At 41.2% G+C, this 72,089-nt stretch overlaps 1 pseudogene; it reads left to right on the top strand.

The window, feature by feature from the left end:
- Positions 1 to 24,436: 24,436 nt before the first annotated feature.
- LOC136313982 (ATP synthase subunit gamma, mitochondrial-like) lies at positions 24,437 to 70,384 on the top strand (annotated as a pseudogene).
- Positions 70,385 to 72,089: the final 1,705 nt, after the last annotated feature.

Below are 72,089 nucleotides of genomic sequence, written 5' to 3'. Positions count from 1 at the left end.
AATACTCAGCTCAGTTCCAGGTGTCTCTCATCCTCCAGCACATGTAGACCAGGCATGTTCTCATGGTGAGGGCAGAGGAGCAAAGGACTGGCACAGGCACAGAGGCCTCTTGAGGTCTAGGCTTAGAACTGGCAACACCATCACCTTATTGGCCAAAGCCAGTCACAAGAGCAGCCTTGGTTAAAGGAGAGAAGAAATAGACTCTGCTTCATTAGCAAGGGAACTGCAAAACCACATTGGGACCACTGAGGCAATCACTCTACGAGTCACAGGAAACCACCACTAACGCCTCTACCACTTCTGCCCTGAAGCCAGGCATGGCTTCTATTGCTGCCGCCACCACCTGCGTGGCTTCTGCATGCTTCTTCACACCCCAGCTCTGCTTCCAGGGAAGTTCATCAGGATAGTGAGGACTAGGTGATGGAGCTGTACACAAAAGGCACAGAAAATAAGCTTCTGAGATTTTTGTTCCCTTCATTAGAAGATGGTTTCTGCCTAAGACCTAGAAGGTTGGGAATACCCCAAACAGAAGCATTTAGACGCTGGATAACTAAAAATCTGACAGTTGTTTTTTAAACCACCCTATGCCTGTCGGGGTATATTACAGACCCTCTGCAATTCTTCACCCCTTTTGGATCTATGAAATTTGCCATATAGCTTGCTATGACCTCCCTCCATGGGCAGGGTGACCTGCTTCACTTTTTGACACTAAACGCAGTCATTCATGTGATTCACGTGCTCACATTGATTGACCTATGGGATGTTAGCAGACGTACCCCAAGCAGAGGCTTGCAATGGGCTCGCACACTGGAGCCTGCTCTCCTGTACCTCTGCCACCACCAGGGGAACACGCCCAGGTTAGCCTGACAGAGGGTGAGAGACGTGTGGACCGAAGCAGAAGTTCCCCAGTGGTTTCAGCCTAGATTGGCCAGCTGACAGCTAGACAAGCCACAGACATACGAGCAAGCCTGGATCAGCAAAACCATCTAGTCCATCCCCAGCAGACCCAAACACATGACTGAGAAACGCTTCTTATTATACGCCCCTGAGGTCTTGTGGTCATTTGCTACAAAGCAGTACTGTGACAATGGATAACTGATACACTCTGCCAGCTGTTTACATTAAATAAGATCATTTCATTTTCAAGCTGCAAGTTAGAGATCAGAATTTTCATTTGCATGGAGAGATTAGGTAAACTCTTTAAGGTTATCCAGGCTGGATTTGATAGCAGTTTTCCTACAACAGAAGCTACTCTCTGAATAACTTTCCTTACATAGTTAGAAAGAAGTAAGGTCATGACCCCTGCCTGAACTTGCGGGACAGAGCTTTTCCTCACCTTTGCCTGGGCCAGAAGTGACTCTAAAATGAGCCAGGAAACTTGGACAATAACCAAGAAACTATTCCAAAGTTAATCTCACTAGAGAGAACCCTGGGAACAATGCAAGGTCATAACCTGTCCTGGAAAGTTCTTGAAATAAAGAAACCACCAAGGACCTAGAAATACTCAAATTATTTGTAGTTTCTCCTTGTAATTGACTTAGCTCTGATAAGATTTGGTCTGTCTCCCATTCTTAAAGGGCTAGGAGTGTTAGATTGATACAAATGACCCCACAGAACCTAAGCTAGTACCATAGACAACAGCTGTCAGAATGCCCAGCACACATTAGGTATTTGTTGGAGACTGCCAGCTGACGGGGTCCTTGCGGTTTAGATTTTTGGGGGACAGGTGTGGGGGACTGGCAGTGAGCTGACAGTCTGCCCAACCCCCCACCTCACTTGCTTGGATAAGTTGCTAAAGGCCAAGTTCTTCCCCACAACCTCCACGTCAGCTGTGATGCTGGAGTGTATCTACTCATCCTATCCCCCATGTCCCTCAGAGAGACTGGAGGCAGTTTTCTTTTCGTCCTTTGTTTCCCTTTGTTTTGTGAAGTTAAGATGTTATGTATGGTGGGGGTTTTCTGCACTTGGGAGAATTCTTGGGTGGCCTTGGAAATGTGACTTTGTGTCAGAGATCTCTTCGATTTGCTAATGACTTTGCTCTGCCCTATAAGTAAAGCGGTTTGGGGTGAAGACTCGCTCTTGTAAGCTATGGGCTGTGCAGAAACCTCCCGATCCCATTCTTTTTTCCTCTGAGTTTATTTCTTCATTCCGCACCATTCTCATTCAGGACCTGGACAATTACTAGCCACGCTAATCCGTGGTAGGTATTCATATACATTGGACCCCTCCTACGCCCTCTCATATCCCATATTTAGGGACTCATAGAGCCAAGCTTTTCATTTTTTCAAATCACAGTTCTTGGGCCCTGACAGACTCAAAGTTATATGTACTTCAACATATATACTATAGACCAAGGGCCCCCAAACTATGGCCCCCTGAGGCCATTTATCCGGCCCCCATCGCACTTCCCAAAGGGGCACCTCTTTCATTGGTGGTCAGTGAGAGGAGCACAGGATGCGCATTCTGTGCTCCTGGAGTACTGTATGTGGCGACACCGCAAAACGCAGCATCACTCACGTACAGTACTACTTCCGGTGACGCGGGACGCATGCATCATGGCTCCAGAAGCACATCATATCACTTATTACGGCTAGCAGTGACAAATATGGAACCAGACATTGACCATCTCATTAGCCAAAAGCAGGCCCATAGTTCCCATTGAAATACTGGTCAGTTTGTTGATTTAAATTTACTTGTTCTTTATTTTAAATATTGTATTTGTTCCCGTTTTGTTTTTTTTTACTTTAAAATAAGATATGTGCAGTGTGCATAGGGATTTGTTCATAGTTTTTTTATAGTCCGGCCCTCCAACAATCTGAAGGACAGTGAACTGGCCCCTGTGTAAAAAGTTTGGGGACCCCTACTATAGACCTACTATGTACTAAATGCCAAGAATACAGAGACCTGGAGCTGACCTTGAGAAATCCACTGGGAAACAAAATTCTCAGAAGCAGATTTTTTTAATTGTAACATTACCTTCCTTCATTTATTAGAACCAGATTTAATTAGTAACCAAAGGTGGCATCACTGTAGTACCAAGTGAGCTATTACAAGCAACACATTCGGAGAAAAATAAAATGTTAAATTTATGCAATGTTAAAAGGTGATTTAATTTGTGTAACCTCTGTTAAATGATGTAATGACTGATTTTCAATTGTTTTTTCATTTTCTGCATGATGAATATATCATAAATTTTCCATTTTAATACATCAAAGCCAAAATCTATATTAGCTTTGATACACATCTACTTTTGCCCAAGTCCACAGAACTATACAAATCTCACTTTATAGCTGGAAACATAAACTTTACAATAACATGAAAAGTAAATTTATTCACTCATTTTAATTCTATTAAAGACATCACAAATTAATATTTTAGTGCTTGGGAGATAAAAGGGCTTAAAAGGTAAAGGATCTTCTTCCAAGCGACTCCTGTCTGCAATGCCACATCTTGAGGAAGAATGGGCAGAAGGTCCAAGAAAAACATCTAAAGGCTAAATCTAGAGAAAGAGTTCTTACAATAACAGAGCTTAATTGCCAAAACTTTTACATTACTGAATACACTCACCAACCAGCACTTAACAGTGAGACCCAGATGCAGGATCCTTATGGTCTTGTGCCAGGGGTAATGCTGTAACCACTTGAAGAGCTCTCTAATGTCATTCTCGCTTTCAAAGTCTTTTCTTTAAAGATGGCGTTCTGTCCATCCCACCATGGGCTCCCCATACAAACCCTATCTTAAGAGTTCCATGGATTAGCAGCCACCAGACCGATCCTTCATCAAAATGGCCAACTGCCGTGCAGCGAAAAGGAAAACGATTTTGAGAGTGGGCAGAATAAGCTAAATTTGAGTTAAAGAGGAGTTCAGAGGCGGAAGGACAGTGAGCATGGAGACAACTGAGCAGCCTGAGTGTGAGTCCATCCATTGGCTGGTGATGTGATGTGTCCTCAGGTGATGAGACAGTCCTGATTATCTATGAAGTGGGAGCTGGGGGAAGAAAGAGACCATGTCTAGCACATCACAGGTGCTCAGTAAATGGCTGTGTCATGAATGGCTCATTTTACTACATTAGACTAACTGCTTTTGCTATAGTTATTCTTTCCATAAGGTGAAAAATCATGAAGTCAAAATTATACTTGGAAATATATCAAATTGCCCTTAGTTATAGACAATTTTTTCCTCTTGCATCTTAATAGTGAGATTTGTAGCAGTAAACCGGTCCCCCTCACCAAGCCCATCAGAGGCAGATGTTCCTCCAGCAACGGAACCCATGACTAGTATTTCCTTGAATTAAGTGCCAGACAAAGCAGCTGGCCGGTGTTAGAAGTCATGTTGTAAGAAACCATACATTTCTTCAAACACCAAAAGCACACTCGGTGTAGTATGAGGTATATGTTATAAGAGGCACATGGGAACACAGGCCAGTAGGAGAAAGCAGATTTATCTCCCACAGTACACCCAGTCCAGAATAGAAACTCTGCTACTTCCAACTGGGTGACCTGAGACTAGTTCCTTCATCCCTCTTTTACTCCCTCTCTACATCCGTAAAATGAATATAAAACTCAAACCTACTTTTGAGCACTCCTGTGAAAATGAGTATGACAATTTACTTGCAAAGCACTTATAGATGACTAGTCCACAGTAAATATTAGCTGGCTTTTTTTGCATTGTGATTCTTTGATTATGGGTCTATTTTCCTTGTTAGCTCCTCAAGGGCAAACATCATATCATATTCATCTCAATACACGTATGTTAAATAGATAAACACACCTCATCAAAGAGCAGTTCTCTTGAGAAGGATAGATTTTAACACTTTAAATTATGGTGTTGAATTCTTTAGGAGCCCATTATTTGCATATCATTTTTATGATTATTATCACAACCTGTACTATTATTTACTTATTACATTTCTTTAAATAATTTTATATCAAAACAATATAAACAAACAAAACAGAAACAAACTCACAGATACAGAGAATAGACTGATGATTGCCAAAAATGGAAGGGGGTTAGGGAAGGTGAAAAATGGTGAAGGGATTAAGAAGTACAAATTGCCAGTTACAAAGATAGTCTTGAGGATGTAAAGTACAATGTAGGAAATATAGTCAATAATATAATAACTATATACGGTGTCAGAAGAGTACTAGACTTATTGGCGTGATCACTTCATAAGTTATATAAATGTCTAATCACAATGTTGTACTCCTAAAACAAATATATATATAATATTGATGTTAACTGCAATTAAAAACTAAAATTACAAAACAGTAATCAGGTTTACAAGTCTCCTGCTCAGTGTTGGTTAGTTAGCAACAAGGATTTGAACCCTGGTCTCACTCTGTGGCCTTACTTTAAACAACTTTTCATTATTATTATTGTTGTTGTTGTTATTATTTTGAGTGAAAAAGTAAGATGTCAGGTTGGGGTGTAAAAGAAAAGTTGACTTTATGTCAGTCTTTTTTTTTTTCACTTGGCCTTATGCTAAGACAGAAAATATATTAAGTCACAGGTTTAGTAAGTGAGTGGTTTCTTCTAATAGTCATTAAAATAAATATGTAACCCCTAAAATAAAATCTTTTCATCTGTACACCTTCCCAAATAATCTCATATGCCCCTTCTGGTATCCCCAGAAAACTGCCTCAGGAAATTGGCAACCAGTAATAGATGTCTTCAAATGCACATGGAGTTTGGATAAATAGAAGACTAGCAATAAGGCAATTAACGAGACCTTGGCATAGGTAGTTCTCTGTGCGAGTTTATATTAACTCGCTCTGTGATCTTTGACACTCAGCTTCTTTTAGCTCAGTTCTCAGGCATGGAAGAGATGGTAGACATTCTGCCCCATCTAGCAGAGGAGGGCCTCTGCACTCCAAAAAACTAGGAACCCAACTAATTAAAAAAATAGAGTCAAAGCTCGGTAGAACATGAGCCCTCACCTCCTTTTACCTTGTCTGAACATGTTTGCTGGAGGAGGTTTGCTTAAATACTGAAGAAAGAAAGAATTTAAGACAGGGAAAGACATTTGTTTCAGTAGCGCAGGGACTAGGCCTGGTAAAGACCAAATGCAGAAGGACATAGGCCCCCACTCCACCCTATATTGTAGAACAGGGGTCCCCAAACTACGGCCCGTGGGCCGCATGCGGCCCCCTGAGGCCATTTACCCGGCCCCCGCTGCACTTCCGGAAGGGGCACCTCTTTCATTGATGGTCAGTGAGAGGAGCATAGTTCCCATTGAAATACTGGTCAGTTTGTTGATTTAAATTTACTTGTTCTTTATTTTAAATATTGGATTTGTTCCCGTTTTGTTTTTTTACTTTAAAATAAGATATGTGCAGTGTGCATAGGAATTTGTTCATAGTTTTTTTTATAGTACGGCCTCCAGCGGTCTGAGGGACAGTGAACTGGCCCCTGTGTAAAAAGTTTGGGGACCCCTATTGTAGAATGTTCATCGAGGTGCACTATGAGCTAGTCTTTTCACTGCTCTAAAGCAGGGGTGGTAGTCAACCTTTTTATACCTACCGCCCACTTTTGTATCTCTGTTAGTAGTAAAATTTTCTAACCGTCCACCGGTTCCACAGTAATGATGATTTATAAAGTAGGGAAGTAACTTTACTTTATAAAATTTATAAAGCAGAGTTACAGCAAGTTAAAGCATATAATAATAATAATTACTTACCAAGTAATTTCTGTCGAATTTTCACTAAGTTTGGCAGAATAAATTTTTATAAAACAACTTACTATAGTTAAATCTATCTTTTTATTTATACTTTAGTTGCTCCTCTACCGCCCACCATGAAACATGAAAGCTGGAATGCCCACTAGTGGGCGGTAGGGACCAGGTTGACTACCACTACTCTAAGGTGACCACACATCCTAGTATTTGCCCCAGGAAAAGTCCCAGGAAAGTTTCCCTGGGGTTTTCTTAGAGTCAGCACCCTGCAATGCCCATTATCTGAGCTATAAAGTGTGGAGTTTAGAATCTCCACCAGGTTCCCAGGACTTCAGAGAGATGAGAGAATTGAAGAATTTGGCCTGAAGGAGGTAACTTATACCTATACTTCTCACACTGTAGTCCTGGGCCCAGCAGCACTGGCAGCACCTGAGAGTTTGGTAGAATTTCAGAGTGCCAGGCCTCAGCCCAGGCCTACTGAATCAGAATCTCATGAGCATACACATTAAAAGTCGATGCGGTCTTACCAGCCTCTCTGCCATTTTGTTCAATTGCAAACACATGATCACCAAGTTCTTGGCTTCTTCCCTTTCAGACAGGTCTCCCTAGCACCTATAACAACCACTTGCAGAAAATTGATCAAACTCACCCTGTTCTCTCCTCCACTTCTGTTGGCCTTTTCTCATTGCCTCCATTGTCAATATTGTTCTCATTACCAACTTTTTTGCCTCATGACCCTTGCATGTCCTTCTTTTTCTGCCAAAAAACTCTTCAATGGGCCAACACCAACTCTTCCATCAATTATCAGCTAAAATATCACTTCCTCGGAGATGATTTTCCTGTCAGTCACTCTAGTGTAGAGAATCTAATGTAGATCCCCTACCCTTCTCTCTGGTGGCTGGTAGTTCTTTTCCTTCATAATAGTCATCACAATTAGTAATGATAAATTAGTTGTCTTCCCTACCAGATTGTTTATGGGAAGACTATTATGTTTGCTCACAGCTCTCTACCCAGAACTTACACAAAGGCTCAATCAGGTAGGTGCTCAATAAATAGTGTTCAATAAAGAAATCAGATCATTAAAACCAGTTTCTTTACTGCATGGCTCTTAGATGCTAATAATCATCATCAATCTCTAAAAGGATACTGAAATAGACAGTGTTTCCCAAACTAATTTGCCTCTCTGCAGAAAACCTATTAATGTTCAAGGGAATAGGGTCCCAAAGAACATAGTTTAGAAAATCCTGGGTAAGTAAAGTAAGAGAAGAGAGTATTTCTAGAAGTCAGAGCTTTACAGAAGTTTAGGAAAGATTTTTTTAAAAGCCTGGCTGGGTAGCTCAGTTGGTTAGAACATTGTCTTGATACGCTAAGTTTGCAGGATCAGACCCTGGTCATGACACATACAAGAATCAACCAATGATTGCATAAATAAGTAGAACAACAAATCAACATTTCTCTCTCTCTCCCTTCCTCCCTCTCTAAAACCAATCAATCAATTAAAATATAAATACTCATTTTTAGAGGGTCTTAGAAAAGGAGCACCATAAAAGATTATACTGGTTCTTGTCATAATTATGTAAATCTCCAAAAACTTGTTGTGAAGAGTCATCCATCACTGAAAATGACCAGAGGAACATTACAAACTCCTGACTCATCAACAGAAGAAGAGAATATAAATCCTCAGCTACCACCACTATGAAAAAGCAGCATATCTGGAAAGTCTACATTGCGATCATTTAAAAATTAATTTGCTGAGTCATTTTCCCTGCAATCACTGCACAGTGCACTATGATAGAATTAGCCATCACAGCAGTCGCTAAAAGAGCAGAAATATATTACCTTTGAGGTCAAAAAGTGAAGGTATTTTGACTACTATTGCTGGTAGCCAATCATCCTTAAATGTAGTGACTTAAAATAGCAACTATCATTCCTTTTGCCTACACATCTATAATTTGTGTAGGATTCAATGAGAAAGACCCATCTTTGTTTTGTGTGGCTTCGGCCTAAGCAGTGTCACTATGGCCTGAAGGATTTCTTTTAAGGCAGCTCACTATGATTAGCAATTTGGAACGGTGCTGAGAGCTCAACCAGGGCTGTGAGTCAGGGTCTCAGTTCCTCTTCACATAAGCTTCTCCGTGGGATGCTTGGCCTTCCTCACAGCATGGAGGCTGCATTCCAAATGTGAGTGTCTCAAAAGAACCATGAAGCAGCATGGCCATATCTAATCTAGCCTCAGAAGTCACAAAGCATCACTTCTCCTGCCTTCCATTGATAGAAGCAAGAATAAGCCCATTCAGATTTAAAGGGAAGGGAATTAGACCCCAGTTCTCAACAAGGGAGTGGCAAGATTCTTAGAGAGCATGTAGGAAAAGAAAGATTGTTCTGCCACTTTTCAGGAAAAAAAAAAGCCACAGGAGAAAAGATGTAGAGAAGGAATTTTTTTTTTTTTTTAAGATAAAACTTGTTAAAACATAAAACTCCTCTCTGAATCTTTCAATATGGGCCAAGATAGAGTAGGGAATTTGTTCCTAAAAATGTAAAGACTTGACCCAGGTAAATCCACAGAGGTGTGATTTGAGCATTGAGACCACACTTTCCTCACTGAGCCATGGGCTTGATGAAGGTTAAACAGTCATTGTGTCAGGAAACATAAAATAGGTTAAGGGGCTCATAAGACCAAACAAAAAAACAACAACAACAACAAAAATGAGTTCTACCTACAAAAAATCCACAAGGCTGACCAGCACTGGTGATTCGAAGGCATGGGCTTTCACAAAAGTCTCTGAATTTCTGTGAGAGTCCCAATTTAAAACACTTTGTCACCATGACAATCCTGATCTGAGCTCTGAAAGGTAAGTAGGATTTAAATAGTCTGCCAAGTAAGACAACCAAACAATAGACAACAAGGAGTGGGGGAGGGAACAACAAAAAGGGGATCTTTTTTTTTCTTCTTTCCCTTTCTTTGCTCAAAATGTCAGAAAACACGTGCTGGGTAAAATCAACCCACACAAAGTAGGCCCTAAATGAACATTTCTAGACGCTAAAGATTTCTCCCTCCTCAGCCCCCCACAGGCTTTAATATTTCTCCGTTATACAGACTTCTCTTTAGTTGAATCAATGTGCCAGGCCTACTGTTTCTCTACTTGCGTCATTGCAGATGCTGTCGAGCCCCCTTTGCCCACCTCTAAGTCCACCACAGCTGTGGTAGAGAGTTTCTAGCAGGCTGAGAGTTTCAAGCACCTGTTGACTTCTCCACCTGAGGTTCCACGGAAATTTGCTCAGCTGTGGCAGGTGCAACCCAGAAGAGTGAAGGAATTAACGTCCTAGGAGAAATAACCCTTCACTGATGTGGTTATTACTCATTGTGATAGCGGTTGTTAATTCCTGTGATGGGCACTCAGCGACTAAGTGTCCATCTTCCATGTCCCCCCAGGGGCACAATTTCTAAATGAGTCCCACATGGTTTCTCAAAAGGTCCCCAATAGGGTTGAGTCTCATTTAGCTACAGTGGTAACCACTCAATTCACTCTTTATTAGTTTTACTTTTCTGCATGTCCCACTTTCCCAAGTCTCTGCTTATGATGCCTGGAATCCCCTTCTGTATTAGTCAGGGTTCTTCAGAAAAACAGAACCAATAGGATAGATGATCGATGGATGGGTAAATGGGTATAATTCAGTCAGATTCCAGAGGCTTGAGAACCAGGAGCTCTGATGTCAATGGGAAGAAGATGGGCATCCCAACTCAGAAAGAATTTGCCCCTGTCTCACTTTTATGTCCCACTTGTGCCCCCAGTGGACTGGATGATGCCAGTTCACATTGGTGAGGATGGGTCTCTTTATCAGTCTACTGAAATCAACTTTTAATATAATCCAGAAACACCTTCACGGACACACCCAGAAACAATGTTTTACCAGCTTTTGGGGCATCCCTTAGGCCAGTAGTCCCCAACCTTTTTTGGGCCACAGAACGGTTTAATGTCAGAAAATATTTTCACGGACCGGCTTTTAGGATGGGATGGATAAATGTATCACGTGACCAAGACAAACATCAAGAGTGAGTCTTAGACGGATGTAACAGGAAATTTGGTCATTTTTTAAAAATAAAACATCGTTCAGACTTAAATATAAATAAAACGAAAATAATGTAAGTTATTTTTTCTTTCTCTGTGAACCAGTACCAAATGGCCCACGGACTGGTACCGGTCCACGGCCCGGGGATTGGGGACCACTGCCTTAGGCCACTTAAGTTGACACATAAAATTATTACACCTCCCAAATAAACTTTCTACACTCAAGTTACTGTCTCAGAGTCTGCTCCTGGGAAATGTAAAATAAAAGAAGTCCCAGTTCAAATTCTCAGAGATGAATTACCCCTTAATCACCATTGCCTGTGTTTGGACAGCGCTTTTCTCACACCACCACCGCACAGATGACTGGCGGTCTATTATTGACTGCTCTTGGGTCTAGACGTCTGGTCTAAACACTTCTAGGCAGAGGTAGAGTTACTTGGTATAAAACATGGCTGCTAAGAGCTGCTTCCCTAGCAGGAGGGCATGAGTAGCATCATCTTTAGAAGGGCTATGAGCAAGACATGCACTCTGACCAACTGATTCAGTGCAGAATCTGAATAGCTGAGTCTATATCTAGACATATCCTGATAGCACATATGCCCACTTATAACGTATTATGATATTTCAGATACCCACATTTATGTATAAGTACACATGATTCAAACCACTCCAGAGACTCATGAGCCACTCAGCTTTGTTTCTTCTTCCTCCTAAATTTCTTTTGTCAGTAGCATTCTATGATGGACTCTGCTAAGAAGAGGTTAAATGTACAAGGACCTGATTAAGCCAACTGTTTATGTGAAAGGGACTAGGGAGTGAGAGAATGCTTGGAGTGGCAGATCATGAGGCAAGTGTAACCTCGGGTAAGGGAAAAAGGGAGAGAAGGTTGGGCAGACATAGCCTAGATCACTGTGCCATCAAAGAAAGGTTTGGCAAAGCTGTTCAGGAGTCCTTGAGCAAAGCAGCCTAGCAAAGATCACTCTGCTTCCCAGGAGTGAGTCTACCTTAGTATCCTCACCCATACAGTCATTGGTGGAGAGTCGCCTATGAGAAGTGTGGCCTTGGCACAAACATAGGCAAGAATCAAAGTGCAGCAGCTGGAACCTATTCTGAGTTCTGGGAAGCCATTCTTATGGTTGCTTATTAAGTATATATATAATTATCACCCTTATTTGGGATGCTCTGTGCTAGAGGACCATACATCTCATTATTTCTGGAATAGATAACTGATTTGCTTTGGCCAATGAAATGTGACCAGAAGTGTAAGGTTCTGCTTCCAGCCAAGACCTTTAAGAAACGGTATGGGGTTCCACCATACTCTCTTCTTCCTCTTCCTCAACAACTAGCAATGTCTCAGAGAGAAGCTCCTTCATGAACCTGAGTCCTGAGACAAGGATGACATGGCACAAAGCTACAGCCAACCCATGGTCATGTAGAACAAACAAGAAAGACATTTTAGTTCTTATAAGCTACTGAGATGTTGGGTTCTTTGTTATCACAGCATACCTTAGCCTATACTGACCAATGTACAAATTCTGCCATCTTTCCTACCTCTCTTCTCTACCCCTTTATAAAATTTAAATTATCCTGGCATAGGAAATAATTGTTTTTTCCATCTGCCTTTCTCTATACTCCTACTGCCACAGGCAATCAGTTGGGTGAGTTTTTATTTTTTATTATGTGTTAGTTTTCTCATCAGCTAGCACTATTAAGAAAAATGCTTGTGGTTTTATATCCTGAATGGAATATTTTAAAGGAGAAGAAAATAGGTGTCTTGATTTTACAGTCTAGAATGTCTATGATAGAGTGTACACTTCACAGCGCTGCCATGATGAATTCCTCTTTGAAAATTGTTTCTTAAAATATATATCCTGCATGGCTCTATATGTTCATTAATCGTTTCCCGTTCTGTACCATAATTCTTTTTATCCTTCTTTTGGAAGTCCTTTACAGTGGATTCAAGGGAACAAAACTCCATTTAAGAACTTAAGGTTCTGGATGAATTTATACAACTTCAGATGAACAGAAAAATAATCCTGACAAGTGACGAAAGATTCATGAATACAAATCCATTTTGGTATCTGTTTTCTCTATTATAAAATGAAAAGGGGGGAAAAAGGAAGCATCCAGCAGCTCCTGGTTTAGAGCAGCTCAATTGGTCACCCACTTTCCCGCTGAACGGTGCCAGCAGCCTGGTGCTAAGGGACTGTCTGGATTTGATGTATGACCTGTGCTCACCCGAGATGCAAGGAGCTCGGGAACAGTGCTGGGGACTCCATCTGATTTAATCATGGATTCACATGGACTTTGCGAACCTTTGGCAAAAGAAGAGCACACAGAAATTTGTGGAAAAGATATTTGTGAGGATGCTGGCTAAGAATAGAAAGAAAGCAGAATGTTGACTGATTAACATACTAATTATAGCAATTGCTTACAGACAAATGCTCATGTCCGGTTTTGTTTTTTGTTTTTTTTTCTCGTTGTAATGGTCATTGCTGGTTTCCAGTCAGAAGAAATAAGAAAATGACACAGGGGAAGCCTGCAAATTCCTCTCAGAAGGGAAAAGCTGTGATTCTACCTGGAGGTTTCTTGTGCCAGAGTAATGCCGTACAATTCCAGGTTGATGTCCACCCACCCTGTCCTGCCATTCTTCCCAAAGCTGCAGACAGACTCCTTGGTCACTCTGTTTACTAAATACATTGTATGCTAGATACATTGGTTTCTAATAAAAATCAGCGGAGTGAGTTCCATTTCAGGCTTCCCGCTGTAGTAAGATATTCCAACTGGTGGAAATCAATCCAATTGAAGTACCCTTGGGCACAAATCAAATGAGACTAGACTGCAATTGAGGAAAATTATAGTCATAACTTTGCTGTAGAAGCTAAGTTGGCCTTCTCTCGGCATGATCTCTGAAAATGGTAAGGATGCTCTTGGCTATCAGCAATGACGCAGGTGCCAGAACACAGTTTTGCTAAAGAGAGTCATTAAAATGTCTTTATCTATCTGGGGTGTGTCGTCATTATTAAAAACAAAAGCAGACAGGAAAATAACAAAGTCAGATTGTATTCAAGGGGTTCCAGGCCTGACATGTGCTAGCGATACTATTAATGTCTGCATTTAGTGGGTTCCTGAAGCATTCCGTCAATCAATACAAACATGCCACAATGCAGAATAGATAAAAAAAAAAAAAGGTTACTTTCCATAAGTGAGCTCTCCTACTGGGTTTCCATAGTTCATTTCTGTAGTTTCTGTCTTGTAATTGTGCATATCGAACACAGCCGTACTCACAGCATCACAGGGTGCTGTGCGAGAGGAAACTGTGGACATCGCCTCATAAATATACATATACCCACTCACCCACCTCTCACGTGGATTTACTCAGTCTGCCATTTCATAGATGAAGAAAACGAAGGCCCAAGAAGGTCAGATGAGTACCCCAAGGTCACACAGCGAGTTAAAGACCACCAGAATTAGATTTCAGTTTCTTCTCTGGAATATATTCTTCATTCATCATCAGCTGCAAGGTATTTTTTTTTTCCAGAAGTGAGTAGACTATGAATTATAAATAAATCGATAGAACTCCACACCAAATCCCCCAAAGGTAACTCAGTCCAGGACGCCTCTGCTTTTAAGATACAATTAAAATGCAGTCCATTCCTGGAAACAGATGTACGGAGCGGACCCTCCTTCAGCAGACCAGGGAAGGCTCTGCCCAACGTGGGAAGCACGGGCAGCGACTGTCGCACAAACCAGACTGTAAATGAAAGGACCGAGAAGGCAAGAAGGAAGGCCTAGGGGTTCATTAAGATACATAAAATAAAGAAAGAATAAAAATGCAGCAGGCGGAGGTACAGGCACTGCCTCTGCATATAAATGGAGGCCATTAATCTTTGAGATAGGCAGATCAGAAATCCTTAGTCCTTCAAGTTCAATTTCATTTTTATTCGAATTCAGCTTAACAAACACTTACTGAAATATCTGCTACATGCCAGACATGAGGTTAGACATGGAAACACTTACAGTGGTGGACCAAACAGCCATGGCCCCTTCCGTTCAGGAAGTTACAGTCTTGTGGGAAAGACAGAGCAGAAAGAGGATATTTCAGGCAATGTCTAAGTGCTGTGCTCTGGATGCTCAGCATCAAAGAGAACCTCTTCCACATTCATTTGACACTGCCTGACCCCAGTCTCAGCTACTAGGGTGAGCCACCTAAGCCTGAGCCAATCAGTGTCTGAGATTTCTGGAGCCGCAATGATTGGTGGGCACATGACCTAAGTTTGTCCTATTAGAGTGAGGCCCACATGTTTTCAACGATTGGGCAAGAGAGGCTCCTTACTCTGTATAATGTAGAATGTGGGTGTGAAGCCACCACAGATATTACATGACTGTAACCACGGGCTGAGTGGGAAGCTTCCCATTGCACCATAATTGAGGTCCAAGATTAAAGCCAGGGAGAAAGAGAATGAGGACTCCATCCTCTGGAAAAAATTATAAAGAGAAGAGGAAACTCCTAGGGGTTCATTAAAAGGTCACTAAACTAGTTGTCCTTGCACCTTACGTCATGTGAGGAGGACTCCTGGAAACCCCCTCACGAAGATTGAGAGTGGCCTCAACTGGGGCAACAGGTCCATACCCTACTCCATGGCTGGATGCCCACTGTGTGACAGAAATCCACATACCCAGCCTAGGATCTCTGCTAGCCAGGGTATGGGGAGGGAGGGAGTTCCCAGGTGACATCAGCAGTCTCCCCAGGAAATGAACATAGTGACACAGCCTTCTTGCCTGGAAAGTTCCCAGCTTGGGTGGCCAATCTGGAAAGTATGGAATTTGTGTGGTGTGCCTAGAAACAAGATGGTAGCACGCTCATCCCATCCCAGTCCCTCAAGGCTACTGATGTCATGAAAGAAGCCACTCATGTTTCCATGACTCCAGACAAATGTCACAAAGGTTAGAAAAGGAGATGAAAGCCATGAGGTTTCACAGGCAGCCATCAGCAGCCAAGGCCGCAACCCTCTGGAGAAGACTGGAGCATAGACTACTGAATGAAAAGAAGACACACTGCCCTCTCTGAGGGTTCCACATCACTGCCGGGGCGGGATACAGGTGAACAGATGCCAGGAGAATTTCCTCCCCATCAACCCAGATGAAGACTGGAAACAACTCTGACCAATGGCAGCCAACTCATAAAGACCACCGTGCTACTTTTCCCAGCCCCTCCTCCCAGTGATAAACACAGAAGCATCCTAGATCCTGGAGAGGGAGGAAAAGAGAGGTGGACGAGCAGCCTGTGACCTCATTCTGTCACTAACTAGTGACAGAAAACAGGATAATGATATTTAACTTGCAGGATTGTTAGAATGGCTATGCATGCTTTCTTCATCTGTTCGGGTGGTTATAACAAAACATCACAGGCTGGGTAGCTTATAAACAACAGAAAAGTGTTTCTCACAGTTCTGCAGCTCAACGTCTAAGATTGCAGTGCCAGCACGGTTGGGTGAGGGCCCTTTTCAGGAATGAAGGCTTCTCCTTAAACCCACACATTATAGAAGAGGCAAGACCTCTCTGAAGTCTCTTTATAAGGTCACTGATCCCACCCATGAGGACTCCACCCTCATGACCTAATCACCTCCCAAAGGCCCCACTTCCTAAAAGGCCCCATCACATTGGGCATCAGGTTTGCAACATATGGATTTGCAAAGACATGGATGGATCTTGAAGGCATTATGCTAAATGAAATAAGTCAGGCAGAATAAAACAAATATTGCATGATCTCTCTTATATGTGTAATCTAAAAATAAAAATAAAAATTAACATACACAAAAGCTCAAAGAAACAGAGAACAGATTGTTGGTTGCCAGAGGCTGAGAGTGGGGGCTGGGAGAAGTGGGTGAAGGGGGTCAAAAGTTACACATTTCTAGTTATAAAACAAATAAGCCTGACCTGTGGTGGTGCAGTGGATAAAGCATCGACCTGGAAATGCTGAGGTCGCCGGTTCGAAACCCTGGGCTTGCCTGGTCAAGGCACATATGGGAGTTGATGCTTCCAGCTCCTCCCCCTCTTCTCTCTCTCTGTCTCTCCCTCTCCTCTCTAAAAATAAAAATAAAATAAACAAATAAGTCAGGGCTGGAATGTACAGCATGATGACTATAGTTAATAACACAGCATAGCATATTTGAAAGTTACTAGAGTAAATCTTAAAAGCTTTCACCACAGGAAAAACAATTCTGTAACTATATGGTGACCAAGGTTAACTAGACTTATTGTGGTGATCATTTCATAATGTATACAAATAGCAAATCATTATGTTGTATGCCTTAAACTAATACAATGTTGTATGTCAATTATACCTCAGTAAAATTTCCTTTCCCCAAATGTTAGTGGCTGTAGGTGCTTGGCACAAAGAAGATAAATAAATGCAAGTCCTAAAAAGAACGGGGTGGAGGAAAAAGTTTCTGGGAAAATCGATGGAAACCCAAAGAGAGAAAGACAGGGGTGCTTTGTAAGGCTTTTATTTGGCAAAAACAGAAACAAGACTGGGAGTCTGGGACCCTTTCAGAAAATATTTAATTAGATTTTAGAAAGAGATGTGAAGGGTCAAAACAGGTTCCACATGGAGACTGAGCCCCAAAATGAGTCTTTCTTCCCATTTTCTGAACTTTGTCCATCTACATCTCTGGTCTGAATCTTCCAGGGACAGTGTTTCAGTGAAACCAGATCTGTCTCAAAAATCCTCTCAAATTCTGATTAGAATATAATTGGCTCATGTCCACAACACGGGACAGCATATTGCCTAAAGGCATGGTGAAAAACTAGGCTTTCTTAGTTCAAATCCCAGATCTGACACCAGTTGATGCAGTCATGGCCTCTCCGTGCCTTAGTTTCTTCATCAGGACGCATAAAGATGAAGCAGTTTCAGGTTTCTGCTGCCTCTGGGCGTTATGAGTATTGAATGAGGTATGTGTAGCAGCCCTGGAGGTAGTAATGGACACATAGTAAACGCTCCATAAATATTAGCTGCCCATCACTTTTGTGTGACTGCTGCTAAGTGAGCATAGCGCTCCGGGTTTTACATCGTTTGGTTATTTTAATGCGCCTGTGGAGAGAGGGAAAAGTCATCCCGGAAGGCAGAGCTACTCGTAGTGACGAGCTGAAGTGGTAGTCATTTGCCAAAGGTGGCCCTACGTGTCACAACCCAAAGGAGAGAGAGGGCGCAGCGACTGCAGGCACAGAGGAAAGTGGTGTCTGCTCAGGCTGAGGGTATCAGGAGGGCTTGAGATGAGTATAAAAGACAATTAGTGTGGTTGCCAGCCTCCGAAATGGCCCAAATTATGTTACCAGCCCAGAACTGCTATCTGACCTGCAAACCTGTCTGTGCAACTGATTAGCAGAAACTGCCCCTTTAATGTTTAGAGAGCATCTCGGAATTACTTATAACAGACACCTGAACACTTTCCCCAAAACCGGACATACTCTGATCACCTTTAATCAGGCGTCCCCAAACTACGGCCCCTGAGCCGCATGCGGCCCCCGCCGCACTTCACACTTCCGGAAGGGGCACCTCTTTCATTGGTGGTCAGTGAGAGGAGCACTGTATGTGGGCGGCCCTCCAACGGTCTGAGGGACAGTGAACTGGCCCCCTGTGTAAAAAGTTTGGGGACCCCTGAAAGGGGACCAACTGCCAAACATCTATAAGATAGCCTCAGTATTAGTCCTTGCCGGTCCCCTCAACTCCAATCCAATAGTAAGTCTCGTTAGTGTTACTCTGAATTATGTATCAAGTCTGTCCAGGTTTATCCTCCCCCTGTGCAGCCCCCTGCCCCCCAGCCCTCCACCCCTGTCCTCCAAGCCACCATCCCCTTGCCTAGACCTCAGCAATAGCCTCCTAACCAATCTCACTAATTCCACTTCTGTTCCCTTCCAGGCCATTATCCATGTCATAATTAGAATGATCATTTAGAAATACAGGATCATTTGTTCTTAAGCTAAAACTCAGAATGCCTGCCATGGTCCACAAAGGCCCTCCACAGTGTGATCCATGTCCAGCTCTTCAACTTCCCCTTAAACTGTCTTTCAGCTTGCCTTCTCCTCCAAGCTCTTTCGGAATTCACATCCCTCCCAGCCCTAGAATGCTCGTCCACCTATATTAATCCCAGTAGCAAGTGTAGGTCTTTACCTAATTGACATTCTAAATCAGAAGGTCTATTTTTGACCATCCTATCTGTTCTTGTTATCTATTGCTGTGAAACAAAGAACCCCAAAATTTAAAGGCTTAAAAAGGCAACCATGTATTATATCATGCAATTTAGTGAGTCAGGGATCGGGCAGGGCTCACCCGAGTGATTTTTCAGCTCCTTGTAGCATGAACTATGGTTCCTCAGTGCCATTCAGTTAGAGAACAGGCTCGTCTGGAGGGCCTGAGGCAGCTTCACTTACATATTTGGTGCTTTGGTGCGCATGACAGGAAGTCTGGGATTAATGGGACCTGAGTGGCTATATACAGTAAGGACAGAGCTGTCAGCCATTTTCCTGATAGCTTAGAGCCCCAAAGGAGAGAGTTGTAAGCGGCCTGGTTGGAATCTGTAATGCCTCTTAGGAACCAGCTTCCTAAGTCCCAGAGCCATCACTTCTATGCATTCTGTTAGTCAAGCTGGTAATGAAGGCTAGTCAAGCTTAATGGGAGGGGATTAGATTCCACTCTCAATGGGAGGAGTAGAAAAGAATTTTCAATCATCTTTAATCTCTTTGACTCTCTACAGCAGGTAGGTCTTCTGTCATAAGCTATTACAATACCATGTATTTCATATTGTGATTTGTCATTATACATTCACCTGTGTCCTTATTTATTCAATGAATTTTTCTCCCATTGGATCTACACTGGCCTGACCAGGCGGTGAAGCAGTGAATAGAGCATTGGACTGAGATGCGGAGGCTCCAGGTTCAAGACCCCGAGGTCATAAGCTTGAGTGTGGGCTCATCTGGTTTGAGCAAAGCTCACCAGCTTGGACCCAAGGTCACTGGCTCGAACAAGGGGTTACTCGGTCTGCTGAAGGCCTACGGTCAAGGCATATATAAGAAAGCAATCAATGAACAACTAAGGTGTCGCAACAAAAAACTGATGATTGATGCTTCTCATCTCTCTCCGTTGCTGTCTGTCTGACCCTATCTATTCTTCTCTCTGACTCTCTCTCTGTCTCTGTAAAAAAAAAAAAAAAAAAAAAAAAGAATCTACCTTGCATGAAGGCAGGGCCATATCTGTTTGTTCACTACTATGTATACAGCTTCTAGCCCAGAGTTTTGTACCTAGAAAGTGCTCATAAACTATTAGTTTAATAAATGAGTGAATATCATCCCTTCTTGAAAGTAAATTCCATAACAATAGGAACAAGTCCATTTTGTTTACCATCGTATTGTAAGACCTAACTCAGGGGTTGGGAACCTTTTTGGCTGAAAAAGCCATGAATGCCACATATTTTAAAATGTAATTCCATGAGAGCCATACAACAACCCGTCTACGTCACACATTATCCAATAAAAATTTGGTGTTGCCAGCTTGGACCCAAGGTCACTGGCTCGAGCGGGGGTTACTCAGTCTGCTGAAGGCCCGTGGTCATGGCACATATGAGAAAGCAATCAATGAACAACTATGGTGTCGCAACGAAAAACTGATGATTGATGCTTCTTATCTCTCTCCATTCCTGTCTGTCTGTCCCTGTCTATCCCTCTATCTGACTCTCTCTCTGTCCCTATAAAAAAATTAAAAAACAAAAACAAAAACAAACAAAAAAAAAAACAAACAAAAATTTGGTGTTGTCCTGGAGGACAGCTGTGATTGGCTCCAGCCACCCGCAACCATGAACATGGGCAGTAGGAAATGAATGGATTGTAATACATGAGAATGTTTTATATTTTTAACGTTATTATTTTTATTAAAGATTTGTCTGCGAGCCAGATGCAGCCATCAAAAGAGCCACATCTGGCTCGTGAGCCATAGGTCCCGACCCCTGACCTAACTCATAAACAGGCACTCAATAACTTGTTCCTCCTTAAGTAAACAAGGGCCAAATTGGATGCAGAAAGAACAGTTTAGGAGGCTCTTGGAGTGATCCAGGCTGTGATTGAAAGTGGAAAGAGTGAAACTACAGAGACAAGGATGGACTGAAAAGACATGAGAAAGAGTTATCAATTGGGTTTGTAGGGCATGGAGGTAAGTAAGCAAGTAGGAGGAATCCAGGATTAAAGAGGCTGACCCTCATTGAGTATTTATAAGGACCCAGGAGAAGTGATGGGTTTGAAGAGAGGTCTTTGGAAGTGTGCATGGGACAGTTAAACAACGATAAAGAGAGAGGTCTGGGTAAAGTGTAAAGGGCACATATTGCCCTAGTTTGAAGTACAAACGTGTCAAGATCCCCCTTCGGCAGCTCTAACAGGGTGAGGGTTACTGTGGGACCTCCTGCAGAGAGGCAGAACCAGAGGGAGATCGCTGGGTCCCAGGCGTGTGTCAGCCAAGTTGTGCCTCTGTAAACGAGAGGACATGAGACTCCCTCAGGACAGCTCGTGTTGGTGGAATCAAAAGCCTGAAATCCATGTGCTGGATTGCTTTACATTCCATATGTTCTCAGTATTTTTTCCTTCACCCAAAGTTTTTAGTAAACATTGTTTCAAAGTCAGGGCCATCTCTAGGAATATATAGAAATGGGTTTACTGTGTACTTGGGTCGGAGTTGGGAGGGAGAACAGCTCCTTCTCCAAATCTTCATGGAGGTGTGATTGGTACCCAGCAGAAGAGATCCTCAAAGACAACGTCAAAATTCAGGGACACTGATCTGCACAGAGCCTCTCTTTCCCTTGTTAAACCTTGTTGAGCCTGAAGTATAGGATGTTAAGGGAAACTGCTTTGCTCCCTAACATGACACGTTATGCAAGCATATGAGTAAATCTTTGTAAGTTGGCTCAATATAATGTGACTTCTAAAAAAGATGTGGGACCACCTGTTCAGGCAAAACCTGTACAATGCTCAAAATGAAACCTGTAGAAATATTGAGCAATGTTATACTGACTTTAAAATACCACGTTGGATATTTTTAGCTGAAACAGCTTCTACTTTGGGTTAGCAAGTCAAAGAATAGACTTGTCAGCTTAAAAAATCATCACTTTCTAAACATAAAATCAAAAACAAAAATGGTTTTTTAAAAAACACAAAGAAAGAAATGAATTGCTTAATTTGATGGCATAAACATTTAAATCTTCTTTATACCAGAAATTAAGCTAAAATATCTCCATTTAATGGTTGAAAAGGAGCTAAATTTCTACACAGCAGCTCTTGTCAAACACTGTTTAGAAAGAACCCTTCTCTTGTGAGGCCAAGGTGAAACAAGAAGTGTCCCTTAACTTTTAAGAAGGCAGAAAATATGTATATAAAATCAACAATCACAGCCTCAGAATAAACAGCAAGTCATGCAGAGCAACGGTCAAGAGACTGACTTCATTTCTTGTATGTACTTTGACCTTCTGGACAGAAGACAAGCTCATAAAACATAAACAGGTCATTGGCTATGACTCTCTTATGTTACAGACTTTATGTATAAATGTTTGCTTGTATTATTTTAGCAAGTCTGGAAAAAATAAGCTAAAAGATACAATAATTAAAAAATATTTCTGCCCCTAGGTTAAGGCGTATACTATATAAAGGCAGCAAAGCATCAGGACTAGGTATCACCCAGGCTTGTATTCAGATCTCATCTTACTCTACAGGTGTATGACCTTGGACAAGCCAGTTTAAGAACTACCTGAACCTCAATTCCCTTATCTACAAAATAACCAAAATAATTCCCACCACAAAGAGTTGTTGTGAGACTCAGGAATAACACGTACAGTTGTGCAGGCTGCTCACTGTACAAGGGAACAGAGTTGAGGGAACAATTAAAAACTAAAATCCAGGCCCTGGCCGGTTGGCTCAGCGGTAGAGCGTCGGCCTGGCGTGCGGGGGACCCGGGTTCGATTCCCAGCCAGGGCACATAGGAGAAGCGCCCATTTGCTTCTCCACCCCCCACCCCCTCCTCCTTCCTCTCTGTCTCTTTCTTCCCCTCCCGCAGCCAAGGCTCCATTGGAGCAAAGATGGCCTGGGCGCTGGGGATGGCTCCTTGGCCTCTGCCCCAGGCGCTAGAGTGGCTCTGGTCGCGGCAGAGTGACGCCCCGGAGGGCAGAGCATCGCCCCCTGGGGGGCAGAGCGTCCGCCTCTGGTGGGCATGCCAGGTGGATCCCAGTGGGGCGCATGCGGGAGTCTGTCTGACTGTCTCTCCCCGTTTCCAGCTTCAGAAAAATACAAAAAAAAACAAACAAAAAAAAAACTAAAATCCAGCTCACTTTCCACTCACCAAGTCATGTACCCTGAGCATGACTGTAGTTCCCTGTTCAAGATAGTGGGCACATTTTCTCATTTGTCTTAAGAAACCATAAGAACCAGCAGTGACAGGACCATAATTGCATAAAATACATGAACTTTACATAAACAATGATTACATTAAAATTATTCAAAATAATACATGCAAATCACTTGGCTCCATGACCTGTACATTGCAGGAGTTTGTTAAGTGGAGTTATTGCCAATAAGGACAAATAGGAGAAAAAAAATGCTTCGGAATAATAAGCAGTAACATATACAAACAATTGACAAGAAAAGTAATTAAAATTTTTAATAACTGTAAAAAAATCCAACCACATTAGTAATCAAGGAAAATGAAATTAAAACTGGAAACTATCTTGCTTTACAAGTGTCAAACCTCTCTAAAAACTAATAATCATAGCAGAATTATGCAATGGGCTATCTTCTTATCATATGGATGACAGAGTGAGTTGTTTCGTTTCTGGAGAAATCTGACAATATATACCAGGAATTTGAAAATTACCTATATCTCTCAGGCCTTGGTAATTTCTCTTGTAAAAAAATTAGTCAAAAAGTAAAAATAAGAGTAAAGACGCATTCAAGGATTTATGTTTGAGAGTATCTATTGCAGCATTATTTGTATTGGCTAAGGATTGAAAACAACCAAAATGTCTAACGGAGGGATTGGTTGTTCACACGATGAACTGAGTTGAAATAAGAGGGGGAGATGAGGAAGTGTTGCCCCGGTCCTTCATTGTTTCTTTTGTCCTCTTTTGATTAGTTTGCAGCATCATCACTTTAACCTTCAGGTTACATTTTTCCTTCCTCCTATAGAAAATACATGAGTGGTGTGTTGGGTCAAATTTCCTAAAGGCAGAGCCCGAGCCAGTGTCCTGGCTTCACGTGGTTTATAGAGACAGTGGTCCTGGGAGAAAAGGAATCAAGGAAGCAGGGTAGAACCGGGGAAGAAGCTGAGCAGGAAGGTGATCTCCGCTGGAGCTCTGGGCTATGGGGTGCACCCCAGAGTTGGCCCCTGCTTACAGTGAGGACCCACTCCTCTGTACCTCCGCATCAGTCAGTCATGGGCTGCTGGGTGGGTGGATGGAGGTATTAAGTCCCAGTGCGCGTCGCTCCTGCTCCACCTGGGACAATGCTCTGGGGCAGGAGGAGCTGTGAGCCAGCCGCAGCCAACCCTGACAACTAGCCTGGAAAGGGGGGTCTGGCCAAGGCGGCTGCAGCGTCCACCATGTGTGGGTCGGCTTTGATGTCCAGCCACAGAACTCTGCCTAGGAGAGCTGGTGAGAACTCATGCAACATGGCGATGACCAAAGTACCTCAGTTACTGTGGAATCCTGCCTGTCTCGTGCCTGTGTTATCATTGAGTCATTGGATATCTTGCTCATTAAGCTATATCTCATAGAAAAAGAGTTCTGGCAATTCGCTTTGGTGAGATGAGAGTTTATGAACATTGTCCATAGCATGGAACCTGATAACTTAAACATATGTTCTGTAAATGTTGCAAAATTTCTGTTAATAAAAAAGCCCATTGAGGAGCGAGCAACTGAAAATACAAGTGATGCCACTTTTAAAAGGTGACAACTTTTAGACAGATTGGCCAGCTTACAAAGACCAAAAACAACAGGATGTAGGGCAAGACTGCGCATTCTGCATCCATCTGTGGGACAGTGTGCGGAAAGATCCGTCTCCCTAGGAAGCCCCGAAGCCGAAGCTGCCCAGAATGACTCGCTGAGAATGAAGACAAGTCGCAGTAATGCTCCCGCCCCCTACCACTACCTAGAGGAGAGCGGTGTGGGTGGTCCCCAGGAAGGCCCAGGCTGTCCTCAGTTTGATGATGCAGGGGAGGGGCTGCCAGAGCCAAGGGGCAGCTCATGGGCAGCTGGCAAGGCCACCTAGGGCAGACCCACTTCCTCGCGTTAGTTTTAGCCAGGACTGCACGCTCGCTCCAGTTCACAGTTACATGCATGGCCGAGGATCCTTTCCTTCCCACGCGATGAGAAGGAGTAAACAATTAGAGGGATCCCTCTCCAAGTTCAGCCTTCTCCAGGTTCTTTCTTGCCAGCCCCGGAGCCAGTGCACGAAGAAGCACCCAGTTTCTGCTCTCGTTGGAGATGCTTGAATAATAACCCGCGATTCTCACACTCAGAGAAGGCTAACTCACGTGCATTTTCTGTCTCTTTCTCTGCTCCTCCTCCAGTTCCTTTCCTCTCCAGCCCCTTTTCCTACCTGCCTGTCGAGGTACAAGCCCAACCTTCTCTAAAAGAGAACAAATTTGTCAAGAATTCTCTCACTGACCCAAGTCAGGAGCCCTTGAGCAGGAAAGAGAAAATATATGTAACAATTCTACACAGGTGTATTGAACACCTACTATGTTCCAGGTCCTGAGTCAGGCCCAGTGACCACATAGATAAGTTAGACATGAACACTCAGGGCCTTCCCGTTAGTGAATATCAAGATATTAAAAGAACAAACAAGTGCAGCCTTCTGAAGCTCAGGTATGTTAGATTGATAGATTTTTCTTCCAGAATTCAAGGTTATTCTATTTCTAGCCCTCACTCTGCCCCAGTGACAGAAAGATAATTAACCTGGGTTTTGTTCCCTGCTGTTTTCCCTGGAGTGGTGTCGTATTTCCAGGAGGTGAACACACAGTCAAGGAAAGGAAACAAGGAACCTTTGGTGACCATCTAATCATAGCGGCTAGTACAACATGTGTCGGCCTGTCTGGCCCGTGGTCCTTGGGGGAGGCGTGGCAGTGGGGGCCTTAGGCCATTTTTAAAAGATAACTGTGACACAGGGTGAAAAGTGAGGGTGGGGAGGGGCACAGACAAAGACTACAAGCAAGAAGATGAATTCAAGGGTTGTTTTAAGGGTCCAGGGTAGCAGTGGTGAATTTGATCTGGATTGGGTGGTGATGGCGGAAGCAGAGAAGGAGGAAGAGAGTAGAAAGGAGTTTCTAGGCAGAGTCTGTAGGATTGGTGATTGATGAGATGTGGGGTAAGGGAGAGGGTGGCACGGAGAACAACTCTTAGGCTTTGGCCTGGAGTGACTCTGTGGCGGGTGCTGCCACTCTCATCAGCAGGCTGCCAATGGAGCAGGCTCTGGCCTGGCCAAGTGCAGGGAGATGCACTGATAGGCTGGGAGATGACTTGGTGCAGGTGCCCAACAGAGCTCCAAGCAGGAGATCACAGACATGGGTGTCCCTCAGAACCCGGGTGAGAGTTCTTCTCATGTACATGGATGTGGCCACCCGGCCGAACTCAGAGCCCAAGGAGAAAGAAAGCAGAAGTCAGAGGCCTGTAGAGCATCAGCATGCAAGGGGTGGATGGCGGAAGGGAAGGCGATGAGGAACTAGGAACAGAGTGAGCACAGAGGTTAGATGATGTGTCACAGGGACAGAGCTTCCACCAGGATGGTTCCCAACAGGATCAGCTGCTGCAGTGCCGCTGAAGGAGTGGTAACAGGAGAGATGCCTTTGGATCAGACACTAACCGCCTGCCGTGTCATCGCCTACCACCATCATCACACACTGTTAGAGAATGAGTGACAAGTAGCTAATACATAGTTTTATTTTCATTGCATTTATCATTTGAAAGGTGCTATGAAGCCGAAGGGAAAAGGAGAACCAAGTGGCCTTGTTAGGTCAAAACGGATTCCGCATCTGAAATTGTAGTTGCCTCCTACACAGGATGAATAGCATCTACACGCGCAATACATTATATCATTGATTACGACCCCTTCGCTTCTGTTCCTCAGGCACTAAGTGAGTGCCAAGAACTGGCAGAGGAACCTTTAAACAGGAGAAGGCTCCCTGATAGCATGTGAGCTACTCGAGCTGTGACTAAAAACCACATTTACTTAAAAATTGCACATTCCTTGGTCTGTGGGCAAGGAAGACCACTCCCAGCAGGACCACCCCGTTGAGAAATATCCATTTTGCTTCATCTCCAAAAAAGCTAACACCCCCAACCCTGAAAAAAAAACTCTATGCCATGGAATTTTAAATTCCCATCATTAGCCAAGCCTTAAAAATGTTCCCGAGACCCTGATGTACAACAAGTACAAGTAACCAGGACTAATAGACTCATAGCTTAACAAGAATAAAATCCTCACTTCTTAATATGGCTTCCTCTCCTACCCTCTTCCTCTCACTTTGATGAACCACTCACAGTGGCCCTCTTACACTTCTCTAAACATTCAGCCTTTTTCTTACCCCCAGCCCTTTGCACATGCTTTCTTCTTGCTTAGAGTGTTCTCAGAGGATCCTGCTTAACTACTCCTTCCTGCAAGGCTAAGGAGCTAAGGAGAAGCCTACGGAAAGGAATGAAAAGCAACTCGTTTTTGGAGAGGCAACTGAGGGAATTTAATCCGATTTGTCTGAGTTAAGAGTGAACACACATTGAAAAATTCCATCTGACCAGACTTGGCAGAGGCAGTGTGTGGTTTGAGGAGAGTCCTGGAGGCATGAGTGTGGAACTAATGACCTCCCAAAATCCTCTGCAGAAAAATCTAGAATTACAGCATGCACAAGCCTGCCAGTTATAAGATGGCAGGGAAAAGAAGTTTCTGACCGCATTTTTCTCTTGGAGATCACCCAAAACAACAAGGAAAATGAAAGACAGAACCCAAACTCCATTTCTGACAGACATAGGTAGCATCTGTAACACTGAGCCACGTGGAAGAGTTGCCAAAGGCGGAGAAAACTGAACAGTTACAGAAGATGCTGAAAACACAAAGCTCATGGTAAACCCTGACAGACAAAATTCACAACCCTTTTCTGGAATCAAGAATGGGGTATGTGAGCTGGAGGGAGAACTTCCCTGACTCCCATGGACTGACAGAAGAAATGAGGCCAAATACACTAAAGTAAAAATTATATGGATAACATTCTCTATTTACAATACACTTAAGCTAGAAATGAATGACATAGGCTTTGAAAACGCATGTCAGAATCTAATGGTTAAACCTAAAGCATTCTCAGAGAAAAATTCATAATGTTAAGTACATACATTACAAATAAGAAAATGGAAAAACTATATAAAGAAACATATCCATAAGAAAAAGAGACAAACTAAGAGGCATTTGTTTGGGAGGATGAAAAAAAAACAAACAATAAAATAGAAAACCATAAGGTAAATTGAGATAAAAGTATAAAGCATAAACAATGAAAATGGAAAACTATACAGATATATAAGGTACATGAAAACAATCATGAAGCTATATTAATAAATGCTATTCAAATATTTTTAAAACCTAAATTAATTTGAAAACCTGAAAAAAGGATTGTTCAATAAAACATAAATTATTAAAAAGCTAAACCCCAAAGAGACAGAAAATTTAAATGAACCTATTACTGCTAAGGTTAGGAGAGTCGGATTGAAAAAGAATTGTCAAATAGCTACCCATCGCAAAAATGCCAAGGCCAGATGGTTTTATAGGGAAACCCTACCACGTTTAAGTAAAAGCAAAGTGAATGTTATTTAAATTGTTGCAGAATATATAAAAAGAAATAAAGATTCCAAAATTTTTTTTATGAAATCAGCACAACGTTGGTATGCAGACGCAATAAAGATTACACACTAAAAAGAAAACTACAGACTGACCTCATTTTTCACTGTTGGCAAAAATACCTAACATAAAATATTGGCAAATAGAATCCAGCAATCAGTGAGAGAACTAATGTAACATGATTAACTGGAGTCCATGCCAAGAAGAAAAGACAGCTTTATATTATAAAGCATATCAATACAATTAATCATATAAGGCATCCACATAGTTGCTGAAAAATGTCCAGATAAGATTCATATCCACTCTTGGTCTTAGTTCTAGTGACCAATCATCCTGATTTGTCTGGGAGTGAGGAGTTTCCTAGAATGCTGGACTCTCGGTGATAAAATAGGGAAGTTCCCAGAAAAAAAGGACAAGTTGGTTATGCTGATTTCCATATAAATAGAGGAGTATTTCCTCTATTGGAGATAAATGTGGCTATCAATAAACATACATCTCAATCCAGCAGGCAGCATCAGAAAAACACTACAAATATGATCAATAATATTGGTAACAGGTCAATGACATCCACTATTTAATCACATTATTTAACATTCTTACGGAGGTACTGGCCAATGAAATGATCTAAGAGAATAAAATTAAAAGTATAAAAAATTAGAAAGAAGGAAATAAAATAACAAGTATCTGAAGATAATATGATTGTATAACTGGAAAGCCTGAGAGAATCGTAACTCTTATGCCATAATGATTTTAATACAAAACAGGTAAGGTGGTTGAGTATATCATAATAAAACACAATATGGACAGTATTCCTGTATAAAAACATCAAGCTGTTAGAAAATATCATAGAAGAAAAGAAACCTATTACAAGAGAAACAAAAACCTGAAATAGCTCAGAATAAACTTGGAGAGACTTGATTCAAAGTAACAAGAAATATGCAAGATGTAGGAAGGAAAAAAACTGAGGTAAGAAAAGTTGAAGAAATGAATATGCATACTGTGTCCTTATCTCCCAAAAGTAATTTATATATGTAATGTAATGTGATAAGAATAAAAATACCAACTGAATATTTTTCTTAGAACTAGACAAAATGAATTTCAAAATGTCTCTTGAGAGGGTGGAGACGAGGGCTTCCCATCACACAACATAACAGAGCTTCCAAAAAACAATAACACATCTCTCCCCAGAGCTTCTCATCATAGCACCTGTTTCTCTTTCATTTTCTTTTCCCCTCTCTCTCTTCCTCTCCCCACTTCTCCCTACCCCAACTCCTGCTGGGTTCTTCATCTTCTCAAGACACCCTTCCTAGTCTCATCCTTTTCTGCTTAAACTAATTTGGCCTGCTTCCAAATTTCATTCCTCTTTCCCGAGAAAAAGAGAAAGAGAGAGAGAGAAATAACTGCAAGTCGAATGTTTAGATCCTTTCTGCGGCAAGTAGAAACTTTGGCTCAAAGTGAATTGAGTCATTAGAAAATGTATTATAGATATATAACTACAGATCTTTTATATAACTATAGAGTCCAGAAGTAGGATGAGCTTCAAATTCCATTGAATCGGAGGTCCAACAATGTCATCAAGTACACAAGTGCTTTCTGTCTCTCCTCTCTACCAGCCTTGGGGTTGGCATCATTTCTTGGGCTAATGGAAAGATGGCTACCTTCTCCGTTTGTAGCTCTTTAAGGATTGGTGAAATTGCTCCTGGAAGACCTACAGCATACTTAGCCTCACTCTTCACCGGTAGTAATTGTCCCTTCCTGAATCAATAATGGGTGAGGGGAAAGAAATGATCAATGTTGACCTAATATGGATGGTGGATAACCAACTGCAATGTCCACCATAATGTACATCCCACAGTAATATTCTACTTCAAGTCATTTTCTTTCTCTATGCCTCAGCTTCCTTATCTGTAAAGTTGGATGGTTTCTAAGTGGCATTCTAACTGTAACATTTAATGACTCATGAATCTTTGAAGAGAAACAATGTGCAATGAAAATAACATACTCTCTCTGACCTTCAAAAAAAAAAATGAGGTAATAAGACTTACCTCATAGAGTTATTCATAGGATTAATTGAGGTCAGGCAATTACAGGGTCTTGCACTGTGCCTATCACGTTATAATTACCCAACAAATGAGATAATGATGATGATTTTATTTATTATGCAGAGAAAATGCTGATACTCCTAAGGAAACTTAAAAACTAATAGAAGAGGACCAAGGAGTTGCTTTTTCAAAGAGAACAAATCAATTCTGAGTTTGTTTTGGGTAGCCCTTTAACTTAGTTCTTTTAAAGTCACCTTTTGAACTGAAAATAGCTTTATCATTTTAAGACATATTTCCGGAGAAGAAGTTACATTAGGCTTGCTCTGCCCTTATCACCATTAGTTGCTATTTGCAACCCATGAAGAAAACATATCATTTAGATTCCAGATGCTGACTGTATAATTTATCTTTCTGCAGGCACAGGCATGTTTCCTTATTGTTCAGCTCTGCTCTGCCTGCATTTCGCAAATCACTGGTGCATAAAATCATTAATTTAAATAAATAATTTTCAACTTTGTCTTTATGCCATTTTGGGGGTAGGATGCAAGGGCTAATGATTCAAATAAGCAAAATGATCCACTGTCCTTTCTGTATTCTCTAAGAATGAGGTCTTTGCACCAATGCATTCAAGAAGCAGGCCATGTTTTACATAAGGAGTGTTTTACAAGAGTAGAGAGTAATCACATTTATTAACTCCTGTGGGAAAAATATCCTTGTTAAAGGAAGGGCCATTTACACAGCAATGTAGAGTCAACCCCTTTTGAAAATGAACTACCACAAATGCAAATGTTAAATTACTTCGGATTAACCAGAAACAAAATACATAGACCACATCACCCATTTAAAAGATACTTGATTCATTTGGGCTATAAAAACTTCAGTGATTTTGAGAAGCAGAAAACTAAGTCTTTTTTTGCCAGAGGTTTCTATTATCACCTTAGCTCAGCCGCAGTTGGTTTAAATAATTCAGTTCAGACTTTCATGATCAGTTACCACATAACTGATGCAGACTGCAATTGTGAGAAGAGTTAAAGAAAAGGTATTTGCTAATGGTTGGGGCTATAAACACAGAGTCTCCAAAAGACTGGCCAGATTCTCCAGCTACTGTGAGAACTGAAACCAGCAAATTTTCTGGCCCTTGTGCTAAACAATACAGGGAAAAAACAGTCCTTCCTTTTGCTTGTCAACTTAATTGAGAAATATTTATGCACAAACGTAATTTTTTTTCCTCACTGCCAAACAACACAGGACCAGAATAGATAGATAGGTAGGTAGATAGATAGATAGATAGATGGATGGATGGAAGGAAGGAAGGAAGGAAGGAAGGAAGGAAGGAAGGAAGGATGATAGATAGATAGATAGATAGATAGATAGATAGATAGATAGATAGATAGATAGATGATAGATAGATAGATAGATAGATAGATAGATAGATAGATAGATAGAGATAGACGATAGATAAATACTTGATCCAGGAAATACTTGTACCCAGGAGATAAGACTATAAATCAATGAAATTAACAGCTTGTGCATCAAATACATACCTCAAGACCCTCACCTTTATATTACATAAAATACTACATCATTAACTTTGCTCAGTGCCAATTAGTTCTCTGCCATTCTGGTCCTAAACTCAGTAAGTATTTTCCCCGACTTCCCCTTCTGAGCTATTGCTCACACTGTCAAAGTGTGTTCTCCCTGACTGCAGGAAGTCTAATAAACAGCTTTCTTTGACCAACAGACTGTTCCAGTGGTCTTTTTGGGGTTTTGATGGCCACCTACCTATTCTTTCTTATGGAAAAATCTCTCAACAGATACCCTAGAGATAGATAAAGCATTTTCAATCCAACTTCCCAATAAATGCCCATTTCTTGGTAAACCATAATAAATAAATACTTATTGTTTTCTACATACAGAGCTCTACATCAATGAGTGTATCAGAATGTCAAATACAGAATGTTTCTTTAAGGGCCGATGGGAAGCTTGGGAACAGGTAGCGGAGGACTGAGAAGCTAGTGACCACGAGCACGCAGTGCTTGTTTGACACCTACAGGACGACTGGTCCAGACCCGAGTGCCGGAGGGCTCGGAATAGGGCTGTCGGCCCTGGCCAGTTGGCTCAGCGGTAGAGCGTCGGCCTGGCATGCAGAGGTCCTGGGTTCGATTCCCGGCCAGGGCACACAGGAGAAGCACCCATCTGCTTCTCCACCCCTCCCCTTCTCCTTCCTCTCTGTCTCTCTCTTCACCTCCCACAGCAAGGCTCCATTGGACCAAAGATGGCCTGGGCGCTGGGGATGGCTCCTTGGCCTCTGCCCCAGGCGCTAGAGTGGCTCTGGTCGCGACAGAGCAACGCCCCGGAGGGGCAGAGCATTGCCCCCTGGTGGGCAGAGCGTCGCCCCTGGTGGGCGTGCTGGGTGGATCCCGGTAGGGCGCATGTGGGAGTCTGTCTGACTGGCTCTCCCCGTTTCCAGCTTCAGAAAAATACAAAAAAAAAAAAAAAAAGAATAGGGCTGTCCCTGAGGCCTGGGAGATGGACAAGCTGCTGGAACCAGCTGCTTATACCTCATCGCCCTCTCAGAGCCTCTCAGGATACTCCTCCTCAGCTCGACTTCAGACCTGTCTACCAAAGTCCAGACAAGACTTAAAATTCATGAATATACTTGATGAGTTTGTTTCCCATTCAAACTGCAGGAGACAATAAAAGATGTTTGAAAGGAAAATCTAATTAAATATTCAAAGGATTTCACAGGTCAAGAGGGAGGTGAACAGACATTGCCCGGTCCTTCCTTGTTGCCATTTCCATTCTGCCCCAACACAGGCACCAACTCTTTATTCACTTGAACGCTTAGCACTTCAAATGCCAAGGTATCATCAAAGACTTCCCATGCAGCATGCAGAAATTCTTTTCAATATAGTTTCTGTATTTATTCTCAGAAAGAAACCAGCAATTAAAAATCTCCACGATTTCACGGGTATGAAATACAAAATGTCAGAAGCTTATCCAGAGACACTTCCAGATTCGCTCCTCCTCTAAGCAAGCAACTAAAAGAACAAAGCAATTAAATAACTCTAAACACAGCAGCAGAGTGTAAAAAGCCATCCCACACGGTGCTACTGCTCAGAGTTCCACCCACCATGCCCGCTATCTTTCTCCAGGAACCTTTCTCTCCTTGCCTCTGCCCTATTGATTTGTACTCTTTAGCAGTTAAGAGTTGGAGACTGTAAATTGGAGTCCAAATCTTTGACTCAGCTCTGCTGCTTACCAATGATGTGAATTTGGACATAACCTCTCTGTGCCCCAGTCTCCTTATTCGTCATAAGGAGGCTACTTATTCTGGCCATCTCATAATGGTAGTAAGTATTAAATTATTGTTATAATTTAATAACACATGTACAGTGTCTATGTGTAAACAGTTATGCTTTAGTAATAAGCAATCCTACAATCTCACCCCAGTGAAAGTTTATTTCTTATGCATGCTCCATGTCAACTCGAATCACTAGTTTCTCAATACGTGCTTATACAATGAATAACAGAAAGTGGCAAAAGTTACAATGGCTTTTAAAGATTTTGCCAGGCAGTGACTCATGTAAGTTTCACTAACATTTCATTGGTCACAGCAAGTCACATAGCTATGTCTGCTTTCATTAGGGGTGGAGAGATAGGTATCATGTATCATTTTCCTAGAAAGAGAGAAAAAACAGCATTTTTCAACAGTCCTGATGGCTACCGAGGCATTAGAACATAAGTGTCAACTATTATCGCTATTGCTGTTGTTGCTATACTTGTCGTTGTTATCATCAAGGACATGGAATGTCTTATGCAATGTCAGGGCTAGAAAGGACTGAAGTTCTACTGTATCCCCTTCACTTATTCACTCAATATTTATACTGATAATTAGCCAATATTATTGAAGGCTGTTGTGTAAAGAATTTGACTGATCTCTGTCCCAGGTTCCTGGGAGGACACTTCTAAACCTTTGGAATTTCTCAAGTGATAGGAGCATCTTTGTTATTCCTGGTGGACCCCTGAGACCAAACCTGAGTTTGTGTAATGAGGTGACACATGATAGGCTGGAAGTTAGTTCCGGGAGAGGGGCTGATTGTGCTGGAAGGACCAATCGTATGATAACATGGTTAGGCTTTAAGCTACATAATGTCAGCCCAAATGCTGGGGAGGGGAAGGGGACTGGAGATTGAGTTAACCTCATGGCCAATCTTCAATTAAGCATGACTACGTAATGAAACCCCAATAAAAACTCTTGACACTGCTTGACCTGTGGTGGCGCAGTGGATAAAGCGTCGACCTGGAAATGCTGAGGTTGCCGGTTCGAAACCCTGGGCTTGCCTGGTCAAGGCACATATGGGAGTTGATGTTTCCAGCTCCTCCCCTCTTCTTTCTCTCTTTCTTTCTCTCTCTCTCTTTCTCTCCCTCTCCTCTCTAAAATGAATAAATAAAAAAATAAAAAAAAAAAAAAAAAAAAACTCTTGACACTAAAACGTGGATAAGGTTTCCTGGTTGGTGATTCTAGGTTGATGTGCTGTCAGGGTGACATGGTCTGACTCTACAGGGAGAGGACATACAAGATCCACATTTGGGACCCTCCTTGATCTTGCCCTATGGGTCTCCTCTTCAAGCTAGTCCGGATTTCTGTCCTTTATAATGAAACTGCAATAATAAATATAGCACTTCCCTGGGTGCTGTGAGTCATTTTAATAAATTATAAAACCTGAAGGATAGCGGCAATCCTCAAGTTTATAGTCAGTTGGTCAGAAGCATGGGTGACCAAGGAGTCCCCAGAGTTATGACTGGTGTTGAAGAACAGTGACACTGGGAACTGTCCCCTTAATCTGTGAAGTCTGCATTAACTCCAGGTAGTTAGTATCAGAGTTACATTTAAAAGGGCCTCATATATAGCCAGCATTGGCAATATAGAGGTTAATAAAATAAGCTCAGCTTCTGCTGCCATAGACCCTATAGTCAAGAGCAGGAGACATGCATTAAAAACAAACAAACACCTAATAGGAATATCATTGTAAACTGAGTCTTATTACATCCCACCAAACAAACAAAAACACTATGGGCAAGTGCTCTTAGCACAAAATAATTATCATGGATAAATGTACTGCATAGTCAAACCCTATCCATCCTGAAGTACCTTCTCTGGAAAAAAAATATCACATTCAAAAAAGAAGAAAAAGGCCGTACATCCATGCAGTAGTTTCAACACATATGAAGGAAAAAGCACTCACTAGCTGAACACTAGTGCCGTTATTATAAATCCCTTAGAAAAAGGCCATGCAGCCCAAGTGGTGCATCTTATGACGTAGGGTTATAATGTGAATTTTATTTCACCTCAGTTTGCTACGAGTTATCATAGTTGCAGTTTGATTTATAGTTCATCTTAGTTTGCAAAATATTGTTCAGAAAACGTGTGTGTGTGTGTGTGTACTTCCCAGAGAGGTTGATATTACCTCGTCGTGTTTAACAGATGCTTCAATTACAGCAAGTTGGATTTGGGGCACCAATAGGAACACCAACAAGGGCAATAATTCCTAACTGCTTCTTCTCACTCCAAAGTTGAGGAGGCTTACTTGAACAGGTGTTTAAACAGATCCAGCCTGGTAAAAGGCCATAAATTCAGGGCCACACTGCTTTATGAGCTAGCTTACCCTTAAGGAAAGCCATATGGTCTCCATTACAGATGCCCCAAGTTCTCACTTCCCCAGGCCAAGTAAAGATGACATTATAATCCTAGCAAAGCAATCATTTGCGGTTTTGTTTGTTTCTTTCTTTTGGCAAACTTAGGATCATAGTGTGTGTGTGTGTGTGTGTGTGTGTGTGTGTGTGTGTGTGTGTGTAAATGTGCATATAGTGAGAGCTTAAGATCATAACATATATAATGTTATATATCTATTGATCCTAAGATGTTATTTTTATATACAGGGTGGGGCAAAAGTAGGTTTACAGTTGTGAGTACATAAAGCACCGAGTTCATTCTTATATTATTATCTGTTTATTATTGTGTTATTTTCCACACAAACAACTGTAAACCTACTTTTGCTCCACCCTGTATATATATATATATACATACACATATATAATAGATATATGTGTTCTTCTATGCCATTAAATAGTCTTCAGAAGCATAATTTTTGATAGAGAAAAGAAATCCCTTCCTATAATAAGTTAACATTTCTTGAGCTATTCCTATTATTGGACAGCTAGGTTACTTTCAATTCTTTCACAGTCATAAATAATGCAGCAGTAGACTTCCCTGAACATAAATCTTTGTCCACACCTTTGATTATTTTCTTTGGATAAATTGCTAGAGAATAAATAATTGGGTCAGGGAAAAAATATTTTTGAAGACTTTGGCACTCAGTGCCAAAATGCTCTCCAGAATGCTTGTATTAATTTTTTCTCCCATAAAAAGTAAGAGTATTACTCTCTGACACAAGAATAGTTGGCCTAAAAGCAATTTTACATTGAAACATTAGAGCAGTGCTTCTTCTCACTCGGGCAATTTTGCCCCCAAGGGACACTTGATTGTCACAACTGGTAGGATGCTACTGATGTCTAGCCGAGGCCAGGGATGCTGATAAACATCCTACAATGCATGCAGCATCACCCAGAATTAAGAATTATCCCCCCCCAAAATGTCAATAGTATCAAAATTGAGAAATCCTGCCCTGCAGGCATCGCCTTTAAAATCAAGAACAAAACAAGATGCTCTCCATCACTAGTATCACGCTCATTCTCCTGGAAGTTCTAATTAGTGGATTAAAGATAAAATATAAATGAGACATAAAACTGATGGCATGAAGGAGACAAAATTATTAATATTTCAAGACATATAATTGCACATTTTAAAATAAAAAAAGAATGAACTGGAAAATATAATAGCATAAGTGCAGAACATTAGCCCGCTCTTTCTGCTTCCCCATAAAGAGCTAACTAGTTTCCAGGTAAACCTGACCATATATATATCACTCATGTGGACTAGATATTCATTGAGTCAAATATTAGGTCCAGACATTGTTTTAGGCACTAGACACACAACAATGATCTGCAACAGCATCTCTTAGCTATAGAGCTTACATCAGGGGTCCCCAAACTTTTTACATAGGGGGCCAGTTCTCTGTCCCTCAGACCGTTGGAGGGCCAGAGTATAAAAAAAACTATGAACAAATCCCTATGCACACTGCACATATCTTATTTTTAAGTAAAAAAACAAAACGGGAACAAATACAATATTTAAAATAAAGAACAAGTACATTTAAATCAACAAACTGACCAGTATTTCAATGGGAACTATGCTCCTCTCACTGACCACGAATGAAAGAGGTGCCCCTTCCAGAAGTGTGGTGGGGGCCGGATAAATGGCCTCAGGGGGCCGCATGTGGTCCGCGGGCCGTAGTTTGGGGACCCCTGGCTTACATGTTAGTGCATGGTCAAATGCAGAAACAGTAGAAATGCAGAAAAGTACTTTAATGCTCACAAGAAAATTCTAGCTCCGCCCCCCCTCACATGGTCCAGCTCATTTTTGGATGGTTCCAATAGACAAGTGAAGAAATAACATTGTTTTTATTTCTCCTGGCAAGCAAGTATTAAAAATAAGTCTTTTTAAAAAAATGGTTTTCAAAAATTCAGTTGGAAAAGTTTCTGATTGTTTCATCTTAGTTTCGGTAGACCGCCAGGAAGTTTCTTCTGCTCACAGGAGGATAGAGTTACTCGGCTCTGGGACTTGAGGGAAGAGTTAAATCTCACAGCCAGAGTCAGTCGTCAGATTCTGAAGTTTCGCCTAACCATTCTTGAGGATAATTTGTTAGCGTTGCTGAGTGAAGCGATATATACCTCTGGCTTTTCAAAAAAGCAGAAGTTTGGAAGTGTTCCCAGTTATCACGGGTTCCTTTTCCAGCGGCACCAAGCTGTGTTCATTAATGTCTGACACTGATAGGTCACCCAAAAGAAAGAGACTGTAGTCTTCTCTAGACAGACACCTTGACATGATTCAGTGTTGGTTTCTGAAATAAGGAGGGAAACCTTCCTTCCACAATTCTGATTCAAGGAAGGGGACCAAGCTGAGAAGAACATTCCTTAACAATTCCTTTCAAGGATTTAATATTTTCTTTGGCTTAACAGCTAACTTTGAGCTGTTAAAACCAAGTTTATCTCTTTACCGCAAGACATATTTTTATTTAGTGGTTATCATTTTTCTGAGGACTATCCTGGATACCAGTTAGTGGCAATGGAATTTTATGGACAGTTAAATTGTTACCACAACTTAGGAACACGGTGAAGTTGGAAAATCCACAGGAACACAGAGTAGATAAAGGTAAGACCTGACTCTTAAACTACACACCAGTGCAAGGCAGGTACTGGGGGAAATGCCCTGAGTTCAAGGATAAGCCCCAGACGCGGATGGAGATTGTGATCATCAAAGGGGTGTTGGGATGCAGTAGGATCCCAAGTAGACACCCAGCCTTACATACTAGTCAACTTGGAAAGTGAATGAAAACACTGGGTCTTAAGAGAACATACATCATCCAAGTCTCATCCTTGAAGGTCTCAGATCCTAGGTCCGGTTGTCAACAATGCATCTCAAAAACAGCTATGACGGAGACTCTAGACTGCACAGTTCTTGAAAGAAGAGTACTTTTGATATTCTATAGCTTCTCTATGACTTTCCATTGAACTAAAGAATGGTTTCATGAATGGACAGATGGAGAGGAAAATCTAGGTAAATGTCTTTATTTTAAACAACCAGATGGAAGAACAGGAACTACTGGAATATTTCCTTAATTGGCTTATCATTAAACTTCTATATGGGATCATCAGAGTATTTGATTTTGATTTACTGGGCAAGGCGAGGGGAATTGATCGGACTTTGGCTCTAGTCTTACTGCTCCATTCAATATGATCCCATTAATGAAAAATAAACTTTCAGTGGCTTTAGGGGATTTTTTTACTCTTATTATAGTATGGTATGATTTTTTTTAATGTTTTCAGAATCACTAATGGGGATTTACAGAAGGAAGAAAAAAACAGGAAATTCTAAAACTGAGGGGAAGGTACCAACCAACAAGAAAATTACTGGGCAGGGGGTAGGGACAGGGGAAGGGCAATACTAGAATGAGAATAGAAGGAAAAAGTCAAGAGTCTGCTTTAGATAATAGCTTTTCACCTCCACTACAAAAGAAGTTTGGATCTTCTTCCATCAATCACTTCTGCCTGCCTTTCCTTCTAAACCCACGCCACTAGTCAAAAACAAGAGGCAAGGCACCCGCCTAAAGGTAGCTTCAGTCAGAGCTATTTGACTGTAACTCCAAAAGGTGTGGTGTAATCATCGCTAGTTCCTGTTCTTGATTTTTCTCCATTTTTACTTATCCCTCAGTCAGTTGGGCTACATGCTGTGCCCTGATAAAGCCCTCTAATGTCCTGCCTAATTGTCTTTGCCAATGTGATTGTCCCTACCTGACAACATCTTTTGCCTTCTTCTCCTTTTGAAATCTTTGCTGTTCCTTAAAGCTTGCCTCTAACACACTCTGCACCTCTGTGACGCCTTTCAGGTTCACTCAGACTGTCCCTTGAACTACAGTTGGCCCTGCCGTTAGGGACTGATCTTTAAAGGCTGCATAGTCTTCACAAGCTACTAGGAAATATTTAACCTAAGTCTTGCCTTTATTATCTGTGACATAGGTGGGCCACCTGCATTCTCACTCTCATAAAACTACACTGAAATGAGTGATATGTGTGGAAACACTATACAAACTGTAAAGTGCTTTGCAATTAACAGGAGTGCTATTACAGGAACCCCTGTGGCTTATAACCATGGCTAGAGAAGGGCTTTTAAATGTCCTGAACTCTGAGAAGATTACAAAGTTCCCCAATGGAAAAAAAAAACAACTATAAAAATATAAGTGATAGTTAAGCAAAATATAAGTTGGATGAATAAAGTTGAAGCATGACTATTTCTCTGCTTGATCTTTTTGAAAAATAAAAGTGTTTTTTCATTGCATTTTTATTTGTTTTATAACTTGGCTTTGCTGCGTTCCTGAATCTAATGCTCATTTGATGATGCATTTCATCCCATCTACAGACCTGGGGATTCCTTGAAGCCTCTGTCAAAGCTCACACTTAGCCAGGACTCAATAAATATTTGCTAAATTAAATTTCTCCTGTTGACACTTTGCAGAAATTTGCCTTGTATGTTAGTAGGAAAGCTGCACAAATAACAAGAAGCACAAATGGCTCTTAGCAGTCAAACCTCAATCACTCAACAGGAAATTATTAAAAGCAAAATATATGTGTAATACAGAACTTGAACCGATGGGAAATACAAACAGAATGAATGGAGAAGGCCATGCCCTCAAAAAGTATGAGAGAGGAGGGGAGGGGAGGAGAGGGGGGAGATAAAAAAAAGAAAGAGTCAAGGAAGGAGTAATTGAAGCATAGTGAGGGAGGGGTGGAAAGTATAAAGAAGTTCTTAAGTAAATAGTTGAAAATACCAAAGTTACAAGGAATCACAGCTAGAATTAAAGTGGAAGTGGATCCTAAATAAGATTTCACCTATGGCCCACCCACATTTATGCCCTTACCTTTATACAATACAACAAAAGAGCAGAGAATGAGCATGTGATGTTTAACATTCTCCCTGATGGCACTCCTCTCATTTCTCAGATCCATTCGTGCCTCTGTGCATGCTGACACTGGTTCCCAGAAAGAAGGTCCCCTTATGACTCAGCACTTTATGTAGTTACATTCTGTTCTAGAAATTTGAGCATTTTGCTACCTGTGGGGACATGCATGAATCTTCCCAATACCCTAATTCCTCTCTCATTTCTTTCTTTCACTTTTTTCCATTTCCTTTTGCCTCTGGTCCTCTGCCATCAGCATTTTATCTGCCTACCATGGCCCTTTTTATCATTTTTGTCTCGCTGCTGTCCAAGCTTTTAGCAAAATGCATTCTGCTTGTGGGGTGGGGGGTGGGGGGGTACATACTCTCTAGAGTGGTGATAAGCTTCTCAGAGCTACTGTAAAAAGCATACATTTGTTTTGGGGGAAAAAAGATAAAATGAGAATCAACTTCCAACCAAACAGTAGATTAGAAAAAAAGTTAGTCATACTTACTATAGCTTTTCATTTACATATTTCCTTTGATCTTCTATTTGGGACAGAAATTAGTGAGTGCAGTGGTTATAGAATGGCCTTTGCCATCCGAAAGACTGCTGCTCACCAGCAGAGGGCCATAGGATAGCTACTTCATCTCCCTCTTCTGTAAAATGGGAATAACAATGACGTGACACAGAAAAACCATTGTTGGGCAAATGAGTTTGTAAAATTTGTATTTTCTGAGTTGCTCACTTTTATTGTTAAAAATGGCTGCTGCCTACATGAAACTGCTAATTACCTTCCTGCTTGGGAAGGGGCTTTGTTATGCTCATGTGTGCTGGATGAGAGGTTTTCACGCCAAAAAGTTTTAAGAAGGAGAAAGAAGAGGAAGGAAGCCATGTTTTGCAGAGTTTGTGCAGAGAGAAGGAGATGGGAAACCAGAAGGGAGTGAGGCTGGTGGGTGGCCTTTGATTCTAGGAAAAATCAGAAAAGATTCTCCTGGTTGTGGAACCGGAGAATGTGTGAGTAGGTTTTTGGTGCCCTGTGTGTTTGTTTTTACTTGCCAGCCAGTTGTGAGGCTAGAATAAATGGCCAGGCCAGCATTTTTTGGCTCCACTGTTTCTTTACCCTCTGTCCAAATCTAATGAGAACCTGCACATGTCTGACTGTGATGGTCGTGGCTACTGGCCTTACAACCACTTAGCCTAGTGCCTTGCTATTTTAAACTCCTTCCCCTCAAACCCCCTCCTCCCCACACACACACACACATGCACACTACTGGTGTTTCCTTCACTTCTCAAATAAACTACTTGTATGTGAAGTCTTGCCTCAAGATCTGCTTCTGGTGTGGAGAAAAGCAGGCATTAGCAAGACACCTTGGAATGACCTTCTTTATGCAGACAGCAGACACTAGAATGTTCTTCTCTACTTTTTTAGTTTGGGCAAGTAGACATTGAAGAGATCTCTCAGGCCTGACCACAGGTTATTACAGAGGCTTTACCTGGCAGGCCTGGAGGGTAGGTGGTAGGTGGACGGTCTCCCCACATATATATGCATTTCCCACTGAGGCACCTCCATGTGGAAACCTTATTGGGAAACCCTCAAGCAAAGCCCTTCTCAGGCACCTCTGCCATGATCATCTTAACTGGTGGGCCTCGAAGACACTTTTCTGACTTAATATTCAGTATGTTTCTACTCCTAACTCTTCCCTCTCTTCTCCACCCATCCCCAATCCCCCAGGTCCATAAAACAGCAGAGCATTTTGTTAGTGTTCTCCCAGTAGTGAGATGATCCCCCAATCTGTGCTAATTCACTGGATTTGCCGGGTAACACTGTTCCCAAAAATGAAACAAGGGAGATTTGGTGATTTTTCCTCTTTAGCCTTTTGCTTATTCTACCACAGTAAGTGATTAAAAACTAGACTCCTACTTTCATTTTGGCTTATTTTAATTGATCGCCTGAACACCAGGAGGCTCAGCTCTTTCTAGCTCAATACTTCACAGAGATCATCAACCTTAAAAAAGGTCATAATGGAGCTTTTTGCAGCCAGACAAATGCAGGCTTTTATTTTATTCAGATCTGGTCCCAGAGATCAATTTGCATGAGCTCTAGGTCTTCTGTAAAGAAAAAGAAACAGACCCCAACCACTGCTTCTGGGCATCTGAAGTTAAAAAAGCAGTCGGGATACGGGTGTGTCAGGGTGGGCCTGGCCACCAGCACCCCAAGGCAGAACTTGACAGGAGGGTACAGGGAGTCTAGGAGCCTGGGCTGGCGATCCAAATGCAAACAAACAAGAGTCAGAAGAGTATTGGAAGATGGCGGAATCTGGAACAGCACAGAGACAATGTTGGGGTCCCCCAGGGTCCAGCCAATCAGTGTGGTGGCATGCTCTGGAGAGCAATGGCTGAGTGTGCAAGAACTAGGAAGCCTAGAACCCAAGCCCAAGGGGACGTTAGCACTGCCACTAGGTAGTTTTATTGAGTGTGGGCACCATTCCGGCAGCAGGCATGGCACGTATGTGTCACATTATGCAGGATTAGGGCGCAACAACTGAAATAAAGGTGCTATTGAGCTGACATGTCTTTCCAGCTCTGTGTGTGTATTTGTGTGCATACACATGAGCAGACTCATGCCTATGAGTGTGTGTCTGAGTCTTCCATCTGACTTCATAATCAAACTCTGAGTACGATGCCAACGGCAGTGCCCGCTCCCTTCTCTGCACTGCTTTCCAGGAAAGGCAACATCAGTTACTGAGTTTTAGGATACAGCTAAATTTGGCCCAATTAACTACAAGGCCAAAGATTCTAGGCTTTTTTTTTCTTTATTGTTTATTTGTTTAGCTTTGTCCTTAGCACAAAAGTACTATGTCTTATTTTCTTTGAATATATGTACCCTGATTACTGATGTCACCCCATTAAAATTAATAAAAATTTATTTATAAAAAAAGTAATATGTCTTTATCATATAGATTCAAAAAAATAAAAACAAGAAAAATAAAGAAAAAGTCACTGATAATCATGCTATGTACAAACAACCCTATTACCATATTTTTGCAAAATTATTTTCAGTATCTTCTTTTTTCATAAAATTAGGATCACAGAATATATATGTCTATATGGAGTATTGTAATCTACCATATGCTGGTCAGAGTCCCAACAGGAGCAGAAGATATCTTTATATTAAGATAATTTAAGGAGAGTTTAATAAAGGGCTCTGTGCAAGTATGGCCAAAGGTTCAAGAAACCAGGAGGGATACTACAGGGCCCCAGGGCTAATGATCACAAGAAGGTAACATCCTTGGGCATGAAGAGGTTGAATGGGGGAAGATTACCAGAACCCAAGACAGAGAATGCTGACTGGAGAGAGGTCCCTGAGAGGACCTGAGATTCTCTGTCCAGAAACAGAGCCATCCTATGGCAGCCACACAAGGAGACAAAGAAATCAAATCCCCAATTCCCCTCTCCTCTTTCCCTTCAATCTCCTGCCACGCTCCCCAATGACTGAATGGAATTAAAACCAAGATAGAAAAAAAAGCCATTGGTATAGACCAGAGGTAGGTAAATATTTTCTGCAAAGAGCCAAATAACAAAGAGTTTAGGCTTTGGGAGCCATATGGTCTCTGTCACAAATACCCACACCTATAGATGTAGTCTAAAAATAGCCACAGATAACATTTAAACAAGTGGAAGTTAGCAGACTTGACTTGCAGGTCATAGTGTGTCAACACCTGGTATAGACTATATGGGTCAGCCTCTCAGGCCACAGAGCAAGGGAAACAGAAAACATGGTAATAGATCTACAGAGTGAAGGAAAGGCACCTAGAAATTTGCTTTATTGTTTTAACATATTCTAAACACTTTACCATGTTCAGATATTTTCTTTGTCAACCTTGTTGTAAAGTAGATAAATACAGTTCAGCAAATTAAGAAATATATAGATAATTAAGAACTTTACTGGTTTTATTTTCACTTATTATTTCTAACTCACAATGTTACAAAAAGGTTTTAAGGAAGCTTATATATGCAACATGAATTAATAGCCAAGATTTGGAAGCAGCCCAAGTGCCCATCAGTAGATGAATGGATAACAAAGCTGTGGCATATTTACACAATGGAATATTACTCCGCTGTAAAGAAGAAAGGAATCTTACCTCCTTTTGTGACAGCATGTATTTACCTGGAGATTATTATGCTAAGTAAAATAAGCCAGTCAGAGCAAAACAAGTATCATGATTTCACTTATATGTAGAATCTAATGAACAAAATAAACTAACAAATAAAATAGAAACAGAGAATGTAGATATGGAGAACAGATTAACAGCTGTCAGGGGATGAGGGTTGGGGGGCTGGGCGAAAAAGGTGAAAAAATTAAGCAAAGAAAAAACATTATAGACACAGAAAACAGTGTGGGGATTGATAAGGGAAAGGGGGAGGTGAAGTAGGGTATAAGGGGGTAGATGGTGATGAAGGGAGACTGGACTTGGGATGGTGAACACACAATGCAATACAGATGATGTATTGTAGAATTGTGCACCTGAAGCCTATATGGTTTTGTTGACCAATGTCACCGCAATAAATTCAAAAAAAATTTTAAGATTATGCAAAAACAAAAATTAATTTAAAATGCTTTAAATAAATGAATAAACTTGTAGGAAATTACCCTATGGATATTATTATTTATGTACACAAGACATGAGTCAAATGAAACTAAAAATGAATGAACGTGCAGGAATTTACCCTGTAGATATAACCCTGGATGTGCAGAAAAACATATACAAAAGACATTTATTTTAGATTGTTCTTAATAGCAAAAAATAGAAAAAGAAATGAACAAAATCAATTGGGAGATGATTAAATAAGTTAAGGTATAGCTATGGAATGGATACTTTTCAGCCATTATAGAGGATCTCTAGAACTGATGTGAAATGATCTCCAAGATATGTTAAGTGAAAAACACTATGCAGAACATTATAAAAAGCATGTAATTATTTGTATTATAAAGATACGTATGTGTATATATATGTGGCTCTGTGTATATGTATATACACAAACATATATATGCAGACATATAAACATATATATACAATATATGTATGAATAAGTATGTACATATTTTTTTCCTTAAGATATTTTTATTGGATAGATAGACAAGAAATTGGAAATAGTGGTTGTGTCAGAATTAAATGACTAGAATATATAGTAGCAGAGAAAAATATACTTTTACCTATGAATACTTTTGTATCTTTTAAATTTCATACTATTAGTCTGTGTTACCTACTCAAAATCATTTACTCATTCATTCAAGTAAATTTAAAGAGTAGATGAGAAAAGAACATGAGCTGGTATATATGTGCAGTATGTATATATTTTCTAGTTTATATGAATTCTTTTCCTCATCACCTAGTCTGAGGGGCCTTGATCACCCAGACATTCCAAAGTATCACACTGGTCCCCCACATTGATAATGTCTCTGAAAATAAAAAATACTTTCTATTCAGAAAGAGACTTCATAAGGCACAGGTTTGTCAGAGGATGAAAATAAACCCCAATGATCCAGAGGCCTGTGTCTTGAATGAAGTCCCTAGGGAGGCAGTGGTCTGGAACATGGTGGCATATTTCCATTAAAGTGAAGGACAAATTGCTGTTCTTTGTACAACCCCCCCACAAAAAAAGGAGGCACAGTAACTGTTGGGCTCCTTCGGTTTTTGGAGGCAATATATACCATATGTTCTATCTCTCAAATAACAAATAAAGTTACCAGTATTTATTTAAGACACAGAGCAAGAAAAGGCTATATAAGCTTCAATGCAAACTGGATTGTCACTTGGGCCTCACCATCCGGCAGTTACAAAGGAACCTGAGATTCCGTGGCAAATAGGGACGCTTAATGGAAACCTCAATAGGAGAATTAGAGGGCAGACCCATAGAATTTGGAGTAATGCAATGCCATGTCTGCTTCTGTCAATAATTATTCTGATTTGAAAAAGTAGGTTTTGGCTCTCTACTATGCCCCAGTGGGGACAAAATATCTAAGCAGGGATATTAAGTGATCATGTTGTCTGAGATTCCCATCATTAACTCATCATTCATTATCTGAACCACCAACCATAAAGTTGGGTGTACCAGTATGTCATCATCAAATGAAAGTGGTTTATCCAAGATTAGATTTACACAAGCCCTAAAAGCACAGGTGAATTGCATTGGCTCAGACTCCCACAGCAATCACTCTTGCTGCATCGCCATTTATCCCTCAATCCATACCTACAGCCTCACGGAAGTTTCCTGTGATCACTGCATTGGACTGAGGGAGACAAAACTCATATCTGGTCTGGTTTACAGATGGTTCATATACTATTGTGGTACAAACAAGAAAATATTACTGATTCACTCTGAAATGTCTGAAAAATAATAAATCCTTCCTTGGGTGAAACTTTAAGTAGCACCTCTGATTATCCATTTTGCCTGGACAGAGAGAGATGGAGAAAGTGATGGATCTATCCTTATTTTTTTGGACACGGCTAACGCTCTAGCCACGTGGTCTGGGAATTGGAAAAATAACAACCTGGAACACTGGTGACGAAACGTTTGAGGAAGACATACTGGTGATCCGTCCCAGCAAACGCTGCAGAAGCAGAATCTAAGATACCACATGTAAGAGAAGTGTCAGCAGGATCGGCGCAGCAAAGACCTCTGAAAACCTGCTTCTCCAGGAGAGTAGTGAGAACATCAGCCAAACTGTAAAACTCGACTTTTCCGAAACACTGGAAATTCACCAAAGCCTTGAAAAAAAGATCCAAGGAGGGTTCATTCAAGAAAAAGTCAGAATCTTGGTAAAATAGCGTTGTGGCATTTGCACTTGCCCTATGTCTATTCCTCTCACTCCCACTTTCAAAGTAGCCTTGAAACCTACAGTTCCACAATCACAGTGCAAACTAGCTGCCTGGCAGCCACGGGAGGAAGCAGATGGACTTGGTGGTTCTCTGGACCTGAAAGAAAAGGTTGTTCACACCGAGCCAGCTCTGAGTCAAGTCACATGTTGGACACCAGAAAAGAAAGTTATTTAAATATGCCTCTTCACACACCTTTCCACAGACCACGCATTTATATAACACACTGTATTGGCTGAGAAAACATGCTTTTCTACTAAATCTTCACTTGGGAATCAAGCTCACTCAGTGTGAACAACCTTTTTTCTCAGGGGCATTTATCAAAAACAATCATCAGCAAGTGTTTAGTATCGCACTTGCATGAGGTGGCAATAGCAGCGAGGACAAACAACAAGCTGACCAAGAAATTGAAAAAAGAAAAGAAAAATTTATAAAAGTCTTTGAAAATCTCTGACACATTCCTGGGAATCCAGAAGGCCATGCATATGCCGAGGGCTGTGCACAAGGCCAGAAAAACCCTGAGAAGGCCTGACGCTCTCACTTCCGGCTTACCTGGAGGCTCTGCTCCAGCAGGAAGTAAAGGGTAAGGGGGAAAAAAATGGCCTGAGCATTGAGGTTGTGCCCAGCATATACATGCACAGAGTTCCTCTGCAAAGGCTGGGAAACTTACTTATTCAAAGCATTGAAGGAAGTCTCTGTGCAATCATTAGCTGACCTCTAAGCTATCTAAGCAGAGATTTCAGAGGTCCCTCATGACAAAGAATAAAGACTTCACTAAATTAGTTCAGGAAAGTCAATAAACAAACAAACAGCATCAGCAACAATAGCAATTGCAACAACTACAAATCCTGGGGAAGAAGAGAATCAGATGTCTAGAGTTGCCACTAAATATTTAAAGAGCCTAGTTCTCAACAACAGGTAAAATTTAGAAGACATGCAGAGAAACAGGAAAGTATAGCCCTACACCGGAGGAAAAAACTGTCAATAAAACTATCCCTGCCTGAGAAAGTAGTCAATGAACAACTAAGGTGCCACAACAAGTTCATGCTTCTTATCTCTCTTCCTTCTTGTCTGTCTGTCTGTCTCTCTCTCACTCACTAAAAAATTAAAATAAAAAATATAAATAAATAAATAAATAACTATTCCTATCTGACCAGGTGGTGGTGCAGTGGATAGAGCATCAGCCTAGGACACTGAGGACCCAGGTTTGAAACCCCAAGATCACCAACTTAAAGCCCAAGGTTGCTGGCTTGAGCCCAAGGCCACTGGCTTGAGCAAGGGGTCACAGGCTGAGCTAGAGCCCCCAGTCAAGGCACATATGAGAGATCAATTAATGAACAACTAATGTGCTGCAACTATCACTTGATATTTCTCATCTCTCTCCCTTCCTATCTGTCTCTTTCTCTCTCTATCACACACACTTACAAAAAAAGACAAAAAATAAATCTATCCCTGAAGAAGCCTGACAGTGGGCTAAGCAAAGACTTTTAAAAATATAGTCAAAGAATGAAAAGAAGTCATTCAGAAAAATCTAAAGGAAAGTTTGAGAATGACATCTCACCAAACAGAGAATATTAGTTAAGAGATAAAAATTTCAAAATAACTAAATAGAAACTCTGGAGTTAAAAAGTTTAATAACTGAAACGAATATATACTAGAGCAGTGGTCCCCAACCCCCGGGCCATGGACCGATACCGGTCCGTGGGCCATTTGGTACCGGTCCGCAGAGAAAGAATAAATAACTTACATTATTTCCGTTTTATTTATATTTAAGTCTGAATGATGTTTTATTTTTAAAAAATGACCAGATTCCCTCTGTTACATCCGTCTAAGACTCACTCTTCACGCTTGTCTCGGTCACATGGTACATTTATCCGTCCCACCCTAAAGGCCGGTCCGTGAAAATATTTTCTGACATTAAACTGGTCCATGGCCCAAAATAGGTCAGGGACCACTATATTAGAGAATCTCACAGGCAGATCTGAGCTGACAGAAAAAAAATAATCATTAAATGTGAAGATAAGGCAATTGGGATGATCCAGTTTGAGAAAGAAAAAGAAAAACAATGAAAAAAAATGAACTGTTTCAGAGACCTGAAACACATCATCAAACATACCAACATATGCATAATGGGAGTCCATCCTAGAAAGAGAAGAGAGGATTTGAAGGAATAATGCCCAAAACTTTCTCAATTTGATGAATAATATTCATCTACACATTCAAGAAGATCAATGAAGTTCAAGTTAAATAAGTTCAAAGAGATCCACACCTGGATACATCATAATCAAACTCTCAAAAGACAAAGATAGGAGCAAGAGAGAAACATTACATTACATCCAATGGCACCAGTCCCTAGAAGAACAAGCCAGTTACTTGAGGCATGCTGGTTTCATTGGACTATTTCCATCTTGGTGGTAGCATTAGTGTGTCTACTAATAGGCGTTTATTGCACATTTGCCTTCTTTGCTCTCAATGCTGTGCCAGCAACACCATCATGTATGGTCTTACAGAATACCTTTCTCATCATTTCAGTATCCATACACAACTTGAGTTCTCACCTAGGAGTTTATTCTATTGGGGAAAAAGGCCACAATAATAACTTCATACACTCAGGATTTACTGATCTTCACATCTTCCACGTTACACAGAAGCAGCCAGCAGAAAAGAATGTTGAAATAGCCCAATGAAGATTCAACTATGGCACCAACTGAAAGATAACACACTCTAAAGTTTAATATTGTGACAGATGAAACATTGTGTGCGCAATGTATAAAGATTATATACCACAGCAGAAAAAAAAAAGGCTCTAACAACACACACAGAGACACAATTTTTTTTTTGTCATTTCTTATAAACTTACAAATCTGAAGACCAGCATTTGCAAATCATGGTTACCATATTTCCTGGGCTCATAAAAAAATAAATAAATAAGGCCCTGGCCGGTTGGCTCAGTGGTAGAGCATCGGCCTGGCGTGCGGGAATCCCGGGTTCGATTCCTGGCCAGGGCACACAGGAGAGGCACCCATCTGCTTCTCCCCCCCTCCCCCTCTCCTTCCTCTCTGTTTCTCTCTTCCCCTCCCACAGCCAAGGCTCCATTGGAGCAGGGTTGGCCCGGGTGCTGAGGATGGCTCCATGGCCTCTGCCTCAGGCGCTAGAATGGCTCTGGTTGCAGCAGAGCAACGCCCCAGATGAGCAGAGCATCGCCCCCTGGTGGGCATGCCGGGTGGATCCCGGCCGGGCGCATGCGGGAGTCTGTCTGACTGCCTCCCCGTTTCCAGCTTCAGAAAAATACCTAAATAAATAAATAAATAAAATAAAATAATTGGCTTAAAAGAAACACAACTACTCCTGAAAACAACTGAGACAAGTATTTCTTCTTTAGGTTAAAAACAACACTTTTTTTCTATTGATTGATTTGAGAAAGAAAGTAGAAGAACATCAATCTATTTCTGGATGTGCCCTGACCGGGGATCAAACGCACAACCTCTTCATTTTGGGATGAAGCACTAATCATCCAAGCTCTCTGGCCAGGGCTCTTCTTTAGGTTTTTATAAAAGAAGAGCTAATGCAATCAAAATCTTCAGCTCTATTCTTAGTATAGTATAAATACACCATGGAGCTTCTTCAATATGTACATTTTGCTGATCGTCAGTGTAAACAGGTTATTAACCTCTACTTTATCTGGTATGTATTTTTGTGCCACAGTTTGTCTACTCCTTCATATGATGGTTCTTTATTGTGTATATCTTGGTTTTCTGATTAGACTGCAAGCTCATACTGGACAGAGAGTGCTTCTAATATCTATTTCCACCCTTTTCCTCTGCCCACAATACTTTACATAGTATTCTACTTCTATCATGGAGAAACTTGATATAGTCTATTGATCAATATCAACTTTTTTCTTGTCAAAATAGTTATCAAGGACTCAGAGTAATGACAAAATAAATAAGTAAATGATGAATGGCAAATGGGTTACATTTAAGGCAATATTGAATGAATGAGTGAATGAATGAGTAAATGAATAAATGGATGGATGTGAAATCGTTAGAGCAAAGCTTTCCAGACAAGGGCTTCACCGTTGGATGAGTATAAAATGCTTTGTTTTTGTCTTGCAAGCACAGTGATAATCTAAGGAGGAAAGAGAACTAACTTTTACAGAGCAGCCATCATGTAACCCATACAGTTCGGGTGCTTTATATATGTTATCCCATTTAATCCTCACAACAACCCTGTGAGGTTGGGGATAGTTCCAAAATAAGAAGACAGGCCCAGAGAATTTCAGTAGTCATTTAAAAGCACAGAAATAACTAAATGGCACAATCGAAATTGGGATTCAGGTCTGTACGTCACTCCATCTCATTAAGCATGAATCTCCTCAATGTAAATAAGATATCAAGTAGTCATTTTATTTATTTTTTTTTTTAATTTATTTTTTGTATTTTTCTGAAGCTGGAAATGGGGAGAGACAGTCAGACAGACTCCCGCATGCGCCCGACCGGGATCCACCCGGCACGCCCACCAGGGGCAACAATCTGCCCACCAGGGGGCGATAATCTGCCCCTCCGGGGCATTGCTCTGCAGTGACCAGAGCCACTCTAGCGCCTGGGGCAGAGGCCAAGGAGCCATCCCCAGCGCCCGGGCCATCTTTGCTCCAATGGAGCCTTGGCTGCGGGAGGGGAAGAGAGAGACAGAGTGGAAGGAGGGGGGGAGGGGGGGAGAAGCAAATGGGTGCTTCTCCTATATGCCCTGGCCGGGAATCGAACCCGGTTCCCCCGCACGCCAGGCCGAAGCTCTACCGCTGAGCCAACCGGCCAGGGCCAACTATTTAAAATAGGTTAAATTTTGTTTAGTCCTAGAGATCCTGTCTTTCTTCTGCTGCTGTAAGTTCCAGGCCCCTAACATTTCCTTGTGTTGCATCTGTTTTCTGCATGAGTGTGATGGGCCTCCAGTGTTTCACATGCTCTGTTTCTATCAGAACCCTCAACTGAAATGTCAGCAGTTTAACCTGCTTCTTAAAGAGACCCTCCCCCCCACCCCCAGTCTTCCCCACTGAGAGGAGGAAACTGCTTGCTTGCTTACTTAGTGCTTTCATTCTGTTTGCTTTCATATTGTTTTTCTGGACTGGACATTTGTCTTTTGAACGTACTCCTCTAGAGTTTGTGTTTTTGGGGTCCCCCAGAGTATCCGATACCAAGTCAAGGAGTGAACATTTCCAACACATACAATTTTCAAACAAATCTTGTCTATCTTCACGTTCCTGAGTCGTTCAATCCCACTCAGGAGGTATGACCTCATCGGATCAATAGCCAACTCAGGACTGACCTTGTTTATTTTTATGTTGCTGGCTTACTTGGAGTAGGTCTTCTTTGCCCTGTGCTTTCCCTTGAGAGGATCCTAATCCCATAAATTTTTCTGGCAGGTTCCCTTGGGGCACAGGCAATGCCTGTTTCCCCATCTATGATAACTGTACTTTCTGCCAACTCATGACTAAATGCTTTGAGAATTTTATCCTAGCTTCTCAGGCATCCTCATCTGTCCAAATATTATGCATGGCTGTCTGAGTCCTTGAGGGGTACTTTCCAGGGGGTTCTTATTAGGACATATCTAGCTGTAGTTTATGGAGATAACTCTGACTCCTTTCCTAAATTCAGGAACCCTGGGAGGATTATGAACATCTCCCTGAGATCAGTTACCTTTCCTGATCTTAGAGCCGTTTTACTAAAGTCGTTAGATGGATATGCATCATCTTTCTACTCTTAGCTACGTCTAATCTGGTCTCCAGGATCTCATTTCCCGTTTCATATCTGCCTAGATTATGTATCAAGATCTCAATCATTCCGCTAAAGAAATTTTTCCCTTTTCCATCTTAACCAGTTGTTTTCCTTTTTTTTCCTTTTATTCTCCTACTTGCTCTTATTGTGACACTAAGATCAATGCATAATTTAAATAATTTCCTTCGTTTCTTGAGCAACCTTGATTCCTAAAAACAAAGTGTTATGAACACAGACCTTTGAATTGTCTTTTTTTCTTTGGATATACAATAATTTCGTTAATTCTTTTCTTCAACTGAAAGAAGATATCTTATTCCTATTCCATAAGTCCCCCATTCATGTTTACAGTTTATGGTGTGATTCTGGCTTGCTAAAATAGAAGATTCAATCTCATGTAATTAACAAAACAGAACCTCCCATATAAATTCCTATCTTCTACCATGACCCTGAGGTTAAAAAGAGAACAGAAAGAGGTAGATAATTTCAGACCAACTCAGACCCTTTCTATCTTTAACTACATGCTAGAATTTGCAGAGAAAGTACCTGAGTTTTTTTTGCATTCTGCCATTTGACTATCTGACCTCTAAGTCCAGTTTTGATTTACCCCCTGGCCTGCTGCAGAGCCTTTATTTGTTTGCATTATTTTCTGAGGAGTTATTTACTGATGACTAAGTGTAGACAATGTGCTCGTTTCTTTAGAAAGGAACTCGTTTCTAAGCTAGTGGGCGTTGGGAAGCTTACTGTGTAGGACAGGGGGTAGATCAGTAAGTCAATGTGTATTCAATGTGACCAAGGCTATGGGAAAGAGACAATTGTACCACACTACCTCGTATAGCAGCAGACACAGAGGATGAGATTGGACAGTTGGCCTGAGAGAAGGTAGTTGGTTTGAAACATGTTAGAACAATATTCTTGCTGTCTAATGTAATTGTGTGTGAGGAATGCACAGTAATTGAAGATGACCCCCTCTCTTTGCAGATTTGGAGAATGGCTGGATAATTGGGTAACAAATATAATTTTGGGCACATGGAGTCTACAGTGCTTCTAAGGAACCTTTTAGAGGAGTTATCCAGTGTGCAATTAGAAAAATAATGGTTGATATTAATTCAGGCCTCACTTTGGGTCAGTACTGTGCTCCAAGCTCTCAATATTGAGTTTTCCCAACTCTCACAACACAGATTATATCCTTTATCATCAACCCCACTTTAGAGAAGAGGAAACTGAGGTTTGAAAAGTTTAACTAACTCACCTAAATTCACACAGCTAGTAGGCGGTGGCACCTAGATTTGAGCACAAATAGTTTGATTCTAGTCTCTGCTCATGACTATTTGTAATTAAAAAAATATTCACTGAGTACTTATGAGGTATCAGGCACTGTTCTAGAGGCAGGAGATACAGTGTATAAAGAGACAAAATTCTGTCTCCATGAACTAATATTTTGGTGTAAACAAAATATATAGTACTGTATAATCTATAGATGTTAATATATTATAACATACATAACAAAATAATTGCTTTTTAAATCTATAACTATTTTATAAAGCATATATAGCAATAATGTAATTATAAAATAACAACAGTTTAATTTTAGCAGTGATACCACTATTCCTGAACCACACTGCTTCATGGCTTCATGGCAGAGTTGAAACCCAGAGCAAGGTTAGGGTAGCAAAGAACCTGTCCAGGAGGTGAGGCAGGGATGGGTGGCTGGCACTGGCTGTGGGTGGAACTACAGAGTGGACATGTAGGAGAGCCATGTTTTCAGAGGATAAGCTTGGCAGATGGTGCTGGTTTGATCAGTCCTTCACCAAGAACAGATCATAAGCGTATATGATACAACCAAGGTGGGCACGGGAGGGGCGGGGGGGACTCACCCAGCTTCCATTTTCAACTTCATTGTCCCCTGTCTAACTCTATTGCTAAAACTATAAAAGCCAAAGTCTCAATTCAATTTCTCAGTCTTTCTTGAAGCTAAGTGTGACTTTGTGACACTGTTGTATCCTACAAGGCAAAAGCAATCATTGGTGCCAACTCTTCCCTTTCTTAGTTCTTCCTGATGTTGTGAACTGAATGTGTTTTCCCCAAAATATAATTTGAAACCATAAACCTCATTGTGATGCTGTTAGGAAGTGAGGCCTTTGGGAGATAATTATATTAAATGAGGTCATGAAGGTAGGACCCTCTTGATGGAATTAACAGCCTTATAAGAAGAGACATCAGAGCGCTTTCTCTTGTTCTCTCTCTCTCTCTCTCTCTCTCTCTCTCTCTCTCTTTCTCTCTTTTTCTCTGCCGTGTGAGGACACAGCTGGAAGACATCTCACATCCAGGAAGAGGGCGCTCTCCAGGAAGCGAATCAGCCAACACCCTTTATCCACTGGTGTGCCCATATGCCCCCCGATATACCCTCACCCCACCAATGCTGCAGTTAATGGCTTATCTGAGCAACTTTTGCCAGATAATTGTACTTGGCTGAAGAGCGTTAGCTGGCCAGGAGACAGAAGTATCAACCAAAGAAAGAGGGGGACAGTGGCAGGTGACTGACTAATAAGAGATTAAATAAAAATTGTACTTAAGCCTAGCTATTTATCTCAAGATTAGACAACTTTGTGGCACTGTTTATGCTCTAGAACACCCATGGATTAAGACCAAGCTGGTCCTTTTCCAGAGACTATTGCCTTGATCAACTGCTTCCCCTTCCCAGTTCTGCTTCCTCCACTCTCTAACAGGTTATGCCTGAAGAGCACTCCCTCAATGAGTCCCAGATACCCAAATCTCTAGGTTCTGTTTTGAGAGACCCCAACTTGACACCTACCTGCAAATTCCCTATTTTAAGAGTAGTCTTTCCTGAATGAGTAGCAGGTGCACCAATACCAACACCACAACCTAGAGTCTTAAACCATCCATCATGCTCTAAAATTACTCACGGTCCCACTGGAGATACCTTTGTCTTCCCTCATGTTATTGCTGTGTATCAATTAGAAGCTTCAGTGAGGCCCATGGTCTGGTAGCACGAACAGAAACCTTGAAGGCAGAAATTGATTAATTTTTCACTCCATCAAAGTTCAAGTCATTAGGGATCTCAACATAGCTACCAGATTCTGAGACTAGGATTCACTCTGTGAGCAAACATGATAAGAAAATACTTGTTTGCCTGATGTATAAGAAAAGGCATCTCTTTTGGTTCGCAAATTCTGCCCTTGTAGAAATAAATTACCAAAGGATATGGAAAACTCAAAATTACTATTGGGAGCGTGTATTGGAAGAAATTTCAGTGTAAATCTTCAGATCTTAGGGCTTTAAAAGCAGACCAGTTTCTGTTATAAAAAAAAATGTCCCATCCTGCAAGTTGGTACGTGTAGGAAAAATAAAACCTTGCTCAGTGGTATCTGAGAAATAGCCCATTTCTTCAAGTGTACGTGACAAGGGTCATTTTGTATAAATTAAACATAGGTGTGGATAGTGTATTAATGATCTAAATTTCAGAAACTGATCAACAGGAAGCAAAAATAGGGAAGTCAGACAGTATAGGGAAGGGTTCATTCACATGAAATTGAACAAGATACAAAATAATACATGTATTTTAGCTAATCATAGTAGGAACTAGAAAAAGCAGTTTGTGCCCTGGCTGATTGGCTCAGCAGTAGAGTGTTGGCCCAGCATGTGGAAGCCCCACATTTGATTCCCATCAGAGTACACAGGAATTTGCTTCTCAACCCCTACCCCTTCTCTTTCTCTATCTCTGTCTTCTCCTCCCTTAGCCATAGCTCATTTGAACAATTTGGCCCTAGGCACTGAGGATGGCTCCATAGCCTCATCTTAGGTGCTAAAATAGGTCAATTGCTGAGCAACGGAGCAACAGCCCCAGATGGGCAGAGCATCACCCCATAGGGGGCTTGCTGGTAGATCCTGGTTGGGGTACATGCAGGAGTCTGTCTCTCTGCCTCCTCACTTCTCACTTAAGAAAAAGGAAGGAAGGAAGGAAGGAAGGAAGGAAGGAAGGAAGGAAGGAAGGAAGGAAGGAAAAGAAAAGAGAGAGAGAGAGAGAGAGAGAGAGAGAGAAAGAAAGAAAGAAAGAAAGAAAGAAAGAAAGAAAGAAAGAAAGAAAGAAGGAAAGAAAGAAAGAAAGAAAGAAAGAAAGAAAGAAAGAAAGAAAGAAAGAAAGAAAGAAAGAAAGAAAGAAAGAAAGAAAGAGAGAACAAGCAGTTGTGGAAGTTACCAAGGAAGAGAAATTAGAAAAGAAAAATATTTGAGTGCAGGAACCTAAAAGGAGAGCACCGTCTTAGGGCCTGGGAAATTTCCTAGAAGAGCCACTTTGAGCCCAAAAACACGCATGGAAAATAGCCCACCACAGCGTTGATCTTCATGTGCCAAAAGACAGAGAAATCACAACACAAACAAGCGGAGAAATTCATAGATGTTCTTCTTCTTTTCGGTGTCCCAAAAGAGCACAATAAAAGTAAGAAGAGAAATGAAACTTATCTTTGAGTTTGACAGAGTTGGATTTTCTCTGTGTAGCACTTACAATTTAAAACCAAAAGAGTTCACACTCTTGAGATTTTCATCCTAAAGCTAAACGCTTTAATATTATTAAAAACACAAATTCTGGATTAGACTGTAAAGCAATTTAACCCTTCCTAACTACATGTCTTCTTCTATAAATAAAAATATTAATAGTGCCCATCTCATGGGGGATATGGGGCGGATGAAATGGGTTAATAGGCACCAGGTAGTGTCTGGCTCGTGGGAAGTGCATTATTAGGCATCCTTGTCACATGATACAAGACCTCACCAGGTAATAGAGAGTACGCAACAGGATCAAACCACTGAACTTTGATTCCAGGGTTGGCGCTTAAGGAAGGCAAGACTCTTTTCCCTCCCGTGGTGGCAGAGAAGGCAAAGAGCCTTCTGTGAGAAGCCTTTGAAGTTTATTGTGGGTTGACCCATGGGTTAGAAACTGGTTAGCTCAGTTGGTTCATCATGCTCACACAGCCCAGGTATTAACCTGACCTTATGTGCCTTTTTGGGGGGTGGGGGAGATTTCTCTGGGGCCATAGATTCCATCCAATTCTTAATCAACCATTGTGCACATAACTATAGTCAATCTAAGAGAACTGGGTATTCAATAACCATCACGACTTGAACAGTTCAGAAAGCTATCAGTCTCTAAGTTACATAAGAAATGCAACTCATATCTATTGTGCCCCTATTAAGTATCAGGCATGTAGCAAGCACGACTTCATGAGCATGAGCATAAGTTTGCTTAATTCTCCTATCAACCCTATGTTGCAGTCAGCTCCATTTTACTTTTTTTTTTTTTTTTTTTTTACAGAGATAGAGAGAGTCAGAGAGAGGGGTAGACAGGGACAGACAGACAGGAACGGAGAGATGAGAAGCATCAATAATTAGTTTTTTCGTTGCGCATTGCAACACCTTAATTGTTCATTGATTGCTTTCTCATATGTACCTTGACCACAGGCCTTCAGCAGACCGAGTAACCCCTTGCTCAAGCCAGCGATCTTGGGCTCAAGCTGGTGAGCTTTTTTGCTCAAACCAGATGAGCCCTCACTCAAGCTGGCGATCTTGGGGTCTTGAACCTGGGTCTTCCGCATCCCAGTCTGACACTCTATCCACTGCGCCACCGCCCGGTCAGGCCATTTTACATTTTAATGGCATTATAAACATGAACACATGGCCATTGTAGTAAAACTGGGACAGACTCACTTCTGCTATATTCTATTGATAAAGCCAAAATTCAAAGGGAAGGGACTACATGCGGGTGTGGATACTTGCTCCACTTATTGAGCAAGTGAGGTGCATGTGAGACCACTGAGTTATAGACTGCCACACCCTGTGTCTGTGATGCTTAGTTCAATTCTCTAGAGAATGCTCCTGGGCCTGGGGTCCATCCCAGTCCAATCATTAGTGGTCAGAGAAGGAAAGAGTCATATGACACAAACACGGCCTTTCAAAAGCCATTTTTCCACCGGCAACTATGTGATAGAGAAAGACCAGTTCTTAGAAATGAGGGTGTGGACTGAGGGGATACCACAAAATAGGTTGATTATGTTAACACCATGAAAGAGAGAATTAAGCACCAAACTCCGTGATGCTGCTAACTATAAGTGTAATAAGAATCCAAGAAAGAACACGGTCAGCGTTACCCGAAATATTCAAGGGAATTTATTTTTGTTGTTGTTCTTGTGTCTTACAGCATGTACCCTGGAATTACTAGTGGAATTTAGGTAGGACCAGGGGAGAAAGAAAGACATTCTATGTGGAACAATGATGCTGGCAAGGTGGAAATGAGCGGTGCCCACGCAGGAGACAATGAGAGACAGAGCCAAGAAGTGTTCTAATGAGCTAGTACCTAACATGACACCTAACAACTTTTGATAAATGCAGGCCATCTTCTCCTTGAAGTCTCATTGCCTTAAAATGTAGATTTTAAGAAGGTAGGAACTTTGATTTATGGAGCGTAAGCCCTCTAGATTTGTTCTTATTTGTTCTTAAAATTGCCTTCGGTATTGTATTAATTTCCTATTGCTGCCATAACAATTTACCACAAACTTAGTGGCTTAAAACCACACAGATGTAATGTGTGACAGTTCTATAGATGAGAGGTCTGAATGGGCTCAGCTAGTTCCTCCACTCTGGGTCTCACAAGGCCAAAACCAAGACATCGGCCAGCCTGGGATTTTATTTGGAGCCTCTCAGGGAGAATCTTCTTTCAAGTCTATTCAGGTTGATGGCCGAGTTCAGTTCTTTGTAGCTAGAAAGCTGAGGTTTCTATGTCCTTGCTGGCTGTCAGCTGGGAGCCTCTGTCCTCTCTTTTAGGCTACCAGCCTTCCTTGTCACATTTCCCCTCCTGTCTTCAAACCAGCAATGGCACATTGAATCTTTCTTGTACTTCAAATTCTCTAATCTTTTGCTGCCTGTCTTCAGCCTCCAGCCAAAGAAAGTTCTCTGCTTTTCAGGGCTCCTGTGATTTGATCAGGCCCATCCAAATAATGCAGGACAACCTTCCCTATTTAAAATTCACAGCCTTAATTACATCTACAAAGTCCTTGTGCTGTGTCACATAACATATTCATAAGATCCAGAGATTACGTGTGGACATCTTTTGGGCTCAATCTCTTTACTGCGGCTCTCCTAAATCTCTTAACATTTCCATACAAATTTTAGAATTTGTCTATCAGTTTTCACAAAAATATTCTAATGCAATTTTTTTTTACATACTCAGAGCTGTAGATATTTAATGCATATAATTTGATGTGTTTGGAACCAGTGTAATTTTGATCGGGAATGCCCTCTAAACTATGTCATTGGAATAGGTCAGAAAGCTGTATGCCTGATCCATAAGTTTTGTACACTTCACAGAACTTATTTTTCTGAATAACATTTAACATTAGATCATTGGCTTATATTTTAAAACATAATAGGAAACAGTGTTACAAAATTCAGTTTGTGCTAATGAGATAATATTGAGAACAGAGTTCTCTACAGCAGAAGGTACCTCTTCAATGAAGACCAACAGGAAAAATTCTCTCTGTCCCCAGAATTGTGAATAACTGTTCATTTTCTCAGAAACTGTAACTTAAGTGTCTGATTAAATTTCCCACTTTGCCTTAGCAACAAGGAAGATCAGTTTTAGTAACCAAACTTCTAGCAAACTCTATCAGATATGATATGTGTTTTGGGGTTTAAATATTAAGCTTACTCTTAGAAGGCAAAGTAACTATAGAAAGTGAAAAACAGCTTCACTGGGGGGCAAACTCCAGAGGGCAGGTGCTAGTTTGCTTCATTCATGCCTGTATAAACGATATCTATACGTGGTATAAGTAAATGCTACATAACACAACACAGTACCCTGAAAATAATGTATAATGCTGGATGTGATAATAAAGATAGAGAAGGCAGAAAAAGAAAAGAAGTCTACAGTGTCTAAAATCAACTGATCGATTAATTAATTATGAAAAATGTGATGGGATATTTCACAAATGTCGATTTTGAATGTATGATATATAATTGTTTTTGTTAAAAGAAATTGGAACATCAAATGATGTAGAGATGTTTTCTCAAAATCTATGTTCTCTGGTTGACCAATATCACCTTGTTAAATTTGTCTAAATTAAAAAGAAAAAAAAAACAAATTGGGACATCCATTAGCAGAGCAAGACAGAAATTTTTGTACTTACGTGGGAAGAGACAACACTGTGAATTCAAACACGCTGTATAATTACATTGTTGCTTTTGAAAAAAAAATCTGTGTGAATATTTGCATATATTTTCCCTAAAGACATAGTCTTAAGTGCAAAGAGAAAACTAGATGTTCTGAGCACTGTTCTACTTTCTACCCAGTATTATTGTGACCTTGACTTGGGACATCTTCTCACAGGGTGACAATGGTGCAATGAAATCTGGCATGAAAGTATTTTTTTCCTATGTTACCAGTGGCAATTTATGTCAGTAAACATATGGGTTGTCAGTTTAGCATTGCTTACCTAAAGTCATTATGATGTTCATAACCTTTGGTTAATTATTCCATATATGGACATTTATCTTAAGGAAATTGCTCCACTATCATAGACATGACCCTATGATTTGAGCCCAAAGGTCACTGGCTTGAAGCTCAAGGTCACTGGCTTGAGCCCAGGGTTGCTGGCTTGAGCAAGGGGTCACTCATTCTGCTGTAGCCCCCCAGTCAAGGCACATATGAGAAAGCAATCAATGAACAACTAAGATGCCGCAACGAAGAATTGATGCTTCTCATCTCTTTCCCTTCCTGTCTGCCTGTCCCTATCTGGCCCTCTAACTCACTCTGTCTCAATTGATTTAGAGAGACAGAGGCAGGATGGAGAAGGGAGAGAGAGAAAGAGAACCATCAGTTTGTTGTACTTACTTGTTCCATTTAGTTGTGCACTCATTGGCTGCTTCTCATGTGCCCTGACTGGGGATCATACCCATGATCTGGAAAAACCAAGGTAACACTTTATACACTGAGCACCAAGCCAGGGTTGTAATATCTTCTTAACTTTTCTCTCAGTTGGATGATATTTGAAGCAGTTCCTATAGCCTCTTAATCACTTTAAAGTATTAAAAATAAACTTAACAGTCTTATTTTGGGTATTAAAATGTTTAATAAAATCTAAATCTAAACTTCAATCTCATTAACTTAAAACTCTTGATCTGAGTTTAGAAACCTGAATGGAGAGTGGGAAGCAGTGAGGGGTAGAGGAGGAGGAGATAGTTTTTCTATTTTTTTTGTTTTACTTTCTTCCCCACTTCCCTGCTCAGGATGGGGGCAGGAGAAGAGAGGAGAGGAAAAGCATGTGAAATGCTTCACTTGACTGAAACTGGGGTCAGCCCTCTGTGTGTCGCAGATAAATGAATACTAGTAGCCCATTCTTTTTAGCCCCTCTTGTGGCATGAATTTTTCACGTAGGGGCCTCCTGCATTGTTCCAGGTAAGCAGAGACACTTGGTTTTGGGTTACCGCTTTGGCACAGACAAACCTCTTGGGCAGGATCTTTTAAATTCAACATGAAGCCAGTTACCTCCCCAAAGACCACTGATGTCACACCACAGTGACAGCACTCTAAATGCTTTGACTTCAAGGAAAGCTATAACTAGCTTTTTACCTTTATATATTTCTAGGTGAGGATCAGACACCAGCCTCTGTGTTCTCCAACACAGCACATGCCTCCAGTTCTCCTGAGGACCCTCTCACTTTGCTTAAGTTGGGGAATATAAATAGGGAGAGAAACCAAAGCATCGTTTCGGCTCTCTCCAAAAGGAATCTCACTAGTAATATCCCCTAAATCAGGGGTCCCCAAACTACGGCCCATGGGCCGCATGCAGCCCCCTGAGGCCCTTTATCTGGCCCCCGCCACACTTCCAGAAGGGGCACCTCTTTCATTGGTGGTCAGTGAGAGGAGCATAGTTCCCATTGAAATACTGGTCAGTTTGTTGATTTAAATTTACTTGTTCTTTATTTTAAATATTGCATTTGTTCCTGTTTTGTTTTGTTTTTACTTTAAAATAAGATATGTGCAGTGTGCATAGGGATTTGTTCATAGTTTTTTTTATAGTCCAGCCCTCCAACGGTCTGAGGGACAGTGAACTGGCCCCCTGTATAAAAAGTTTGGGGACCCCTGCCTTAAATCCTCCACCTTACAATATAAATAGAAGAGGGGTAGATGACAGTCTATGAGGGGCAGAGTTAGTTTTTTGGATCTTCCTTTAGACCATGTGGGTGATCGGGCACCTCTCTTTAGATGCATGGACATTTAACACTCCTTCACCCTAGCTGCAGCTCTGAAACAAAAAGCATTCTGTGACACTACTTTACTCACTTATTTACTACTTTTTAAAACTAATAAAATTTATTTCACTAAGCTTCAAACAACTTTTACAATTTTTTCCATACTATAATAGAAAACCTACTTCTCAGCAAAGAAAAATGGCCTTCAAAGTTTTAAATGTGTGTAGTTGCTCATGCAAAATGCCTATTACAGCTTATGGTATGGTAGACTGGTTAATCAAATCAAAATACAAATCTTCTACTATCTAGGGAGTACGATGGAATGGAAATAATTCATTCATAAGATTCCAATTTATAACACAACTTCATTACTTATAAAATAATACCCTAAGAAATATAATTCTATCAAGCTTCAATTTGAACAAATGTACAAATACTTAAGCAACAGCTGTTACATTAAAAAAGAATTCAAAATGACTGTAGAAGAGTGACAGAAACATCATTAGCATGATTGCCCTGGTTCAAACCTTCAGAAGGAGGCTCTCTGAAGACTAACTCAGCCCTGGGAAACTCCTACCTTGATGGTAGCCCTTGGGCAAGAGTCACGAAGAAATCATCTTGGTAGATAGATGTTTCTCAGCACTAATGGAGGATGTAGGGCCAGGAAAACCCCCTGTGGGAAGTAATCTCAGGAATTCATACAGGTTTCTTGGAGGAGAGGGAGATAAATGAAGTTCTCCTCTTATAACATATCCAGTGAACCCATTTCAGCATGGAACCTTCAACTGGATAATATGGGTGAGGAAAAAAGCTTATGCCAGCTTCACTTTTAGATGGTAGAGTTGGATCAAGAGGACCTAAATTACCAAAAGCATCTTTAGGATGAGTCCCACCAGATCCCCTTTTTTTTTTTTTTTTGCATTTTTCCAAAGCTGGAAATGGGGAGGCAGTCAGGCAGACTCCCGCATGCGCCCGACCAGGATCCACCCGGTATGCTCACCAGGGGGCGATGATCTGCCCCTCTGGGGCGTTGCTCTGTTGCATACAGAGCCACTCTAGTGCCTGAGGCAGAGGCCACAGAGCCATCCTCAGCGCCTGGGCCATCTTTGCTCCAGTGGAGCCTCGGCTGGCTGCAGAAGAAGAGAGAGACAGAGAGGAAGGAGGGGGGAGGGGGGGAGAAGCAGATGAGTGCTTCTGTGTGCCCTCACCAGGAATCGAACCCGGGACTCCTGCATGCCAGGCTGACGCTCTACCACTGAGCCAACCGGCCAGGGCCAGATCCCATTTTTAAAGATGTGAATCAATTTCTCCCACAAAAGAAGGCCCATTAACACTTATGAATCTTGCTGGGGTAGAAAGATAACCAGCATCTGAAGCAAAAATGGAAACTCTGTCTTGTATTTATGAAGGAAGAGCTGGACCGGTATATAGATGGCCTGGTGGACACTATATTATCCTGGGCTCTAGATCCCATGGAGGTGGCATCTGGTGATGAAGGGCATCATTGAACCTTGACTCTCTAAACCATTCCAGCTGGACATACCTCCTGTCTTGATGACCCGCTGAGCCAGAGGATTTCCTGGTTCTCATGGGCCATGACAAAATGTTGCACTTGGATCACCAAGGCATTAAGGATCTTTTTCTAAAATCTCAAATTTTACACCTTCTGTGGTAATGTTGGGTCTTCCTCATGAATTTTCTGCAATTGAGAACAATAGGCTGGCTTTTCAAAGGACAAATACGTCCTTCCATTTCTTCTCCTAGACTGCAGGGGTCCCCAAACTTTTTACACAGGGGGCCAGTTCACTCTCCCTCAGACCGTTGGAGGGCCAGACTATAAAAAAAACTATGAACAAATCCCTATGCACACTGCACATATCTTATTTTAAAGTAAAAAAAACAAAACGGGAACAAATACAATATTTAAAATAAAGAGCAAGTAAATTTAAATCAACAAACTGACCAGTATTTCAATGGGAACTATGGGCCTGCTTTTGGCTAATGAGATGGTCAATGTCTGGTTCCATATTTGTCACTGCTAGCTGTAACAAGTGATATGACGCTCTTCCGGAGCCATGACGCATGCATCCCACGTCACCGGAAGTAGTACTGTACATGAGCGACGCTGCACTTTGCAGCGCCGCCACATACAGTGCTCCTCTCACTGACCACCAATGAAAGAGGTGCCCCTTCCGGAAGTGTGGCGGGGGCCAGATAAATGGCCTCAGGGGGCCACATGCAGGGCCCATGGGCCGTAGTTTGGGGACCCCTCTCCTAGAGCTTTGGCTTGTTTTTTGGTTTGGCTTGGCTTTGCGTTTTGTTTTGTTTTGTTTTGTTTTGGCATCCAGGCCTTCATAACCTGGTTCATGTTTTTATCTTCTTTGAAACGTTTTCCCCTATCTAAATTATTCTTTTTCTCTACAAGAAAATTTCCTGGGAGATTTCTTATTTTTGTCTTAATGCAGCTTGGTCTTTAAGTACATGCTGAAGCTTTTTAACCTCACTTAATCTTTGCATTTTCTGATTTCAACAATGTATGTTTGATTGTTTATTTGTTTGTATGTTTGTTTGTTTAGGAAATTGTGCTATGCGAACAGTTAGTGATTGTTTTCTTTCTTCCCCAGCTACTTAAATATATATATTTGGTTACTTTCTTCTTCAAGGGTTTATAAGGAAGCATTTAGCTTGATGACATCAATCAGTTTGCTCAAAGTTCATATTGACTGGTCATCTAAGTGGTTCCCAATTTTTATTAAGACTTGACCTTTAATATATGTCATTCTAATAACTTGAATAACAAAATGGAAAGTACACATACAACACTTCTGCTTTATACGGAGGTAGGATGATTATCTAAGGGGAATACTTACGTGCAATTTGTTTAATTACAGGCAGAACTAGCCACTTTTTCTATTGAACACCACATTCACTTGAAAGAAAAACTGACAAACTGTACAGGCTTAGGTATTTGGCAGATAATTTTTGAAAATAAACAAAGTAAGCCTGTCATTTCAAAGAAAACAACGGATAGTATTTTTTGCCGGTGATAAAATACCAGTTGTCAAGTGAATATTTGAATTTGGGAAAAACTGTATCTGTCACGACAAGCTTGTCAGCTTCCCAATACTTAAAGACTTTTATGATTAAATCAGTGGTCTTGTTAATAGACATTAGATTTTTATATTTTATAATGAAATATGTCAACATTTGGAAGATCTGAATAACTCAGTAAACCAATATTTTTCAAGTGACCAATACATGATGTTACAAAATCATGCACAGGTAAAAGATCTCTAGAAAGTGCAGAATAGACCAATAAATTTTAATGTATCAGAGTGTGGAAATTCTATTTATATGATGTCAGATTCCACATTGCAACTACCCTTTAATAAACAATTGCCAAGTTTAGTATAATAACAAAGAATGCCCACAATTTATCTAAAAAGTTGTTAACATACTACTCCCTTTTCCAACTACTTATTTGTATAAGGCATAATTTTCTTTATATATCTGAATTATGGCAACATATTAAATGCAGCAGATATAAGAATCCAGCTATCTTCTGTTAAGTCAGGCCTTTTAAAAATGTAGAAATCTATAAAATAATGCCAGTTTTCTCACTAACCTGTAGGGAGGATTTGGGAGAAATTGGGCACTCTTTCATTAAAATTTGTTATTGATTTTTAACAGTAGGAGTTTATAATAAATAATTATATTATTAATTATGAAAAATATAATAATGAATAAATACTATTCTTAAAATATCTCCATTTTAATTTCTGACACAGTAAACATCAGTAGATTTAACCTACATAAAAGCTATTTGGGTTCCTGGATAATTTTTAAGAATGCAAAGTGGTCTTGACACCCAAAACTTTGAAAACTGCTGTTTGAGAACCTGCCACTATTTTTGTTGTTGTTGTTGTTTACTGCGTTTTTCACTCTTCCCGTCCTTCAGTGTCTTGGGAAAGTAGTTTTCTGGTTTCCTGAAGATGGGCATGCTCATCCACAGCTTCTTTCAAAGCTGCCCTTGCTGTTCCTCACTCTTCCACTATAACTTGGGATTGACTGGCTTCTGACTATTCTGCCAGTGACTGAGCTTCTTTGCGATGCTCATCTGGACATTCAGATTCCTCTTTCCTCCATTCTTTTCCTGACAAGTCTATCTGACCCTCAAGAAGGAACTTCATAGAAGTTTGGTGTTTTGTTTTGTTTTTTATTACTGTTTGCCTCCAGACTCAGCATTTCTAATACTTTGGTCTCAAGGCTGGCCCCTTCCAAAAAGAACTCTTCATATTCCTGAGCTCATTTTACTTTTTAAAAATCTGGGGCAGAGGCCCTGGCCAGTTGGCTCAGTGGTAGAGCGTCGGCCTGGCGTGCAGGAGTCCCAGGTTTGATTCCCAGCCAGGGCACACAGGAGAAGCGCCCATCTGCTTCTCCACTCCTCCCCCTCTCCTTCCTCTCTCTCTCTTCCCCTCCCACAGCCAAGGCTCCATTGGAGCAAAGTTGGCCCGGGTGCTGAGGATGGCGCTATGGCTTCTGCCTCAGGTGCTAGAATGGCTCTGGTTGCAACAGAGCAATGCCCCAGATGGGCAGAGCATCGCCCCCTGGTGGGCGTGCCGGGTGGATCCCAGTCGGGTGCATGCAGGAGTCTGACTGACTGCCTCCCCGTTTCCAACTTCAGAAAAAAAAAATACAAAAAAAAATCTGGGACAGAATGAGTTATGCCAAGCTCTTTCTCCTTACATTTAAAAGTTGACTTTATCTATGAGAAAACCTATATCACCATCTCCCAGGTAGCGGGTAACATCACCCAGAGCTGGACCAGGACTCACACCTCCAAGTAGGGTCCTCATCCTACATAGCATTTCCAGGATGGCCTGCAGTAACATTCTGTGGCTATCAGAACAGCCTCAGGTTGTCAGGACCCAGCAGCTGACAGGGTCCCCATAGAATCCTCCATTCAGAACATAAGCCAACATATCAGTGAGGCCTGTCCAACTGCCCTTCAGCAGGGCCAGTCCCACCATGTGTTCTTGGGCACATGTTGTTGGGGTCTCAGCCTGGGCTGTGTAGCTGCAATGGTTCCAAGTTTGTAATATGACAACTTTGGCCCTGGCTGAGTAGCTCAGTTGGAGTATTGTCCCAATTAAAAAGAACCTGGCCGGTTGGCCCAGTGGTAGAGTGTCGGCCTGGCATGCAGGAGTCCTGGGTTCAATTCCCAGCCAGGACACACAGAAGAAGTGCCCATCTGCTTCTCCACCCCTCCTCCTCTCCTTCCTCTCTGTCTCTCTCTTCCCCTCCTGCAGCCAAGGCTCCATTGGAGCAAAGTTGGCCCGGACGCTGAGGATGGCTCTATGGCCTCTGCCTCAGGCACTAGAATGGCTCTGGTTGCAACAGAGCAATGCCCCAGATGGGCAGAGCATCTCACCCTGGTGGGCGTGCCAGGTGGATTCCAGTCGGGCGCATGCAAGAGTCTGTCTGACTGCCTCCCCATTTCCAACTTCAGAAAAATACAAAAAAAAAAAAAAAAAAGAACACCTTCTTGTAAGTGTGCCCTCAGACAGAGGGCTTTGTGGTGCTAGCCATTAATTACTCAGGTGCTAAACAGATGTAAGGTGAGGTGGCTACACTCACAGCAACCAGGAAAGAAGTTGTTGGAATTGGTGGTAAAATTAGGGCTATATGTCATAGGACTCATTCGGACCAGTTTCTGGTGACATTCAAAAGAGTGAGAAGGAAACCCTCTACTTTTGGAGATGTGTCAGTTATTGCCATGAAATTACTAAATGTTGGGTATGAATTTGATGAAAGATCCATTGTTTTTAATCAATTCACATATGTCATCTCTTATAAGACAGGGGGAAAAAAAACCCGTCTTTTCTCTTAATGCCATTGCAAGTGCTGAGAGTGTGAGTATCCACGTTGACATTGATGCTGACGTGCAGCGGAATTACCAGGTATACAGTCTGGCCAACATCAGCTACTATTCTCTGAAAGAATCCACCGTGAGCGAGCAAAGTGTCAGGATGATGGCCGCGGACAATGAGAGCAAGAATGCTTCTGAGATGATCGACAAATTAACTTTGACCTTCAACTGCACCCGCCAAGCTGTCATCACAAAGGAGTTGATTAAAATCATCTCCAGTGCTGCGGTTCTGGATGAATGAAAATCAAGTGTCATCCTTCGACAAGAGGTAAAGCAGGAAAATTCAGCCAGTTGATTTTGTTTTTAGCTTACTGCTGTGCTGGTCAGAAGAAATTATTGGTCCGTTGTTTAAATTACTAAAGACAGCAAGATATTTGTAAATTATCTTACAATACACAACTTACGATAAGAAAAAAATATATATGCCAGTGCCTGACAACAAGAACAGACCAGCAGTGGGAGGGATACAGGGAGGGCAAGGGAGCAAAATGACAGAACAGAGGTTTTCCATATTTTCTGCATCATAGCCCACTAATAAATCATGGTGACTGGGAGAAATGGTAGCCTCTTCATGGCTAAGGGGACAGACCCTTACTGGCAGTGGGGAAAGAGAGATGAGTATCCACTTCTTTCCACATGTTACCCCTTCCAGGATTGCTGAGCAACCCAGAACTCTGCTATAAATGAGCCAACACTCCTGTACTGTTTTCATAACCCTAGAGCAGGGGTCCCCAAACTACAGCCCGCAGGCCTCATGCGGCCCCCTGAGGCCATTTATCCAGCCCAACGCACTTCCCGCACTTCCAGAAGGGGCACCTCTTTCATTGGTGGTCAGTGAGAGGAGCATAGTTCCCATTGAAATACTGGTCAGTTTGTTGATTTAAATTTACTTGTTCTTTATTTTAAATATTGTATTTGTTCCCATTTTGGTTTTTTACTTTAAAATAAGATATGTGCAGTGTGTATAGGGATTTGTTCATAGTTTTTTTTTATAGTCCGGCCCTCCAACGGTCTGAGGGACAGTGAACTGGTCCCCTGTATAAAAAGTTTGGGGACCCCTGCCCTAGAGTCATGATTCTGCCTGCGAAAGTGCCAGGGATTTTGGTCACTATGAGAATGTCCATATGTATATGTGTGAATTGGAAATAAAAAAAAAAGCCTTGCAAGAATTTTCTTTGGCTATCAACAGTAAGGTACCTTATGAATAATTAAAAACCCTACACTCTAATTGCATTTAACCTTCTCCTAGTCTTAGTGCTCTTATTGTCATATAAGTTACTTTGACACATTATCCCATATTACATTTTATTACTATTTTAAATGACCAATAACCTTTAAAGAATATATGTGTATATAGATATATACATTATTTCTGGGGAGAAATCTGCCTTTACTCTATAAGTAATATATCTTTTTCTTCAGCTAATTTTCCAAGTTCTTTTTATCTTTGTTTTTTGAAAGTTGACTATGTTTGCCTATGGTTTATTTTGAATTTATCCAGCTTGGGGCTCATTGAAATTCTTGGACCTGTGGGTTGTTATAGTTCATCAACTTGAGGAAATTCAAGGTCATTAGCTCTTCAAATATTTCTTCCACTCCATTATCACTCTCCTCTCTAAGACGCCCAAAGGTCTCAGATGTTCTATTTGGGTTTCCATTCCTTATTTTCCCTTTGTTTTCAGCTTGTACAATAGAATCTTTATTAACCTGTTTCCATGTCCACTGATCCTTTTCTGTGCTTAGGTCTATCAGGTCAACTATCCAAATTATAATAATTATAATAATCCAATTATAATAATTTGGATAGATACCTTTCAGTTCTAGCATTTCTATTTGATTCCTTTTAACATTTTTCTTCTCTTTTTTGCTGAGATTCTATATGTATTTATGCATATCCCTCATTTTTTCCACTAGATTCTTTAACATATTTATAATAGCTATTTATA

This window comes from Saccopteryx bilineata, chromosome 10 (assembly GCF_036850765.1).
Source record: "Saccopteryx bilineata isolate mSacBil1 chromosome 10, mSacBil1_pri_phased_curated, whole genome shotgun sequence".
Lineage (NCBI taxonomy): Eukaryota > Metazoa > Chordata > Mammalia > Chiroptera > Emballonuridae > Saccopteryx > Saccopteryx bilineata.
Note: the sequence above shows the minus strand (reverse complement) of the source record. Positions and strands in the feature narration are given on the sequence as shown.